Genomic DNA, 72,089 nt, shown 5'->3' on the forward strand with positions numbered 1-72,089 from the left:
AAGAATCTCATTTGAATGCTATTAAAAGAATCCTTAGATACTTGAATGGTACTCAAACTCTGGGGTTATGGTACTCTAAGGACTTACTAATTGATTTATTAGGATATTCAGATGCTGATTTTGCTGGATGTAGATTAGATAGAAAAAGCACAAGTGAAACTTGCCAATTTCTTGGAGTTAATCTAATCTCCTGGTTTAGCAAGAAACAAAATTCGGTAGCACTGTCTACGGCTGAGGCCGAATACATTGCAGTCGGAAGTTGTTGTGCTCAAATCTTGTGGATTAAGCAACAACTCGAAGACTTTGGAATCAAACTTAATGAAACACCAATAAGATGTGACAACACAAGTGCCATAAATCTATCTAAAAATCTAATTCAACACTCAAGGTCCAAACATATTGAAATTAGACATCATTTTATAAGAGAACATGTTCAAAACAAAAATATAATTCTTGAATATGTTTGCACTGAAAATCAATTAGCTGATATCTTTACAAAGGCCCTTAGTGAGGACAGATTCTGTGAAATTAGGAGAAATCTAGGAATTCTTGATCCTTATGCCTAAATATTTCTCTAATTCTAAAGATTTGATGTCAAAAATTCTTTGAGCTCAATTTTCATCATCTCTCTTGGTCCCAAAAGCTCAAGATTATCACTCTCACAACTTGTCATTGAGCAAAATTCCTTCTCCCAAAATTTTAAATTTTTCTGAAATTTATTCATATTTTTTCTGATTTTTTGAGGTTTATGAGTCGACCCCCTAGGGTCGACCCTAGGGCATACTTGAAATTATTGCCAACTTCCCACGGGCTCGTTCTTTTAATTTGAGGCCTGTTCATGAGCCGACTCATTCTCTTCGTCTTCCTCCCTCCAAGAACCATCATCCTCATCCTCATTCTCTCTAAAACCAAGGATTTAGCTCAAGATTGTTCTCTCTTCTCCTCACCACCACAAATCACCGCCTAGGAAAGAAGATTTTCGCGTCTTTCCCCTTTGATTGAAACGGTTGGAGCATGCCCTAGCCTCCATCGTTCTTCTCAAAACCGCCTCTTCTCTCTGCCAAAATCCCTCTCCATCCTTTTGTAGCCCTTCTTCCACTCATCCACTTGATCCTCCAAGTCTCTCTGCCTGCTGCTGTGGTAAGAATGGCTCCGAAGATGAAGCTCCCTCAGAGAAGAAAGTCGGTCCGTGAGCTAGAAGAAAATGTCCGCAGAAAAAGGCAAGCTGCTCAGTCCTCCACTGCTCCCACTCCGACTTCTGTGTCAGCTCAAAGTCCCTCTCAGTCTTCCCTTAGCCCCAGTAAGATCCCTCTATCTGATAGGAAGGTTGAAACCGGAAAGAATGTAGATTTTAGATTCTTTGAAAAAGAGGGTTTCACCTTTGGAACAAAGATTAAAAACCATGGTTGGGGTTTCTACTGCTCTCTTAAGGAAGTCACTTTTGTAGACCTAGTTAGAGAATTTTATCAGAATCTGCATTATGGGAATGGAACAGTGACTTCGACAGTTAAGTGAGTTGATATTTGTCTGGATCCTGTCATTTTGGGAGAAATACTTCATTTGCCCTGTGAGGGTTATTCTTACATGGAACTCCCTGTGAAGGAAGAGGGAATCAGTGTGATTTTAGGGGGACCTACTCAGGAAGTTTGAATAAATTGGAAGCCAAAATTTTATCTATTGAGATGAGGATCTTACATCAGTTAGTGACAAAGCTCTTCTTCCCTAGGAGTGGTAGGCATGATCTACTTTCTAGCAGAGATATTTGTATTATGTTTCATGTGATCACTCAAACCCCCCTAAACCTCCCGGCATTAATGATTGAGGCCATGAGAGAGACACTGAACAGATCCAAGGCACATCTGTCTTTTGGTATGGCCCTTACACGAGTTTTTAGGAGATTTGGAGTCAGCTTTGAGGGGGAGGCATCTGCAAAGCTTTCTCATGTAGACACCATCAACCAACATACTCTGCACCGCATGAAATTTATAAAAACTGATGGTGGTTGGATCAAGGGTTTTGAGGAGAGAGCTGAGGACAGAGTAGAAGACAGAGCTGAAGAAGAAGGTCCCTCATCTCCTATCCATGACTTCAGGGCTGCATCTCCAGATATCCAGTTTATTCCAGACCCAGAGGCTGGCCCTTCAGAGTTCACCAGGAGGCACACACCAGTACATCAGCCAGAGAGCAGAGCACCTCCTTCAGAGTACAGATTGGCTGATGATCAGATCGAGCAGATATCTCAGCGTGTGGCTTCCTTGCTATCTCGGCAGTGGAGCACTACTACATTTGCACCAGGGTCCACTTCATTAGATTCATCTGATCAGACCCTGATTCCCCATATCTCCACTGTGTTTCAGTTGATCTCAGATCAGTCTATTCGGATTTAGCAGCTAGAGGACACTGTTTGGAGACTGACTGGGAGAGTTCTTGACTTGCAGGGGCAAGTCCTAGCTTTGGCCCATCCTCAGCCACAGGAGTCCACTATTGAGGTCACAGACCTTACTGCAGAGGCTGGCAGGCTCAGAGGTGCATTGGAGGGTGGCTATGAGTTATTGAGGAGAGAGATCAGAGGCTCGAGTGAGCATGCATCTACTCAGTTCACTGCTCTACTGCAGTCTGTTTCCAGAGCACTGAACGTTCTTGATTCCATCAGACTCACTCTTTCAGTCCAGTCCTTGGCCTCTCAACGTTCTCAGCCTCCTAGTTCATCTGGCTCACCTGCTCGTGCCAGAGGCAGACGGGGTAGAGGACGTTCTTCTGATTGAGATCCATCATCTCCTCACCCTATATCTGATGACTCCGATCCTTCTAGTCATGATCTTTACTAGATCCTAGGTGTTAGTCTCTTGTTCTTTCTAGGATCTGTATTTTGGGGCCATGTAATGACATTAGCTAGCTGACTTTTATGTTATAAAATTTGTATTGAAACAATTATGGTTTTAATCATCTTTTACCTATATATCTACCTTTTGTAATGATGTCAATCATCTTTTTGGTTATATATATTCTCCTTGTTGATGATTGCTGTTAATGATTGCTGTATTAAGGGGGAGCAAACATCAATGATTAGCACTAGAAGTATTAAAGAGAAAACATATTCAGAAAAAGAGGGAGAGTTAACAATGTTTGATGATATCAAAAAGGGGAAGAAATTAAAGAAAAAGCAACCCATCAAAAGCAAAACTACAAATTATGAGAAATTAAAGAAAAAGAAACCCATCAAAAGCAAAATTATAAATTATGAGAAATTAAAGAAAAAGAAACATATCAAAAGTAAAATTATTACATGACTTAAAAATACAATGAGTAAATTGCTAAGTACAATGCAAATGAGCAACCTTTAAAATTACTTCTTTAAATATGCTCTGATATGCTTTAAAATTCTTACTTACTCTGATACATCTTAAATTTAACATGCTCTAATATACTTTACAAATTAACTCTTAGACATGCATTGGCACACTTAATTATTTTTGCTCTAATACTAAAACTAAATAATCAAATGAGAATGAGCAAATTTTCAAGTTACAGCTTGCTCTGATAACAAAAATAAATTTTCTGCTCTAACACCGAAATCACATAATCCAATGAGCAAATTTTCAAATCTTCAAGCAAATGGGCAAACTATTTATGCATATGACCATTTGTATCACATGCCAAAAGAATCAATATTCTTTTCAAGCATATGCACCTATAATGCATCCTTTTGAAATTCATGATTCACATAAATGCTTTTGTTCAAGTGTTTTGTCATCATCAAAAAGGAGGAGATTGTTGCTCCTAGATTGATTTTGATGATTACAAAGCAGATTGAAGGGGTACCAATATTTTTTATTTGAAAAAGTCTTTGTGCTCTTCAGGGGCAAAATCGTAATTTTACTAAAACTCTAATTTAATAGTATCATTTGGTAGAACAAAAGATTTGTGATCTATTGACGAAAATTTTATTATTTTTGGACTTGTATTTTTGAAGTTATGCATGTTTGAAATCCATGAGCCGACTCATGAGTCAGCTTATGGCACAATGAGCAGTTTGGCACGCTGAATTTTTGGCTTGGCACGGCCTGTGAGTCGACTCTCAAGACATGAGTCAACTCATGAGTCGACTCCTGCAGTTTTAGGCCAAAATTTACAGAACCCTGTTTTCTGGTTGCTTCAACAGAGGTCGACTCATGAGTCGACCCCTGAGGCATGAGTCGACTCATGAGTCGACCCCTGCGACGGGATTTTTCCGCAACGGCTAGTTTTTAATCTATTTTAAGTGCTTTTAATGCTAATTTAATGTGGTCTAACGGTTCTTTATCAGCCTAGAATATTTTCCTCTATTTCTTAAAGCTATAAAAGGATTCAAAGGTGGGAAACAAACAACAAGAAGAAAGAGAGAAAGCAAGAGATTAAAAAGAAAAAGAAGAGCATTCAAGAGAGCATTCAAGAGCATTCAAAAGAGAAAGGGTTTCTCAAGCCAACTTTTCAGCCCTAATCAAGAGCTCATTTAAAGCTTTCAAGAAGCCATCAATCCAAGCTCACCAACTCCTCAAGCGCTCAATCAATTCTCCATCCATTTTGAGGAAATCCAAAAAGGGGCTTCTTCTCTTGAACTAAAGTCATTCTCCTCATTCATTTAGCTATTGACAAACATCTTTCATAAGTTATTAGTTAAGCTTAAAATTTTTTAGAAACCCAATTCACCCCCCCCCCCTCTTGGGTTGCATAGCTGGGCAACACTTCCTTATGTGAAATCTCATTCCTCTAATGATATAGGATGCATAGTAGTTAACCCTTCGATCGAGATCACATATCAAATCATACAACTCATCGATCGCACCCTCTTCTTTATTGAAATACTTATATTTCATCTACACCATAACATAAAAAATTATGTTGGTTCAAATAATTATTTTTATAATTATTAAAAATAATGTATTACTAGTGTAACTTACAAGATCATCAAATTATTTTATAAATTTTCTCCTATGTCGATCATCAGCATCTGTATTATTCTCTCTATATAGTATACTCTCATGCTCACTGCAACAAGTCATGATTTTTAATTTTACATCGATATAAAAAAATTACTTAGAATATTAAATAGTATGCTAAGATGGTACTTACTCAATAAAATCTTCTATTTCTTCATAATTATTTAGAACGTAGAAGTGTGCCTTAAATAGCTCATTCACATCCATAAATTTATATCTCTTTCCATCAATGAGTCAAACTATTTGTTTAAATATAGACAGCATCGGTTCATTGTCATCCCATTCACGGTCTGCGTTACGATTTGTATGGTTGAATCTTATTTCGATATCGTCAATATACATTGAGCAAAATGTGACACACTCCGTAGCTACGTATACTTCCGCTATATACCCTTCAGGTCGTGCTTTATTACGCACATATTTTTTTGGATACACAAGAATCTGTAAATAAAAATAAATTTAAATTTTAAAAATATATTTATATCTTATAACTGATATGATAAAGTGTGTACTTTTTTTATCTTTCAATAGGATACATCCTCCGATAATGTATTGGTTCGGCCAAAAGAATTTTTTTTGGAAGATGAATAGCCAGATGCACCATAACATTAAAAAATAATGATGAAAATTTTTTTTCTAACTTATAAAGAATGAGTACGATATCCTTCTCAAATTTTTCAAGTAAGTTAATCTTTAATTTTTGGCAACACAGTTCTCGGAAGAACACTCTCGACTCAATCAATGCAGTTTGAATATCACCACCCAAATAGCCACGTATAACCACAGGAAGCAAGTGTTTCATCATCATATGGGAATTATAACTTTTCATGCCAGAGATATTGCTGTCGTTGTTTCCAACACATCGCGATATGTTTGAAGCATATACGTCAAGAAATTTTACAGTTTTGAACCATCCACAGAAACTTTTCTTTTCCTCATCAAATAGTAAATAACATGCAGGTGGCATAAAAAATTTATTACCTCAACGAACTAAATGTAACTCCGATCAAATTTTCATTTTCTGCAAATCAAGGTGAGCTTTTATACTATCTTTTATTTTTCTTGAGATGTTCAACACAGTACCGATGATATTATCACAAATATTCTTCTTAATGTATATTATATCCAAATTATGACGAAGTAGTAGCTGCTTTTAATACGGTAGTTTGAAAAAAATACTTCGTTTCATCCAATTCAGCTCAGCTTCAGTACACTTCTGCTTGTGAGTACCCGATATTTTTTCAAATTGGATGTTTCCAATGACTTCAAGTTATTCTAAAACTTCTACTCCACTTAACTCCTTAGGTGACGGATGTCGGTCGGACTTACCATCAAAGTATTGGTTGTAATGAGTCTTTCAAAAATGATTACTAGGTAGAAACCGCCGATGACCCATGAAGCATATTTTTTATCCATGCTTTAAATGTAAGGTACATCCTTGCTACATATTGGACATACTAGATATCCTTTGATGCTCCATCCAGATAAGTTTTCATATGCAAAAAAATTATTTATGGTCCATCAAATTGAAGCATGTAATTTAAAATTCCTTCGACTCGCAGAATCATATGTCTATACTATATTTTCTCATAGCTCCTTCAAATCATCGATTAACGATCATAGATATACATCAATTTCATCACCTGGTGCTTTCGGACCCAGAATCAACAGTGACATAAAATAAATGATTCTTTCATGTACTTCCAAAGTGACACATTATATACAACTAGTATCACAGGCCACATACTGTAGGAAGTACTCAAATTGTCAAAGAAATTAAATCCATCTGTTGTTAGATCAAGCCGAATATTGCGTGGGTCACTCGCAAAGTACGAATACTTTGCATCGAAGTCTTTCCACACTACAGAATCGTCCGGATGACTAAATATGTTCTCCTCTAGAATCTGCTGCTCATGATGCCATCTCATTTCTTCTGCTATCTTTATAGACATATATAGCATTTGAAGTCTTGGAATCAATGAAAAATATCTCAAAATCTTTTAAGGTATCTTCTTTTCTTTTCTGTTATCAGTTTTGTACCTAGACTCACTATATTTTGGACATTCAATTGCCTGTTCGTTATCCTTATAAAATAATATACAATCATTTTTGCAGACATGTATAGGAATATAGCCAAGTCTTAATTTTTGCATGTATATTTTTACTTCAGAATACGATTTCGAAAGTCTCTCTCCATCGGGAAGAGCTACTTTAATCAATGTTAAATTTTGATCAAATAACTTCTGACTCCATTGGTTCATGATTTTAATATGAAGTAATTTTATCAAAAATTTTAACTCGAAGAACTTTGCACAATTTGGATAGAGTGGCTCTCGTGCATCTCTTATAAGCTTTGCAAACTGTTCAGAAGTCTCTTCTACCTCAAGCCAAAAATTGTGTTCATAATTAGAATTGCCTTCAGATGCACTAGTACTCATGCATACATTTGAACAAATATCTTGATGTAAATCATCCAATAGTTTTCCTATACCACCATGTTCGACAAGTTCAACAGCATCACTATCATCTTCAATATTGTCATCGTCACGTACAACTTCATTCGGATCACCCTCCTCATGCCATATCCAGCAAGTATACTTCTTATCCATAACATAATGTAGCAGATGCTCATCAACAAGTGTTATGTGATGACATACTATATTGACACATCTCTTGCATAAACACTTTATCCGACTAGCACCATCAGCCTTATGCCATGCAAAGTTAATAAAATCTCGAACACCTTTTCGATATTTAGGCAAAAAAAATTTTTTAGCATTTATCCAACTTTTGTTGATATCTATCTAACAATAAATACGAAAATTATTAACAATAAAAAAATTTTCAGTGGTATTCATCCGAATCGGATCCCAATTCGAATTTCGGATCAAATCTCGACCCGAATTTTGGACCGAATCCCGATCCAAATTCAGGCAAAAATGCATGATCCTATCTATTTCAAATCATTACTAATATGTGTGGTCCTATCCCTTTCAGAAAAGTAATAATCTTATTATTATTATTAGTCGATATTTTATTTCATTATTGTGAAAATTTCAACAACAATATCTCCCCATGATTCTTCAAATATACGATGTGAATATGATGCCTACACAATCCACCATATATCTGGAGAACAATGGATAAATAACTGTTGAGTACTATATAATAAAATAAAATATCAACTATTAACAATAATAAGATTATTATTTTTTTAAAAAACCCAAATACAGGACATCTAAGAGTCGATCTCGATCAAGATCGAATCTTGAACGAAAATCTACAGCTCAATGCAATTTAATTACCATCTCTGAACATATCTTCAAAGATAAATTTCTAATTTATCAAAAAAGAGTAACTTTGCATTGAAATTTTTTTATCAAAAATTTTAGTAGAGTTTTCTCTAAAATAAAAATATTTTTTATATTTAATTATAATAAACAAAAGTATACAAAATAGTACATAAAATAATTAAATTATACTAAGCAAAAATAATGTGCATTGTGCTAGCGGAATAAAAAAAATTTATAAATTTCAGCAGTAACACTAAAAATTTTATGCAATAAATATAAAATAAACTATAAGTAGTTGAGTATGTAAAATAATATTAACACAAAATAATAACACGAAACCTAATCCCGAGGGTCCGATAATTTTTTATTTTTTAAAAAATATTTTTATCTAAAAATAATAAATATTTTCTATTTTTTTAAATATTTTTTACTTAAAAATATTTTTTTAAAAATATTTTTCTCCTAAACGAGCTCCGGACTCGGCCGCCCGTGGCCCCCGCACCCACGGCACTGTCACCTAACTCATGCCGCCTAGACGGCCCACGCGACACCTGCTCCCGCGGTGCAACCACCGTCACCCACCCCCCATGACCCACCCCCCACGGTGCTGCCACTCTCTCCAACCCCCCGCAACCTGGATCACAACTCAGATCTTGATCAGATCCAGATCTAGATCCCAATCCGAATCGAGATCTCGATCCGGATCCAGACCTCGATTCAATTCAGATCATGATCCAAATTTTATTTTTATTAGTCAAATAATAAAATATTTTATTAATATTTTATTTTTTATTTTTTTTCCCATTGTTTATCTCTTCCCTTCCTCCCCGCCGTCACCCACCCCTCTCCGGTCGACCCCCTCCCCACCCCCGTGTCATCCCCGGCCACCCCCAGACCCTATCTTCACCGGTCGACCCCCTTCCCGACCCCATGTCATCCTTGATCGCCCATAGACCCCTCCCCGCCCTCGTGTCACCCCCAGCCACCCCCCAACCCCATCTCCACCGACCGACCCTCTATCCAGCCTCGTGTCGCCTCCGACCACCCCCCGACTCCAACCCCACCACCGTGTAGCCCCCGACCGCCTACGGCCCCCTCTCTGTCCCCCGGTAGCCGATGAACCAAAAAAAAAAAGGGTTGGAAGTACCCTTATCTCCGGCAGACGGCAACGGCGGCATCGGAGGTGGGGAAGGAAGAGGGTTTAGTAGACGACAACGGCAGTGGAGAGACGCAGACGGCAATGGACGCCGGAGGTGTGGATGGCAATGGCGGCGGCGATGGAGGAGAGTAGCTCGCCGATAGAAAGAGAGGGGGGAAGAGCTCGGAGAGAGAGGGAGAGGGAAGAGGAAGAGCTCAGAGAGGGGAGAGGGGAGAGGGGAGAGGGAGGGGGGAAGGAAGAGGATTTTTCTGAGTTTTGCATGAAGGGACATCGAATTGACATGCATTGAATGCAGAACTATTAGCGACAAAAATTTTCTCCCTCTCTCCTCTCTCCTCTCTGAGCTCTTCATCGCTAATACTATTATTAGCAACGAAAAATTATTTTCGTCATCAATAATTTTCATAAAAAAAATTTTTTTCACTAAAAAGTTTTTTCTCTTAAAAAAATTATTGATGATGAAAAAAAATTATCATTAATAAATTTATTAACAATGAAAATTTGATTTTTGTCATCAATAATTTCTGTCAAAAAAATTTTCTCACTAAAAAAATTTCTCCACTAAAAAAATTGTTTCTCTTAAAAAAAATTATTGACAATGAAAAAAAATTTCATCATTAATAAATTTATTAGCAATGAAAATTTGATTTTCATCGTCAATAATTCTCGTCAAAAAATTTTTTCATTAAAAAAATTTCTTCACTAAAAAAAATTATTCTCTTAAAAAAATATTGATGATAAAAAAAATTTCATCATTAATAAAATTTATTAGCAATGAAAATTTGATTTTCATCGTCGATAATTTTCACCAAAAAGATTTCTCCACTAAAAAAAATTTTTCACTAAAAAATTTTTTTCTCTTAAAAAAAATTATTAGTGATGAAAAAAAATTTTATCTTTAATAAATTTATTAGCAATAAAAATTTGATTTTCTTCCAGTCAAAAAAAAATTCATTAAAAAAGTTTTTTCTCTAAAATATTTCACCCAAAAATAAATCATTCATGATGAAAAAAATTTTCGTCGTTAATAAATTCATTAGCGATGGAAATTTGAATTCCATTGCTAATAAATACCATCAAAAAAAAATTTTCCCTCTAACAATTTTTTCTTCAAAAAAATTTTAAAAAAATTATTTTTAAAATAATTTTTTCGATGAAAATAATTTTCATCACTAATAAAAATAATTTTCGGCACTATGAGAGATCGATAGCTTTGAGGTCTTCGATCTTCAAGGAGCACGTCTTCTTCTTGAAGTCCTCATTTCAAAAGTCAGAGTACGAGAATATCGCGGTGATTCTGAGATAGTGAGAGAAATCTATTGAGATTGAGATTTGGAGGATAGGATAGGGACAGGAAGTTAGAGATCCAGAAGCTTGTATATTGCATGCATATAAGGATCGAGCTTGAAAAATTCATCAAGAATTGTGTGAGCATCAAAGATCTAGCAATTAATCAGAATCAAAGTAGACTTGTGGGTAGTACAAGTTGTGTTATAAAGCACAAGCTCATATTTATACTTTGCATTGCTAGGAAGATGAGTGCTCGTATTGTTTGTCTTCTCATGATTGAAACTTCTGTAGAGATATATTTAAGCATCGATCGATACAAGAAGTACGGTACCTTTCAAGATCGTGGAAGCCATGCTAGAATGTACTGCTTAACTATATAGTTTCTGCATGAAAAGAGACTCCTTTCATACAGCTTAAGGCAAACACTCCATCAGAAAGATTCATTGATATCACTAGTAACAGTGACAGTGATGAACAGATAAATTTTACATCACAAATAAACATATAGCTTATTTCATTCAAAAGGATCTATTAATTCTAATCCGTGAATATCATCTACTTTCATATAATTTTTTCATATAAAAAGTTCGGTCTGGATTATAATTCATATTTGTTTCTTTACTATGTAAAAGGATAAAAGATGTATACAGCTGCTATAAAAAATAGATGTAGCTGCCTTACACAAAATCAAAATTTTAAATTTTATAATTTTTTTAAATATTAACGATAAAAATATTTTCATCATAAATAAATATACTTACAGTGAAAATAAAATTTTCATCATAAATAATTATTATTTATGATGAAATATTTCATCACAAATAATAAGCAACTTTTGATTTTTTTTTAAGCACTGATTTTTTTCTACATATTTACGATGAAAATAATTTCATTGTGAATAATCTAGTATTTATAATAAAAATTTTTTATCATAAAAATAATTTATTTATGATAAAATTTTTTATCAAAAATAATAATCAACTTTTGATTTTTTTTTAAATTTTTGATTTCTTTAACTATTGACGATAAATTTTTTTTATCAAAAATAATAAATGATTTATAATGAAAATATTTTTTCATCATAAAAAGCTTTTATTTATGATGAAAAATTTTTATCATAAATAATTAGTAATTTTTAATTTTTTTAAAATTTTTGATTTTTTTAACTATTTACGATGAAAATACTTTCATCATAAATAATTAAGTATTTATGATGAAAAATTTTTTTCATCATAAAAAGAGATTATTTATGATAAAATTTTTTTATCATAAATAATTAGTACTTTTTTATTTTTTAAAATTTTTAATTTTTTTTAACTATTGATGGTGAAAGTATTTTCGTCGTAAATAAAGAGTATTTATGATAAAAAAAATTTATCATAAATACTCAATTATTTATGATGTAAAATTTTTATCGTAAACAATCTGTAATTTTTAATTTTTTTTAAAAATATTGATGATGAAAATATTTTCATTGAAAATAACCTTATTATCAATTAAAAAATATTTTCCATCATAAATATATAAATTATTAACGATGAAAATATTTTTATGATGAATATTTAAAAATTTAAAATTAAAATAAATAATATATTATTTATAATCAAAATATTCATCATAAATAATTCATTTTTATGATAGAATAATTTTTTCATCGCTAATATTCAATATTTATGATGAAAAATTATTTTTATCATAAATATTTTATTATTTATGATTAATTTTATTTTTCAGTGTAAATACTATTATTGGTAATAAAAATATTTGCATCATAAATAATTTTATTGTAAAAATATTCTTTTCTTGTAGTGGTATTTTATAGATATTCTCCCTTTAAAAGTTTTTCTGTTACCAACCTTTCATTTTTGGATGATTCAGCGATAAAATTTGGGTTCCTTACTACTATTTTGGTATTCCAGTTTGTTAAGCTTTTATCTCTTCCCATTGTTAGCTTTATTTCTACAATCTTCTACTTCTTTTATAAATGTTTTGATGCTACTAATAGATTGTCTTTTTGTTTATATGGCAGCTTGTTCATTTGGTATTTTTGTATTCATATTTCAGTATGAATAAAGCTCTTTTTCTATACTAAAGAAAATCATCAAAAACTTTACGACAAAATTATTTGATTATTTATTTAATTACATGATATTATATTAAAGTAATATTCTATGAAATATCCAATTTTTCAATTAGATATAAAATATAATGACATACAAGGTTACTCATATAAAATAAAAATATTTTATCTTCTTTATATTACTATTAAAAAATAATTATAGGGAAAAATAAAAATTTAATATGCGAATATTCTATGTAAGCCAAAATATATCTTTATAACTTTTGAGATGCTTGGGAATAGGGGTGAGCATGGTCCAATTTGGACAGATTGCATGCTCAAAATTCATTAAACTGAATCAGTCCTAAATGGTTTGGCATTTTTAAAAATCAAACTAGATCAATAGAAGATTGAAACCAAACTAAAACAACATAATTTAAATGATCTGATTTGATTTAATTTGTCGATTTATATTATTATTATTATTGTTATTATTTTGTGATTCATGAAGATTTATTTTCTTTTCATATAAGAGTACCATCAAAAAAATTTATCAAGTAAAATAATTTAAATTGATATAAGATATTGTGACTAAACAAAATAAAATTTTTAAACAAACATCATCATAAAGAATTAAGATAAAGATCTCCAACATATTATAAAAAAATAAATAATCCAGTAAGTAAGTCACTTAGAGTTTTAGGCTAATCAATATAAAATTGAATTGATAAATAATATCATAAATTTAAAATTATTTTTTAATACATTAATACTCCAACATAAACAACATCCTAATTAAAATAATGTCGTTTTGTTGAAGCCGATCTGGATCGATTTGGAAACGATTTTATTTATTAACAAATTTAAACCAATTCAAATTTATTTTTTATATATCAAAAAATTAATAAAATCGAATTGAATAAAATTTTAAACCAAATCAAATGTTAAGTTTGGTTCAGTTTCACCGATTTAATTGATTCAGGTCCAGTTTGGTATAACAACAAATTAACAAGGACAAAGCCGAGTTGGTAGATAAAACGCAAATCCTGTATATATAGCGGCTGTTGCGTCAAGATGCTTACAAATTTCGCTGTACCAACGGCAGCTATGCAACGGCCGTTATTTTTGGACCGGGTTCCTTGACTCGTTGGCGTCCCATGTGGGGGGAAAAGAAAACTGAGAGTGAGAATATCAAACCCTTGGGAAGAATTGCAATAAAAGGCGAAAAGGGAGAGTGGAGCGGAGAGGCCGACAGAGAGAGAGGGAGGGAGAGAGACGTTTGGAGATCTCGGCGGAGTGAGAGAGAGAGAGGGAGGGAGAGAGACGTTTGGAGATCTCGCCGGAGCTGGTGGCGTCGCGTAGGATAATTATTTATAAGGCATCTCCATCGCCGGAGGGAAGCGTGGAAGCGGGCGGGAAGGAAGTCTGGCAGGAAGGTTCGGGTCCTTCGCGGCGAGGTGCGCCGCAATCCGGCGGAGGAGGATAGGCACCCGGGTGATGGCCTGGTGGCAGAAGAAGGTCGTGTTCCCGGTGAAGCGAGCCTGGGTCGCCGTCTCCGCCCGGGTTAAGGCCCGAAAGAACGGTGAGATTACCGCTCTACTCCTCTCCCTCTCCCTCACCCTCAATTCTCACTTCTCACTCTCACTAGCCTTCTTATTTCCCAAAAGAAATATATATATTTTAAGGTTTTTCAAAATAAAGTTTTGATCTCGAAAATATTCGGCGGCCAATAGCCGTTGGATCACCAGAGAATTTGATTTCTATTTGTTTTTATTTTTAATAATAATAAAATGATTTTTGGATGCACACTTAGATAGTAGATGCACTCTTCCTTGTGATCATCTAGAAACGAAATCCAAAGTTATGGGATAAAAGGGCGAATAATTACTTATTTATGAACGTCCCTCCTCTTCTTCTTGTTCTTGTTCTTTTCTGTCTTTATCTTTTTGGTGATCGTAGTTATGGTCACGGGATACAAACCAGCTTGGATGAGTGGATGGTGGTCTTTATTTCTTTATTTTTATGGAAAAAGAATTAGTAGTGCATCCCCTCCGAAGGGGCGTAGAAGGTTCTACTGGGACGGGTCGGCACGGGAAGAGTGACCGGGGGGAGAGAGGAGGGGGTGGGGGTGTGTTGGACGAGGCATTTTGTGCTTCTTTTGATTTTAACCGTTGATCTTGGGTATCTTAGCCGCACTTTTGTTCAGGACCACCCGATTCTCTCTCTCTCTCTCTCTCTCTCTTTGTTTTTTTGAGTGATGGCAGTCAGATATTATATGATAAAACTCTCTTTCTAGCCTCTTTTTTTTTTTTTTTTTTTGGCTATGTGGGTGTCCGTTGAGTCGCATCCACCTAGTAGGCGAGATTACTGCTTTTTTTTTTTAAATACATATATATATATATATATATATATATATATATATATATATATATATATATGTGTATCATCATTTTCTTTCTTAAAAGTAAATATGCGATAAAATATGATATTATTTGCTCAAAAAATAAACAAATATAAAATATTCTGCTCGGAGTATTTTGTTTTATAAGATTTTAACTGCATGCACTTTAGAGCGGGTGTATTATGGTGGAAATATCCTAGGAATATCCCCTTCCATCCTTTCGGTGGCCGCTATGGTCATGTATTTCTTGTGTAAGGGTGAGGGTACAAGCGACGACTTAGCTCTCTACTTTTTAAAAGAATATCGTTATATGAGACCAAATTACCTAACCCATGACTTGGTCTTATATATGTTGAACTTAAAACTAGATTGTGGAATTCTACTCCAAAATGAGAGTCTAGTTGCTTTTAGTTGTTAGTAGAGAGCTGTATTTTCTAAGCAATTGGTGGAGGTGGTTGAATTGAGTTTGCCTTTCCTTTTTCTAATCTCTACAATGCCTACTGTAAATACAGTAGACTCTACTAAAGTAGAGTCAATCTAATAGAAAATCTAAAAATGATAACTGATTTTAAAATAATACCCATTTAAGTAACTCAAAATTAAAAATGTTGTTATTCCCATATAGTCAAGTAAACTTTGGACCATGATTCTGTCGAAGCATACCATGTCACAATGCTAACCCTAAGAATGAGGTAATAAGATGAGCCAGTTCCAGCTCTCTTATTAGGAGAGCACAATAGGTGTGGCACCTAATGATGGGAAATGTGGGCCTTGCCCAAGTTTGGGTTTATCTAGGTTCAATCCCTGTTGCCCACTTGGTTAACATGCGAATAAGAGACTTGTTTTTATCATAGAGGTCCATTGCTGTCATGTCCGTGATCGTGGATTCTACTATAAATTGTGAGATCTATAACTGATATGAGAATAGCAATGATTATATGAGCAGGTGGTGGAATCCTTAAACTCCGTAATGACGTGCAAACCTGTGGATACCAAGATGTGCAAGTGATGTGGGAGATACTGAGATCAGAGATGGAGCTATCACGCGCGCCCAAACAACGCAGGCGACCATTTTGGAGGCTTTCAGCCTGGTCCAGCCGGACATCGTCGTGTGGTCCAATAGAGCCAGAGCAGCATCCAAATAGTTGCATGAGAACTTGAACAGAGCCTTATTTAGTAGGCCACCCCAACTCCTTCCTAAATCAATAAGATCACAAGAACGACAGAAGAAAGTTGTATAGTTTTCCTGCTCTTGTGTACTTGTACATAGATTCAACAACTTTTCCCATCAAGATGGGGTGGCCTTTTTATTTACCTTTTGGGCTTTTTGAGCTTTAGCCCTATTTGTGACTTTCTGGTTCTATATATCCTTGATTCACATAACATAATGTTGGAATATATACTTACAGATGTATTTGGTCAGGTTATAGTCTTCTATATGCGGTTCCAATCATTTCTAGATCAATAGTGCAAGTTTGTTGACATGCAGCAGGTTCATCATTGTTAATGATAATTGTAGGGGTCTAATCTTCTTTTGGATGTGTGAGCCAGTTTAAAGTTTTAGATGATTCTCCCAAAAATATTGGATTTATTTTCATATGACTAAACCTGGTTTTATGAATCCAAAATTAATTCAAAATATTGAGGATGGTTTATTTTGTCAGTCTCTGCTTAAACCTAAACCAATGCAAAACTGTGAAATAAATGGGGTGGGTTTGGCTTCTTCACATGGAAGACCCTAGCAAGTAAATGGGTCTTAAAATCCTGAACCTAGTTGATCTACTTGCACCCTTACCAAAATCCTTGGTGTCAAGAATAGCGTGCTTATATCATTACATGAATAAGCGCGATACTGTATCTAATGGTTTGGTAATTTGACAGCTTTAACTAAATATCACACTAATGTTGTTGGCATAACTATATATAACCATAACCATCCAGCCTTATATGAGTTATTTGAGGTCTGATTTATGAATTCCCATTTACCAAGCATCCTTTAAGAAAGTAGAAATGGATAAAAGAATCATGTTAATTCTTTAAGTGAGTCCTAATTTAGCAAGATAGCAAGCCTATGTCACTAATAAGAATTAGCTTATCTAATCTCATTCATAATTGAAGTTACCGGTCCCAGTTAACAATTTAAGTGGACCAAATGGTCTGATGGGCAGGCTTAACAACTTTTAAGTGACATCAAGCTTGGTAAGTGGGACACCCTTGATGCCGATAAGGTGGTCCCTCAAATCCATCTTGGTGGTGGGATATTAATTCGAGGGTGACTTATGCTTTATTTAAGTGATTAAATGAGCAATGCAAGTGGCTAAACTAGTCCTGATTCACACAACTAAAATTAGAAATATCCTGTCTCTGGATTCCGCTTGCACTTGTCTGGGATGTTTTAGAGCACCATTCTTTGGTCACGATCACCAAAGACAAGAAATGTCAAGACTAACAAAGTACTTCGTTTCGAAATTATGTCAATCCTCTCTGCTCCAAGAAGTAAGTGACACCTATATGAATTCTTTCTTAAATATGTTCACTATATTGGATGACGTACATGATGCTATTTTTATGAAAAATCTAGAAAACCAGATTCCATCAAAACCTTGTATGTAAGCATGGTTAAGTAAGAATGGTAGAAGAATGCATAATATTTTGAAAAGTCCTCCTGTTGCACCCTTTTCTAAAATATTTGATTTTATTTATTTGTTTATCTATATATGTTTCTGAGAAATTCCAACATGGACTTCTAATATACTTTTGTCCCACTCGTCGAATACGAAGTACTGACCGTAACCTAATTTTTTTAGGTCAATTATTTTGGGTAGTGAGATGAAAGGAAATGGAGGGACGTTCCCATTAGATGGTGGAGGCCACATCTACCTAAGCCAATTGTTTCCTACATTTTGACTAACAAATGGAGATTACTTACCTACCCTACTCATCTACACAGAATATGACATGCAAAACCACCAACGAAAGCCTACTTCTAACAGAAGATAAGAAGTGACAGAAGCCATTCTAAGCACGGAGACCAATCAAAATCCTTCAGCTGCCAAAGGTCACATCCGTAGTGCCTTTGGCCTTTGGCATTCTTTAGCAGTGGCCTAACAACCTCAAATAAAACAGTGCAGAGACATCAAAATTAAGTAGTGGTCCAGAGAGGAACTCATAGTCCCAGGGAAAGAACAAGAGAGTCCATCTGGAGAATAACGCAACACCACGAGATCCAATTGGGTGCCTTGGACATTAATTCAGCGAGCAAGTTTAATTTGCTCCCACACTCTGAAAGTTCCTGAAAGTAGAACGAAAATAATATCAGAAACAGCTATCATGCATTCATATCAAATTGCTCTCCCCAAGAAGGCACCAGCCGCCTGTAGCTTGTTGAAGATTTATTTGGAGACAAGTAGATCAAGCAAATAGGTACACAAAAATAAAAATACAAAGAGAACACAGAAACTTACATAGTTCGGCTAGAGCCTACGTCTATGGATGATTGAATAAAGATGTACTATTTTAGAATTGAAATACAAAGAAAAAAACTCTCAAACCCTAATCTCTTTGCATCCTTTTCCGGCAATCTTCTATACATACTATGCATACATAAACTTATAGCCTTATCTTTCTATTTATAGAGATATAAGATCTCCAACTAAATAGAAAATATCATAATCTTTATTTAGTTAGAAAATATAAGATATAAAATCTCTAACTAAATAAAAAATACTACAACCCTTATTTAGTTAGGAAATATATAGTATAAGATCTCTACCTTAACAAAAAAAAAAAAAAATCTGAACATTCGAATTGGAGCCAATAACTCAACACAGCTTTTATGGTTGCACCAAGAACCTAGGATCGTTTTACATCCTAAGTCAGTTTTATATAGAGCTCAGGCATATTGGAGAGGGCTACTTCCGTTTTGTAGCTCATGAAAAGGACATCTACGAGGAGTTCATTTCTAGTGAAACCTAGGTAAGAAAAAACTTCTTGCACGATTCATTTCTGAGCAAGTTAAAAAGATAAAAGTGGAAAGATTTTGGATGACGAGCACTGCCTAGTCAAATAGAACGTTCATGTTCATATGAGTGGATATATGATTACGAGGAAATTGAACAATAAACATGGATTAGTATTTTGGGTAATGATTTATCTATTTCATCTTGTTCCCACCTTTTTTATAGTTTCATCCTTTCAGTGAAATGGTTGGTGGCCGGCTCCCCATCTTGAAAGTGGAAAAAAAAAAAAGAAAAAGGGAATTCTAACGCATGAAAGTGGCCACCACCTAAATTATGTAATACTTTTGTCCCCCATGTTTCCCCAATAAAATCTGTCCATTACTTTCTATATTATTTTTTATTCCGCCACACGTGTGAGGAATTATTGGTATCCCCACCTCCAGCAATGGCAGCAAATCCATATTCTCTATGAAGTGATGATGCTAAAAGCAACACTTCCTTCTTCCAGGAGATCTCCTTCACATTTAGAAGCGGAGTCGTCAACCAGAATATAAAGCAAAAGGAAAGCTCAATGCACCAGCAGTACTGATGTTTCTCTTTTAAGCGATGATGGTCCCAAGGAAAAGATGAAGTCCATGAGAATGTCAACTTCGGGTGGATACATTCTGGAATAGAATACAACAGAAGGCCATGTGAGGGGTCGAGACAATAAGGATGTCCACCATAGGAGTGGAGACAGGCTGATGCCCGCAACAAAAGTCTTTTTTTGACTTGAACTAGGAGGGTGTTTTGTGGCATATTTCAGTTCACAACATAGCAGGGTGTTTTTGCGTCTCAATGAATCAGTAAAATACTGTGTAGAGGTTAATGTCGAGAATAGCATATCGTTTCTTACGTTGTTGTTGAGCATATTGAAAATTGAATCTGACGGTGAGATGAGACGTGCCCATAAACTTTGAATCTTTTATTTTTTGATTTTATGGATTATACTCATATTAGATCAGTATGATCATCTTATCACGAAAAAAAAAATGATAGCATGTCCATAAAATTTTCTGCTATTTTTTGTTTTTGCTTTCACTATCTTTTGAAAGGAATAGGTTTTCGCTTCTGAAATTTTTTATAGAATTTACACATAATTTCAAAAAATAAAAGCTTTCGCCAAACAAGTTGTTCATTCTAGTTTGTTTTTCTTCTTGGACCTTTGGAAACAAAAACATAAGCAAATCAATTTTTAATGCCCCTGTACTGACTTGCTTTCCAGCCATTCTACCCATCAAACCTCAATTTAATCACTAATCTTTCTTATGACGCACCGTGCGTACATGATGTTAAGGGTATATTACTCCCATCACAGTGATTGCACATGAAATAGTTGAATTCTCTAGGTTTCTTTCCTTCCTGTTCACTTTCGTGTTATTTCTAAAAAAATTTAATGGAAAACTCTTGGACCGTCTCCGTAGGAAACAAAAATTACCAGTGAAATATCAACACTTTCCTCCTTTACCACTCAAATCTCTTTGAGATGCATAAAAATTCTCCATCAGTAGCCCAAAAAAAATTTAAATACAGAAAATGACAGTATTTGACTTTGCTAGAAGTACGCTATGGTTGCTTTGATGCAATATGGTCCTACCTGTGAAGTCTGGACAGTTGTAAAAGCTTTTTAAAAAAAAAAATTCTTGCACAAGTCCAAGTAATGTACCAGCATTTGCTTCTCACAAGCAAAAGTTGCACAAACTTAAAACAAATGCAAAACACAAAATAATTCTAACATATATTGTTAGCACGTATCAACACTTTAATATGTATAACATTATTGTTAAGGGTAGCAATTATATTAGGTTGGACTAGGTATGGTTTGGATGAGATACACTGATTGCGAATTTGCTAACTCGAACATAATCTATTCATTAAACGAATCAAAAATTCAGATTTGAAACTAGCTATTATATCAAACAGATAATCTAATCTAACCTGCAATGGATGGACTGAAGTTAAATAGATTAAATGATTAAGTATTGTTATCCTTAATTATTTGCCCAGCATGTGTATGAATTAAGTCATCACACTTCAAATTTGACCTTATGGAGGCTCCACTAAAAGATAAAGAAAACGGAAAAAACACAACGAACATGGTAACAAGTTTAAGCTACCATTATTCTGAACTTTGCGGAATAACAACTTAGCACGCTATTGATCATGTGGACCTTCAAACCTAATATTGATTACTTAGACGCTAAAGTGATTGCTGATTGATTACTTATATATCATCACATCATTAGCCGGAGGAGGAAGAAAGAGAATAAAGACCATGGTTCATGTTCCATGAACCTCCCGTCATCCTAAACTTTAATTTGGTGGACAAAAGTTTGGTTACAAACATAAGTACAAAACTACAGAGAAATCATAGGGATCCGAGCCCCCAGGGTTCCCCCTCGGATTAAATTCTAAAGAAGAATGTTTCTAATAAGCTTAAGAAGGACGATACCATCTGGCTTTTTTTTATATTTTTCCCTCGGCCATTTCCCAGGTTGGAATTGGGAAAGGAAGAAGAAATCGTCAAAAAAAAAAAAAGAAAACCTTAATTCTACCTTCAAGAAGAAATATTTACTTTCTTTGGAGCTGAAATGAGACCTAAAAATTTGACCTTTGCGTCGAACCTGGCATCAATTTAGGGTTTCAGAGACGAAATCGACGGAAGAAGGGAGGAAAAGGAGAAGGCGAAGGAGGAGTGGGAGAAGAGAGCGGGGAATTCATTCCTCTTTTCTGCGGCTGGAATTAAAGGGGCTTTTGGGGAATTAAAATGCCCCCTTTTTGGTGGATGCTCGGCTTGTTGCCTTCGTGAGTGGCCCCACCTCTCGTCGGATCCGATGGCTGGGATCCAGTCTCGGAGGCGAGGCCTCCGGTTTTGACCGCTTTCCATCTCGCGCCATTGGACCCTTCTGCGATCGTGTATTAAAGCTCGAGTTCCTCCCCTCCTCTGGAACGATCCCTTCGGACTCGGCCCTCTTCTAAGGTTAGAGAATAAAATGATCATTTTTTCCGGCTTTTTTTCTGGGGTCTGGCATTCGAAAGGTCCGGTCTTTAGGTGTGACGTGTCGATTTTTCTTCCTCCTTTTTGAATGGGTATGCCGAATTTCTGAGGATTTTGAGCGTTTTCTCCGCCACAAATATTGTTGTTTAATTCCATTTTGCTTGCATGTCATGCTGTGTGGTTTTGGGAGTGGTTGGAACTTGGAATGGTTCCCAAGCTCTTCTAGATTTGGAAATTTGGCCTTTTTAGAACGGATAAGTAGTTCAGAGTCACCCTCTTCTCTTGGCTATCTTGTACCCTCTTGAGAGGGATAGCTTTTCCTCCGAGGGATAAATGGATTTGGATATGTGTTGGGTGGTACAGTAATCTATTTCTCTATATCCAGGCTGTAGTTTTAATTATTTGTGTGTTGTTTTATGTTTATGATTGTTAATGTTGATCTGCGTCGTAATTAGCAGCAATCCCTGGCTAGAAATAACGTGTCATTTGGAGGTTGTTCTTGCTATTTGTTGTTCAAAATCGGTTCTGTCTTAGGTCTGTTAATTTCTAGGCTCAGTTTTATTTTCTTCTTCTTCTTCTCTTTCTTAGTTTCTTTTCGATATGGTTTTCAATCTCCTTATTTCCGGCTTGATACAATAGGTGGCTTATTACTGGATTCGTTATTGATGTTCGGATTGAGTTCTGTAAGTGATGGTTATTATATGCTCTCACCTATATCTGTGTATCAGTATGGTTGCTCTGCACATGGCTTGATAGAGATTGGATGTTTGATATGAGTTTCTGTGAGCTAACTCTGACAATTGGCCTTTATATTTGCTGCTATCTATGATTCATCTTCATTGATAATTTTTTACTGTCTACCTTTGGCGTTTCATTTTCTCTGTCTTTATGCATCTTGCGATGCAGAGTAGCTGCCTCGATTTGGGGGAGATATGCTACCATCTATAAGCTTTGAGATTAAACTTTTGTTATGGACTCAGAAACATGCTAGAGCTGATCTTCTCCACACGAATGAGATCATGGAAATTGCTGTGTTGAAAGAAGCTTCTGTAAATGAATTCATTCTCTGTGCTATAAGGATATCTTTCATGGTTCCATTGGATAGGCACATTTGTTCATGTAGCATGCATCTTTTAAGATGGAGTATATTTTGTCACATATGGTTTCATCCATTGAGGGAATTGAGGGATCTTCAATCTATATAATAAATATCAGCAAGTGGTGTGTATTTGAGTTAGTGGTTAAAATTGTAATTTTTTCCTCGAATGTTTTCTCTTGACTGTATGCTTAGATTAGTGACAATGTAGCTCACTTTAGCTAGCTACCAATCCTACTAGTCAGTTTACGTTCTAAGAGAATGCTACAGAGTGCACACTGGCAGCCTGCCAATTACCTGTCTGATGTAACACAAGGGGATTGGTGTGATTCACAGGGTGTTGATGATAATCTTTGGGGTAAATTTCCTACTTTGCCTCTGCCACACTAGCATCACATCAGATTGTGCAATCTGGTGGGTGGTCCATGGCTTTTTCAAAAGGTGAAGGGATGTGAAAGTGGCCTGCGTTCTTGTTACTCAGACTGCATAATGGAACAAAGAGTCAAAGTCTTGTAGGGCTGATACTATATTCATGCTTAGCTTAATTATTTTAGCAGTGAAGAATGCAGATTTTTTCATTTTTAGGTACTGCATTTCTCATTTACAAAAGATAATAATAGTGCGGCTATAGCAATTAGTTCATCAATATCATTCTCTTACTTTTTTTTTTCCAACTCTGTTGCAGAAATAAACCTCAATTCTCAGTGCTCTTGGTCTGTTGACTTTGCATCTAAGTTTCCTTGGACCTTCTCGTTGATTCTAGGCTTTACCTTTGTGTTGCCTTCTTGACGTCTGTGGTCTGTAGCTCACAATTTACTTTTCTCATTCAACATCCTATTTACACCTGATATTGTGGGCCCGTCTTTTCTTTTCCCATCAATGTGTGTAAAGCGATTGCATTCCTGATGTAAATAATTGTTCATTTCAAGTTATTTGTTGCAGAACTGAAGGAGCCCTGTATCTTTAGGTTGAAGGTGGCATCTTTCTCACAGACATTTGCATCCCGAAATGGATGGTTACATGGGTAGGAAAACTGCCATGGGGCTTGTTTTTTCTAGAGGAGGCTCTAGCCTTGCTTTTAGAGAACAGAACTTTGAGGATGGAAGCATCAAGTATTGTAATCGATTAGGATGCAGCACTAGGCTTTACTCCATGAATGGTATCCAAACTGGCAAAGCAGAAAAGGTCAAATATTCGAGGGGTTCTTTTCACTCTATGAACAGCAAGACGATTACTGGAAGCTCTACTACATCATTTCATGCCTGTGACCTTAGAAAGACCCATCAAGAGCGACGGAGACAAACATCTTTGCAAGGGAGAGATATTGCAGAGACCCGTAATAGGCAGAGGGAGACTGAAGATTTGGACTGCGAAGGCAGAAGATGGGAGGCAGACGACTTGGAATATCATAGCAGACAGGGCGAGCCAGAAGATTCTGAATCCATTCACATAACTAGAGGCAATCAGACTGTATTTTCTGATCCTGATGAATTTGGACCTGTAAATCTTCAAGGGTTTTCTGGAAATGCAGCTGAAGCACTGGGAGGCTGCAGCACTAGATTGAGTTCAAGAGCATGTAATCAAGTCCGCCAACAATGCAGATATGGTGATCAGGGAACCTCTTCAAGTTCCTCCACTAGGAATTCTTTGACATTCAGAAACACCAGCCAGCCTGCTAAACATGCTTCGAGAGGTGGGGGACTTGAGTCAAAGAAGTACAATCTCAAACATCTTCGGTCCACACCATCAGATATTGTTCCATCAGGTTGTTCTTCCTCCGATTCTAGTGTTAACAGAAGGGTTAGCACACTAAAAAAGAGATCTGCAAATGCAGGGAATTTGTCAGCAAGAGGCCAAAGCAAGGGTGCATCCTTAAGTGGAGCAAATTTGGGTTCTTCAAACAGAGGTTCTTCTGTCTGTGGCCTCTCTCTTCCAGGGCATTCGATGCCTCAACAAGCTTTAAGCAGGACTGGTGCAATCTCGGTAAGAACACGCTCACGCCGGGCTCCTAGTGGGGTGACTAGAACAAGGTTATCAGAAGAAAGAGATTACTCTTTTTCAGCACCTGAGGCTGTAGCAATTGCTCAAATGCCTCAGACCCATTTTTCTGCATCTTTAGCTGTTCCTGAAAGTTCATCAAGATCATCTTTCATTGAAGTGCCTCTGATTTGCCACGATATGTATGGAAGACATGGATCTAGCCATTGTACTGGTCAAAGTAGTCCCATTGCTCAACCTGGAGATAGCAGCGCACAAACGTTCAATGTCCCTATGGGAGACGGAAATGGCTACCAGCACTTTAACCTGGAAGGAAATGCAGAGGTACTCATATCTTCTCCTCTCAAAATTGTAAACTCTCATAAAATTTGGCCAATATGTTGGTTGAATTTTGATGCCTAAATCCAGTACGAAAATAGAAATTTACAAGGATCAGAAATTAGTAATGTAATGACGATCATGTTCTTTCATTTAAGCTGTTAATGGTTCTTGTAACTAAAATTATATTTTCTTATTTTTGACATATCATAATGCTAATTGTGTAACGAACTTACTCGTTGAACCAGGCATTTGAAAATGAAAGCGCTGCTTTCTGATGTGCAGGTTTTATTGCCACTGGAGAGGATTGAACAGGATGAGGAATTAACTTCTGAGGTTTTTAATCTCTTTTTTCCACTGTTTATTTTATTAACCTATAAATGACAAAGACTATTTCATAAAGCCAGCAAGGGATTGGCAAAAAAATGAATTTTTAAAGTCAATCCCTGACTGTGGGGATGAAGCATGTGTTTAAAGTCACGGTGTCAATAACAAGATTGCGATATTTCTTGCAGCAACTATTGGTGCTAGGGATGAATTTGTTTTTGGATGGCCTGAACTTTCATGATCAACACAGAGACATGAGGATGGACATCGATAATATGTCATATGAGGTTCATTCTATCATTTAATTGAGTACATTTTCATAGACTGAGTGGTTGCATATATATCTTCATCAAGTTTTGGTACCTTAGCCCTCCATCCTGTTTATTTTCTTTCCTGCAGTTCAAAGTAATAAAATTAACATACTTCTGGTTAAAGAAGAACAGGAACTGCTTCTGACCCTACCAGAAATATCAACTAATAAATGAACAGCATTCTAATTGCATCTGTAATATCATCTCTACTGTGGGTACTCACAAAATTACCACAATGTATATGACACCAATTTGATTCAAATCGTAGGAAACGGTCTCCAACCTTTTGAAGATTGCTGACTATTAAGCTATCCCTCTGTTGCGACCCTTATTTTTTTTTGCCCCATCTTCAGTTGATCATAGATCACCATGACTTTCTCCATAGTTTATATAAAGTGGAAATTCGATAACATATTTCTAACTGATTAAGATAGCCATGGTCTCAAATATGTCACTGTTTATTTTTTTCATAATTTTTTGGGAGGTTATTTATCTATTCAAAATTCAGCTTTTAAGAATATTTATTGTTTGTAGGATTTCATTAACTTATCCAAGAAAATATGTTTTCACGAGCAGGAATTGTTAGCCCTGGGGGAGAAAATGGGCACTGTCAGTACAGCCCTCACAGAAGAAGCATTATCAAAATGCCTTAAAAGAAGCATATATATGCCTGCTTCTCTAGTCTCAGGGTTCACTGGCTATGAGGAGGATATCAAATGCAGCATTTGCCAGGTAAACTGTTCTCCACTTTGCAGAACTTGTTAGAAAAAAATCTGTATCATATTGCATTTCCAATTTGTACCTTCATCTGATATGGAATGCACTTCATGGTAAATTACTCTGCAAACTGTTCTTTTCCATTTTGCTTTATCCCATGAGCAAGCCATTTACTCTTCTATCATGCCTCTTCTAGTCATGTTTATTATAAATGCAGGAATTGGCTTTTCCAATATGCATCTATGTGTATATACAAGTGCAATATTTGCATTACTATGTGCTAGTTTGACTTGTTAGATATGGTGCTTCTTTGTTTGCATATCAGGAAGCCTTTAGCTGGTGCAGTGACTACAGCCGTTGGACCCAAAACCTGTGCTTGTTGAGTTTGTTTGTTCAAAGGGGAAAATTTCAGTAGTTTCCTTTCCAAAGTGATCAATAATACATAATAGAAAATCAACTCTGTATGAATAGCATGTGGTGTATTACTGCATGACATGGCGATGATGGAGTCCTCACCATCAGATCTCTGTTTGATGCCCATGCGTCCATGTGTAATTCCAAGGCTGGTTGCCGCAGCTGGTGCTCATGATGGCCAATATTGCTGCAACACATGGGCTAATTGCTCCTAAAATAGACTTGATATGGTTCTCTTATGAGGTGACATGACTAATGTTTTCTTCTTTGTCTTCTGTTTTCTTTCACTTTCTTTTTCAGGAAGAGTATGTTGTCGGAGATGAGGTGGGCAAGTTGGCATGCGAGCATCGTTACCATGTAACCTGCATCCATCAGTGGCTTCGACAGAAGAACTGGTGCCCAATCTGCAAAGCCTCTGCATGTCCAGTCTCCTGAAACCCTTGTAGCTTAACCACTATGACAAGGGTATCTGAACTTACCTGTTCGCAGCTCTCTCCTGTCTTTGTAAATAACATCATCTTTCATGTTTTTATGGAATAATGTATACAAATAGTGGGGCCTTCTCCAAATTATTATTCTTGTCCCAATTGTGAACAAAAAACTGTGTTTTATTTAAGGAAGGAAAAATGCTGTCAACAGGAAATCTTCTTATATGGGCTTCATGCTCCTATTTGATTTGTTCTGTTTTCCATCATTAAACTTATAAAATGGTTGGCTGAGGGGCAGGTCTTTTGTGGGTGGTGATGTATCCTGAATAACCATGTCAATCACTGGGATTTTAACTTCAAGCAAAATTAAAACAAGCACATGAATGACTTTCTTTCATGTTTCTGTTATGCATCACTAGTCCGATGTCCTGCAAATTGGGAAGGCTTTTTAGGTGCTTATAGTTTCATAAGGGGAAGCCAGCACCTTACACCATAGGAGAAAATGTGTGAAACAATGAAAATATGATCATGCCATCAAATTAGCAAAGAAATCTGTGTAGGCTCCCAACAGTCTGCTGCAAGAGTTCATGACTTTGTCTGCAATTTCTTGTAGTCATTTGATGCCATGTTTTGGATGGACAAATTGTTACAGGCGTTCCAAATTACTCGTTAAGAAAACCCCTAGCTCAGAATCATAAAGCTACTTGCGGTGCTCTGTTCATAGGCGTAGTTTTAGGATTTTATCAAACTGATTGAATGGTTCATATGAAAAATCAAAGCCTATCATCCATGTTTTTAAAAATAAAGGAGGGAAACTAGCGTTTGAGTGGAAAATGGATATCGGATTGTATCACAGTCCGATATCAACTCATAAAACGGATGTCACGTAGGTTTATTAGCTTGGGCCGATCCTCTTCCCAATAGTTTAAGCTTATGGGCTATGAGTACATGACAAGTGGTATCAAAGTGAGGTCTGGTGTGTCATACCCTTATTAGTCATGCTAATATGACGACGATGGAACAAGGTTGGGTGGGGGAGACTGTCCTACTCCCACATGGATTAACAAAAGAGTTGCCACAAATCATGGAAGGAGCTTGAGGTGGGTATTTTCCTCTTCTATATTTCTTTTTAAATAGTAAAATTAAAAAAATATAAAAAATTCATGTCAAAATTTTATATTTTGATATGATTAATGATATCTTAGATCCTAATTAGATCTACACAACGATGCAACTTTTAAATTTTTTATATTTATTTTATTTTCAGATCTCTACAATGATGTTAAAACTATATTCAGATAAAAAAAATAATAGAAGAATAAAGAAGATGTTGGATTCCAAAAATTAATATCATGCTCGGGATATTACATACCATCATCTATTTTTTTTTTTTTTTTGGGTAGTAATTTGAATAATTTTTACATATTAATTGCTCCTAGGATAAAAGCCCAACATCAAAGTTATTTCTAGATTAGTTAGACCATTAGTTCCTAATATCAGTCGAAAGAAATAAATATGATACCTTCTACCAAAGACTATATTAGCCATAACTAAAATTTATATCTTAAAATTTTATTTAAATTAAATAATACTTTGGTGCGTTAATAAAAAAAATATTGATTAAAATTATTTTAATTATTATTACTACAACTACCAACCTGGCTGATGAGGTTGTACGTTATGCAGCAATCTTTTACGTATCAGGATTCCTCCATACTCAGGATCATTAACTTATATTGGATTATATCCTTCCATATGGATATGCATTGCCCCCATATAAGTCATAATTCAGAGACAAATAAAAGCTAACAATCCTAGGAAAAAGAACCGAACATCAAAGAGGGAGAAAGCCTTCGAAGAAAGAAGGTTCAGCTGTTTCTTTTCCCAACAGAGCAAAAAATACAAAAGAGCAAACAATTGCCACTAGAAAAATGTGACACTAAAGATCTTCTTACATCCCCTCGTCCATGCAGCAAATCAGAACAGCCTTTGAAGAAACATACCTAACAGTCATATGGCAAAGAACAGAAACAGGAAATTTTTCTTTCACATTTCTTTTCCCATCAAAATATGGCTAGCAGTCCTCTCAATTGAACACAATGTTTCTTTTCTTTTAGATAGAATTGAATACAACTTCTCAGGCATTGAACAAGGTTCCAGTCTCTTATATTTTAGTTAGAAAGAGAAGATACATATACAATTTCAATAGAACATTATCTTATTAATTACAAATATTTTCCCACAATCATCAGGCGGTCCTGCCCTGTGTCCGGTCCAAAGAAGTGAAAGACTACATCATGGATGATCACAACCAATTACTACATATTTCAACAAATCCTATGCTAAGGATATATAGTCTATGATATGTATCAGCAAGCCTCTGATTGCACAAGTAACATCAAGAATCTGGCATTGATTCTTCTCCTCCAAGAAGCATTCGATCATATTAACAAAATAAGTTCATTCCTCCTTGAGTTTCAACTCCCAGAAAAAAAGGCATGTGTCGCATAAGATAGGAAGCTTAGGGTGCTTTTACATTGCAACTAGAAGTTAGTAGCAAACCATAGGAGATGCAAAACTTAGCAGCAAAAATTTCACTCTGTAAAATAAATGAAAAAGTTTTAGCATAAGAACAGAGCTGCAGTACAAGAAAGCTTCCCAACTGGTAGAATCACCAGATCGGAATACTTGTTCAATCAGCGGTAAATATGGAATAACATGATTGTTCCACCAAGATCCATTTTCAGCAAGCTCATTAACCTACTGTGCCAATCTTTGATGTACTTAATATCAATATCCTGGTCTTTATTGAAAACTCGTATACTTTTCTGATCCATTTGTGAGAAAGCAACAAAATTTCCTTTATGCAATATCCAGCTAGTAGCATCGAGGCTCTAAACAACACCCAGAAACATGATCCTAACAGAATAATCAGATGTGCCTTCCTGATTGTGCTGAGTTTGGATATGGGTATATCTCAACAGGTATCCAAGAGAACAGATATTCACATAGTTCCTCCATACCAACCTACCACTGAAGAAGCATTGTTCTGACCGAACAGATTCTTTTTCATATTCTAGTCATATACTAATGGTAGGATTTTATTTTTCATATTATGATGATTCTGCATCATAACTTATATGTTTATATGATGGTCAGAGGGTCCTTATTAAGGTAGCATCAGTCTGAAAATCCTATTATGGATATAAATTGAGTTAGGCAAGCCTTAAAATCATCAAGATTTTGCCTCGAAAAGTTTGTTTGCATTCAACACATACATTTTACTCTACATAAGGATTCAAATTATGTAACTTGCTTTCTCCATATGAAAGTGTATGTACCGTGCAGGTACACATGTACATACATGCATCTACTTTATAATCTGTGTATATGTATGAGTATGCATTACTTATGTATTGACGAATATTCTGCATCTGTATAGCCCATAAACTTGGTATTATCATAATAATGCATTAACTTAAGATAGAATGCACTAAATTAATGATAATCAAATTTTGAAATCCTATTCAGTTGAAGCAACATCAAATCCTAAGGACAACGTGTGAACCTCCTCTTTATGAATGTAAATATACCCTCATCACAAAGTTTTGACAGTAATGCTTAAGTAAAATATTGAAGATGTAGCAGAAAAATGATCAAGGAACACAATAATTCTAGAAGATCTACTGAAGAGCCACTTGTTATTTGACAATGGCTTAAAATCCAATCAAACATAAAAAGAGAAATGAGTACTAGATGTATATGAACTTGAATTTAATTGCTTTATCGAGTTTGGATTAAAATCTTTTACAGACTTCACTAGAACTGACAATGCCATATAGCATCATAAAGGCCACTTTCACTGAGAAATTATAAAAAATATACATGTACGTATCAGCAGTGTACCTCTATGATTATTTATTATGATTATTATATGCTTTATCCTTTTTTCCATATAAACAACAGTTCAACATCTGCAACACATTGCCACTTGTGCACAATAGACTATATTGTAACATAATTTTGTCTTGCGAGAGTTTCTAAATAACTTATTAAGATTGGTACCGACAGAAGGAGATCTTTATAGCAAAGTAAATAATAAAATTAAAAGACAAGAAGGGATATCTTCTTTTGTGTTGAGTTTCTTTTTTTTTTTACTTTTGATTTTCATACTTTATTAACTCATTCAGCAATAGATCAAGAGCAAATTGACAACCAATTAGGAGAATAAATTAAAATAAATGTAAGAAAAAGAATAATGCAAACCCTACCAAGTATGATTTGAAGTTTCACCCCATGCTCCAAAGTCGAAACCGGAATGTTTTGATTTCAGCTAGAACTGATCCAAAAATAGGGTTGGTCTCAGAGTTTAACTTATAAGACCACACTATTGCATATATAGGCTATTTATGCTAATATTTTGTGATTGTTTTGTTTTTCCAAAAATTAGGTAGCACTTTCTTTAGATTGAACTTGCAGGTTTTTAGAAGATTTGGAAGTCTTGCAACATTAGGCTCTCAAGACATTTAAAGAATTCTCTTTTATTTCAAAAAGTCAACTATTCTAGAGCTCATACATCATAGACATTTTGATTTCATTTCTCATATAGCCATCAACCATGAAAAAGACATATTGCATCCAAACATGTCAACCTTGTATTTTCCAGGGAAAAAAATGATTGCCATAGTGCGACAACCTCGATATGATACCTCCAAATGTCCAAACAACATAATATATTTTAAATGTTATCATTGATTATTTTGTTCATTTATCTATTTTTCCTAATCTTAATTGCCTCTTTACATTTTCTAATTTTTTTCAGATAAAAAGACCAAAACTGGAGCCAAAACTGCCTAAACCACCAAAATCACTGAAGCTGCTGAAAGCAGAACTCGTTTGATCTAAAAGAAAACAAAAATAAAGCTAACTCCACAAACCTTGCCGAAAACATAAACCATCTAAGCTTGGAAATATGCTCTGAACAAGGAAGCCACCTTTTAAGTTGTTTGAAAAGATCTGTATGGAGGTCATTAAGTATACAAGCATACATACATACTCAGATGCATACATGCATGAACATACAATGTATATAATGTATCAAATATTCATTAATACATATGCATATACATATGTCAGCATCTATCAATCTTCCCATGTTTGTGTCTGCTTGTAATTTTATATATTAACATACATAGAAAGAAAGACACATATATACATAGACATGCAGATATACATACACCAATACATCGAATCAAATACACAATATACATATCAAAAAAAAGTATGTATAAACCACCAGCATTTTGTATGCACAAACACTAATATTACCTAAACTGCATTCCTACTAGGAAGTTGGAATTTTGGCCAATAATTTTTGACTTATTAATATGAACGCAAGTTCCACTATTGATCCTTTCCCTCTTCCATCTTCTGGACTCTTTCCAAGTCTAGGAGATGTGGAGAAATTTTTTCTCTTGATTGCATCATATTAAACTACACGTGATGATGAACATCCAAGCCTACCGAAATGCACTTTAGATTTCATGACAGGCCCTACACTTGTCAAAGGATGCCCTGGCAAAAGTTCAGCACCTTTTTTCCCTTCTGAAAGTTAGTTTTGAAATTTTTCTCAATCTCTAATGGATCAACTCAATCTTAAGCCAACCCAGTGCATATGGGATAAGGTTTGTTGTTTGAGGTTTGAAACATTAAATTCTTATATAGCAGGTTATCAGTCTGAGATGTTTAGGTCTAATATATTTATAGTTTATACAATAAGATGCATAATCAATCTACTATGAAAAAAATGGTTTATGTAAAAAACAAAAGAAACCAATACTATGAATTATAGACTCACAAAACTGCTCCATATTATTTCATGATTTGATATATGATATGCTAAGCATAGCAATATGGAAAGTTCATTCCCCAATGTTATTCCTGACCCTAAAAACAATTAAAATTTCCAATAAATAGTACATAAAGGGAAAAATGAAGATATTGTTCCTTAAATCTATTTCTGACCTTGGTTCATATATATGTATGTGTGCATGTACATGTATATGTGTGTATATGCATCTTTGTCTGTATATGTCTGCATATATATACATATTTCTGTGTGTATATACATTCTTAATAAAACTAAATCTCATGCATTTTCTAATATACATTAAGATTAATAAATTATTCCATTTTATTTTGACTGTTCATATATAATATGAGTTTTTTTTTGGAGAAAAATATCATATATGAGTTCTACAATGGAAAAGGCATACTCTACCTAGCTCTGATGATTAGAGTATCTTTGACAGGTTTTCTGCACCTTGCATATTGTTGTTCACCCAATCAAGTGAAAGATATTGTTAGTCTTTATCAAGAAAGTAGTTATGGTTAGAGTATCTTTTTAGGTTTTGATTGTACAGATATGTACCAATAATAACCTAAACTAATAAGTATACAATCTAACTTGGATGATATACATAGTTAATATGACATTGCATGGCTACGTCTGAAGTTAGGCAGTCAAATTAGTACATGGGCGGTTTTACAAATTATCTATTTTAATGTCAACACAATCATGCATGTTCTCGATGACAAGCCAGAGAAGGGGATTGACTATTCAGAACATGTTTTGTCATCATTATTATGACTGCATTTGGATGTTGTAATCTAAAAATAATGATTTCTTTCATGAATTTATAATTTTTAAATTTTAGAATTTCAGGTCTTGTGGGAAGTGTTTGGTTGTCAGAGAGTAGTTCAAACCACCGCTAAGAGAGAAAAACACAAATATGAAAGTTAGATATTTTCAATGTTGTGATTTTAGGGCAATTTTGAGATTTCATCACACAACCAAACACCTCATACTACAACATCAAGATGAGTAATTTCAAAAACCATGAAATATCATTATTTTCCAGTCCATCCAAATGCAGCCTTAGCCATTTAAGATAATGTTCATTCCTCTTTTTTTCTTGTGTATCATTGTCTCTTTGAAGTAGCACACCGCTGCATAGCATTTCGTGTCTCCGTAACAAAATTCAGAATTGTAGGGCACAGTCAATGTAGAACTGGCACAAGCATGTATGGTACATAATATCTCTAACCTAAGTGGATGATACCACTGTATTTTCTACATGCCTGCTCTTCATAAGGCACTTCAGTTGCCACCTCGAGGAACTTTATAAGTTCTTTAAATGCTCTCAAAATTTGAAAATTCTATGACAAACAAAAAGTCTCCACAAAAACATGATAACACAAACCCAATCAGCATGTTGTGATTCTCACTGCATAGTAGAAATCAGCAAAGAGGATGTCAAAATATGAAACAGTGAGTTGTTTTATTCAAGAAATCATATTTTCTCAAAGATGCTACACATCCAAAATACCTCAACATGATACTAGAGAAATATGTCAACTAAGAGCCTAGAAGAATGCAAGAAATAAGGCATATAAAATTGGTAGCAGAGGAGATACACAGCATTCTTTCACATACTTGATTCCTTATGTATCACTTGCTGAGGTAATTCAAATTTAATCTTCTGAAACAATTCATGAAATGGTAAGATCACTATTAAAACTGATGAAGCAATTTATGCAATTAATAATACATACACCAAGACCCCGCAAGACCTACATAACATGATTGAACCTATACCAAATTACTAATCAATATTCCTGCAAAACTGATTTCCTCCACATTTGATGTAAATTATGTAAAATCTTGGGATTTCTGGTTGTGGTGGAAGATATCCCCCCTCACGGATGCTAACACATACAGCAAATGCACCAAACAGGGGAATTTTTTAAAAAAACTTTCCTTCAGATGGACTGATTTAAGGACTGCAATCTTCGAGAAGGCCCATGACTTTACAGAAAATTTTCACTCTAACCTCTGATGATTTTCTACCAGAGAAGAGAGCCGCTAATCTGAGTTTAGTTCTGTCCAAACTTGCCCAAAGGCCACCCCTTGAGGCTGTTAGAGATCCATCCAGCAACAATTTCATAGATCCAGAAAGCTTGATATAGATCTGCCTTATTCTTCAAATGAGCGGAGGCATATTTTCTCAAGTAGCAATGGCCAGTCTTCACCAAGCTGCGGTGGATTTAGTTCCATTGCCACCCTAAAATCCTGTAGAGATATTGGACACAACTTTCTCAGATCACGTGTACCCTCTGAAGACCCGCCACTACCCTGTACATGCAACTGCTTTCCCGGCCAAAAACCATTGATAGGCTTCCCTACAGGCTGCTTTTGCTTGTAGGCCGGATGCTTTATTGGTTCGCGTCCTGCCCTTGCTCCTACTAGATCAACACATGACCTAATCAGGTTCTTCAAGTAAGCATCTAGCCCATTATTCAATAAATTAGCACATTCCATTGTCACCCCTCCCAAGCCCTGTGACTCTGCTATTTTTTCCATCCATTTCTTCAAAGCCTCAGTATGACATAGCTCACCCTCATCATAGTTGCTACTAAAGCTACCAGTGCTAGTGCTAGTTACCAAAGGCAGAGATCTCTGCGCCCCACCAACACTAGCAGGACAGAATGGTATCCCAAGTGGAGCCTGAAGAGGACCTCTCTTCGAGTTCAAATCATTATTCTGTTCCACCTCTTCCCCATCTTCAACCAGATCCTTGCTATGTACAGAGGCCCGATCATGTGGTGACAAATTCTCCATCCGACATCTCTTTGCCGGCTGCTCTGCAGGCCCACCTTGATGATGCTGCACAGGTCTCTTCAAATCACAAGGACCCAAAATGCAATTCTCCCTGACAATATCTTCATCAGAGTGTACTAAAGATAGGTGATTTGGTCCAAGAGGGCGCGGGCGGTCTTTGATCCTCCGGTCTCGAATGCCAGACCGGACTTTGCGAGGCGAAGGTGGCAAGATGTCCCCATTGGACCAAATAGCCGGCAACGGAGTTGATGCAGCAGGTGCCGGATTAATTCTGTCATCTCCTTGAGGGGATTTTTTCCCTGTACTTCCAATGGGCTTCAGGGGAGCCTTGTCATGAGCCAATGGAGGCGGGGTCTTGGCATGAATGGCATTCTTAAGTATGGAGCGGATGAGCTGGTTGTGCAATGGGATGTTCTCCCGCCCAAGGATCAAAAGGCAGAACTTGTTGAACTCCGGCTTGCTCAGCTTCCGGGCCAACAACTGATTCAGGTAACCAAAATACCGCTGGGCTCGCTCAGGACCGAGCTTCTTGGCTATCTGGGACTTGAGGTCGCCGAGATTGATCCGGACGGCAGGTGGCATCGACACTGGCGGCATCTTTCAATGCAGGACAGCCATATAATTCACCAGATCAACAGAATTAGGGTTCTCCTCTGGTTCTCTCTATCCTCTCTGTTAATTCGAAGTTAGGGTTTTTCTCCACCGTTTACAAACTACATGCGCCAAAGCCAATTCCCTACTGCTCGACCAAAACAATGCGGGCAAAAATCTCGCCTTTGGGGTATAAAACCCTAGGGTAAGCCCGGACAGAGAGGTCCACGCCCAAGAACAAAGATCACCAGCTCGAACTCCTCCAAAAACCCTGGCCGCAAACCTGAATTCCGATCCGGTGGATCGCAACCCTAACGGGAACGGGAGCCAGCTAGAGGAGCACCCAATTTGGCGGCTGGGAGCTTGAAAAAGCTCTGTCTTTAGTGACGAATTGCTCGTCGGGTAGCTTCCAAAGATCGACTCCGTGCTCCGCAATAGGGGAATCCGCTCGAACGGGTCGGATCGCGGGGGGCCCGCGGTCGGAGGGCGGGATTGGAGGAATCAAAGCGGGAGAGAAGAAGGAAAAGAGGCGGACGGCAGGGAAAGACCTAATCTTTGTGAAGAGAGGGGGAGGAGGGAAGGCTGAAGCTGACCTTTGGGAGCTCGAAGTGGGAAAAGAGTCGGGGATTCGAAGCGCATCACCGAGCGCGCAGAGAGAGCTCGCTCGAATTCTGTGTCTCTGTTTCTCGTCTTTGCTTCTGCTTTGCTTCGGGCTCTCCTCGGTCTCTCTTGACTACTACGTCTCTCTTGCTCGCTCGCAAGGGGCTGTAGGATGGGATTGAGCTCTCCTTCCGTCGCTCTCGCTCCCCCGATCGCTAAAGAGCTTGGAAAGAATTCTTTCGCTCTCTCTCTCTCTCTCTCGTTTCCCCCCTTCTCCCTATCGGCCCTTTGTTTTCAATTTTTTATTATGCTTCCCTTTCCGTGTTTTTTTTTTTAAAAAAATTTCTTTCTTTTTTCCTAAGTTCTATTGCTTTTATTTTCCTAGTTTGCCTAGGATTTATTATTTGGTGAAGGAGTTTGCCTCGGATTGGAAAATGGAAGGTCAAAAAGTTGGAGTCAATTTGCCCCTTTGAGTTCTTCGTTCATGATAACAAATTATTATTAGTATTTATTATTTTTTTTCGTTGAAAGAAAATAATAAATAAAGCCAATCTTCCCGAGTTCATTATGCTTAATAGGAGTGAGAGTGTACACGACAAAGATGTATTGTTTTTACACGTAGAACGAATGGTGGATTTTAACATGAGTGGTTCATAATTGCAAAAAAGAGCACCAAAAAGAATTGGAGGCTAGGATTCCAATTTAATTCATATTTAAATGAAGTTAAAAAATTGAATCCGGACCCAATCCAAGTTTCTTTGAGTTTGATTGGGCCAGATTTACGAGTAATTATCAATTTATATGAATTTCTAGTTCAATCATGCACACAAATCCAATCATAATAATAAATTTAATTTGTTACTTAATTATATTACAAGCATAATGTGTAACAAAATAATATGAAACAACATGATCAAAAACACATTATATGTAAGAAATTTCATTGATAACTCTTAAAAGCAATAAATAAATTACTCATAAGCTATATTGTGAAACTACAACAGATATTCAAAAAGGATTTGAAGAATACGTTATATTAATTTGGACTGGTTTGGGTTTAGTTAGGGTTTGGATGGAAAATTCAGTGATCCAAATCCATACCAAGGCAAGTCAAATATTTTTTTTTAATAAAAAAAGGGCAAGTCATATTTTTAAATACAAACCTCATCCAAGTAACTTCAAGATCGGATTGATTTTGGATCTAAATCAAAAGCAAGTCAATCCAATCCATTTAAAGTCTTATTGGAAGCCTTTTAATTGCTTTGAGAACTCAATGGAGGACTCAGCAGAGGTTATTAAACATAACTAATACTTTTAGAGGGTGTTTGATTGGAGGGAGTGAGGATCTGAAATCGGAATCGGAATAGATGACTCCCATTCCAACCGTTTGGTTGAGGAGAGTTCTATTCCGATTTTGATTTCGGAGTGGAATAAAAATGGCTCAATCTATATAAAACTCAATCCTTACTCTTCTCTATGGATTCAAACTTTCATTCCAATTCCGATTTCGATTTCGATTCCGATCACGAACCAAAAATCTCAGAGGATTTGGCCATTCCGATTTTGATTCCAATCCATTTCGATTTTCATTTCCATTATAATTTCAGTTGCAAACCAAACACCTCTTTAACGAGTAAAACTAGCATCAATAGGAGTTGAAATTGCATTTACAACTCGGTGTAGATTGTAAAGATAAGAATGGCCTCTTAATACATTTTGATGACTTATACAAGTCTACCCCCTGCACAATAGGCTAATGTGCTTGTCAATGTTAATTGCATCTCTCATACTGCCATATGAAAGGATGATGATTCATGAAGTAAATAATTTGGTAACTAGTTTGGATGATATGGCATATGATTTGACGCTGTCATAGCAATTAATATAGTTAAAAATATGAAGGAAACAAAAAGAGGGAAGGCACCAAGAAACACCATGATTTAATAGGGATTTTTCTTTAGATTGCATATATTTAAACAGGGTGACATGAATGACAGTTTTATAACAGACACTCCAAAAAGGTGGCAATGACCCCACCAATAAGGTTTAGCTTGTTTTTGGTTCATAATCATATAAGTGCAAAGTTGATGTACGTAATCTTAGGGTCAGGTTGGTTGATTTTGTAAAGAATAATGCAAATGGTGCTGCTGCCCATGCTGCCCGCATTGCCGGGAACGTGCATTGAAGTGCCATTTCGACATTCCAAAAAACAGAAAGAGAGAGAGAGAGAGAGAGAGACCTTGGCAAGATCAAGTGTCAGCACTGAACCACTAGGCATGATCAATTGACAGACTGTCTTAGGTTGTGTCAAAGCAGCAAGTTAGGAGCCGTGCAAACCAGACTGAGGTTTGTTTCAATAATGGGAGTTCACTCGCTGCACCTTCGGAGTTACTCCTTACACAACCAAATGATCCTTTCAGAAGTGTGAGCGTTAAAGCAGACTCCAGTCTCGTCTAATATTTCCTTGGCTAGTGATGATCTGCTTGCTATTGAGTTGTAATTTCTTAGAGCATGCCTTCATCTTTAGGGCTGTCACAGATCAATTAACAACATTGTAAGCCAAACAGCTAAAACTTAATTAACTTGGCAGAGCAAGTCTCACACATTAATGCAACAACACACCAAGCCAAACAATTACAACTCGATTCACTTGGTTGGGCAAAAGATTTGAACACTTGCCAGCTCCAAAGTGAGCACTTATTTCCAACAAAGGGGAAGCGTATACGTCAATCCAAACGGCTCTTTTTTGCAGGAGAAGCCATTATTGATTCAGAGATTTCAGGACATTGTTAAAAAAAGAATTGATTAAACCCATGAATTGCGCTATCACCTGCCAAATTTGGAAGGATAGCCTTTCTGGCCGCAACTTGTTAATGGGACTAATAACATAAAATTTGGTGCTTTCCAAATCATTTCAGATACTATAATATCTGTGATAATCCACCTTTTAAAATGCACAGGTTAATAGAAGAACGTCACTGCCGTATAAATTTCAGACCGTGAGTCAACAAGTTCTACAGCAGAAGGCAAAGAGCCCCATTAAAACGATTACATTCAAAAAGGCGCATTGGACCTTTACATGCCCCTCCTTCTCATCCTCTAGAACAAAGTTTCATGACATGATATGCTACAAAAAACAAGCAACAGGTCATGCTTGAATTGATGTACCCTCCGGTTTGGGCTGAAATTTCTTTTCTTATTGATAGATGTGGACCATGTAAAACAGTCTGCTATTATTCCACGGAAATTGTGCCTCGGGATACATCATAGCCTATCAGACGGGAAAAGGAAAAAGAAGAGTGGGTACGAAAACGGCCAGAACTCACTGCTGGGCATTGATGCGGAAGATGCAACAGGAGAGTGCCTGCAAACAAAATGACATACAAATATGCAGAGTATAATTAAAGGAAATAAATGATTATAGAACAAAAGAATTATCTACTGAATAAGAACAAATAATTAGAAAAAGGAAAAAAAATAACAAATCATTTTCACAATTTTTCACTTAAACTAGTGCCACTGGATGGAGCTCAGGAGTTTAGCATCACAACAGCATATCAGATTCATAAGTTTAAATTTCAGGTCAAAATTCTGAGACGCTAGGCAAAGATTTCTTATTTCGCTTGGAGGTGACCCAAAATAGAGTTAAATTTTTAATTTAGCTGAAAGTAATGTGCAGGCTGATATTAAATGTATATATGGACAGCTATAACAAGTTTTCAATCATTTATTTATTTATTTTAATAGGAGGGGGAATTAAATATATTCTTGATAAACAGGAGACACTATATCTGTAGGGGTGTGTGTGTGTGTGTGTGTACATGCATCTTCAAAAGTTTGTAGAAAATTTTCAGGAATTACGAGAGATGTGTAGAATGGGCTTGTGGTGTAGTTTAGCTTTGTGAACGATTTGAGCTTGGATTCACGAGATTTGAGATCAAATCTCTTTTATAGGGGATCAGGTTTCAAAGCCTAAGAGGTTCTGAGTATGTTTGCTAACTCTTGCTGATTGGAATCATAGACCAGCTGTTTATGTACTAATCTCATAGATCTATCATGAGCTACTTTAGTTAAACAGAAAGTTTTGCACTTTTCAGTAAACAATATAAATTAACAATTATTCATATTTATTTATATTTTCATTTATTTTATCAAGTGAAATAATATATTACACTCCAAATTAGGGTACAACATGCATTTTAACATTTTATTTATGCATATTTTTAAATTTCTTGATAATTATAGCCTGAACAATCAAAACTATATTAGATTTTCCTTGAGAATGAAAAAAAGATATAGACCCAGAGATCTCAAAAAGTGAAACATGCTCTAATGATTTCTAAAATAGTTTTTTACTTTAGTCTTTTTCTAATTTTAGTTTAAACCTTTTTTTTCATGCTTTTGGTTGAAAATCTAATAACCAAAATGGAACTCGAAACAGCCAAAACAAAGGGTCTGTTTGGCCAAGCTTTTGGGGAGGAAAAAGCTGCTTATTTTTCGAAAAAATACTTATTTTGAAAAACGAGGATGTTTGGCCAAGCTTAGTTAAAAAATTAATCTGCTTCTGAGTGGTAGTAGAAGCAATTTTTCTGCCGCAAGGAGGAAGCAAAGAATTAAAACTTCTCTTTGGAAGCAGAAGCAGAAAATTAACTTTTTCAAGACAAAATACCCTTACTCAAAATCATTATTTACCATAACTACCTCTATTTATTTTCACCGAAACCTCCCATTATTTACTATAAATACATACCCTTTTTCGTAATTTGATAGTCAAAAGCACTTTTTTTGAAAAATTTGTCAAACACAAACTGCTTCTTAAAAACTGATAAAAGCGCTTATCAAATGATTTTGCCAAATACAAACTGCTTCTCTCTCGCAGCACTTCTTCTGAAACTCCATTTGAAAAGAAGTGATTTCAAAATAAGCTGATTTTCACAGCTTAGCCAAACAAGCCCAAAATCTAGTCACCTCAGCTAAATCTCAGACTAAGATTTCTAACCTCATAAAAATTACTCTCTGAAAATAATAAACCAAAATACCACAACTATAAATTGATGTTGAAATTAAAACTGTCCTGTCATATTGGTTCCATGATTGGAGTCATTTCAATATTTTTTTATGGAAGTACATACAGCAATATGATAGTTCCATAATTAAGTACTGGAAGTTGGAATGCCAATGAATCGGTCTTGAAATACAATAATTTTAAAGTACTTCGCAACTGGGATATGGAACAATTACCTATATAGGATGTACACAGCGGGGCAGCCTCTCAACCTTGAAGAACCTTTTGAGGATCCAACTGCCCGCTACAGTAACTGGAAGGAACAGTAGAGAGCTCTTGTCTTCCTTTCCATTCCTCACCAGGTTTCAGAGTAATGGGCTTCTCAATGGCTGCAGCCTCCACGCACAGCATATGTTTGTATTCATCATCACCAAAATCTGCCAGGGCTTTGGCTTTCCTGTCCCAAGGATTCCATACAACTGCATGGAAGAAAAAGGATATGCCACCACCAAAGACTTCTTCATAAGATTATGATTTCAATTTTCTGTTTCCCTACCATTCTTGATCCAAGCAGTAGGTATGATGGGAATTCTCTGAGGTTCAAAGAAGATAGATAATAATAGGAGAAAAAAATAGATACTAATATCAAACTCACCTGCATCTGGCAGGCCATCTTTTCGCAAAACAAATGTCCTTTTCTTTTCATGATCCAGAATTGCGATCTTGGTTGGCGTGCTCAAATATATCTTATCCACCTTTTTTGAACAAGATCAATAATATTAAATGGCAAATTATAACATCCTGTATAGCCACGCTGATTTACTTACTTCAGATTCAAACGTAATTGCATCTCCTTGCTCTGTGAAGCGCTCCTTTTCCTTCAAGTTGTCAAGGTAATCCAGTGTCTCCAATCCTTCTACCCGCACTTCACTGAAACGTTTACTTGAAATTTAGGTCCAGAAAAATGGCGACAAAAAAAAGGATCATGAGACTGCATATTGTCAAAACTTAATTAACAAAAAAAAAAAAAACATCAGAGGTAGCCCTTAATAGGAATGCTAGGATTCATAACGACAACACCAAGTGATTTAGACAAGGCTTGGTGGTTATAATATTGGTTACTATTTGTTGGTAAGGAAGAAGCACAGATTTACTAAGCATATATGTGTACAAAATAATATAAACCTATGGTGAAAGATCTTTTTTGAAGAACAGAACTTCTAATTGATCAAAGAAATATTAGCAAATAGCTAGCAACACAAATTTATCCTTATATATTTAAATTAGAAGGAGGATAAAGAGAGGCAAAAGAGGCATGACATGCTCATTAAAATACTTAGCAAACTAGATATGATAGAGATTTAATGGTGCTTAGTCTTCAGAAACATATGACCATTCTGTGTATACACAGATACCGTATTTGTATCCAAAATCTAACATACAACCATGTCTACATTCATATTTGATTGGTGAACTTTGGTGTACTCAAGTTGCACAGTGTGTGCGCCTGTGCGCCCATGCGCACACATAAATGTCCAGAATTTATCTAAAGTATAAATACGTCTATATCCAATTATGGGTAAAACCAATATAAGTAAATTAGATATATTAGCTATATCCACATTCATAACCATATTTGGATGGTGAACTGAATAAGAATGATCTATGTCTATTTACGAGAAATTAATAGGCACTGAACAAACCCAAGCATCAACTCACAGAGACACCGTGCTTTTGTTCATGATTCACTTGCCATGCCTCTAATGCTTGAGGCCTTATTCTTTCAAACCCACACGTGCGCGCGCGCGCGCACGCAGAGAGAGAGAGAAAGAGAGAGAGAGAGAGAGAGATGATGCCTTTTTACATATGACTTCTTATGCATGGGATCTAGAAAAGCTCAAATAAAATCTCATAAAGGCACCCTAGCAGGTTTTATGCTCAGGAAGCATTTAATCTGGCAATTAATATCATTGCTTCTTTCTCATCTTTCCTCTATTTTATTTGAACCTGAGAGCAAGCCTGATCCACAACCAGAAGGCTTCAATGCAAGGACACTAGCATGGATAGATTACAGGGCCAAGCCATGCCTCTCTGGGATAACGTACTAATGAGAAGTATCACAAACAGACCATGAATGTACACAAGGAATATGTATTTGCAAATCAGCTGTGAGCTATGAAACATGAGAATGAATTCTACAATAGTAATGCTGCCAAAACCTGATTCTTCAAGGACACAATTAGATCTATTTTTTCAAAGGACTCTTTAGTTAACTGAGAAACAGAGGAGCAGAAAACCAACTAGCTAACAGTATCAAAAGAAGTGGCATCATTCTCTGATTTAAGTTGCATCAGGAAAAACATCCAGACATAAAAGGTGCCCATGTTATTCCATGTGTTTGAGGTTTGACCCTGGAAATGACCATACAACATTCTAAAGGTTCAATACAAAATGAGTAGTCATGGTTACCTATAAGGTCAGGACTCTTGTCTTATTCAAATGGATAGCCAGCATTAGCTATAGAAGCTAATGGTCGGAGTTCTAGTTAAATATCATTTTACTTTGCTTTCAGATATATCAGTTTCGATTCTAAGCTTCCCTATTGACTTCAATAGATTTGATAATAAAACAATCTAGTTTGTTACATAACTCTGTATTCTTACATTAGTAATATATCAAGTCCAAAAGCCCCACCACCCTTCATTCCTTTTCCCCTAATTTTTTGGTTCCACTGCAACAAATTTCCGCATAGCTCAAAATAGTGAATGCTCATACAACTACTAAACTCCTCAGAAATACATATTTATAGAAGATAATGCACAAACACGCAAGAAACTTAACAAGATTTAACTGACAAACCTGATGTCAGAGATAGAAAAGTATGTGTGATATGCAAATGTAAATGAGAATGGTTTTCCATCGGTACTGGTGTTTCTTATGCGTGATGTCAGCATCAAATCTCCTCCAGGTGCCAGAGCAACTCTTAGACGGAATTCATAACTGCCATGATAGAAATCGACAGTAGTGATGAAGCGAAACATAGAATGATGCAAAATGTGTGCAGTAAAAGCAATTAATAGAAAGAAAATTAGACAGATGCTATACTGATGGCATGTGCATAATTTTTTAAGAAAAAAAAAATCTGAAATCCATCAGCAATATAGCAACCTGTGAGGCCAGATCTTGAAGTCTTCATCAGATGGCTTCAGGATTAAATCGATGAAAGTATTACTGGCACTGTTTGCTGGAAAAGGTGGTGGGTTAGTGTCAATACTCCAAACCCTGTTCCTGGCAAAGCCATGTTCTTCAAGAGTTCCATGGCTCCCAAACTGCATGCACAGAGTTTTTTTGGCGGGTGATGATGATTAAAAAATAGATGAAGTGTAATTAGATTAAAGTACATAATAACAAATAGTCATACTTGAGGAAAGCATATTGGGATGCCCCCACGTATTGCCTTTGGAGGCTTGAAAATAGCCTATAAAGAATAAAAAGGGGGAAGTAAGAGAGCAAGATAAATGTCATAATTAGCAAAACCATTAAATATAAGATGGATAGCTCCCATCATGTATATTTACCTAAGCACATGCTGTGTGAAGAAACACTTTGTTGAACTTAATTCAATCTAAAGAAGGGATAATATCGAACCAATGTTATGAAAGACAGATGTTACATCTATCTCTGACTCTAATGACCATATCTAATTAGCCTCATAACAAGGTAATGTAAATAAAATAAAATCATGCACTTTGTTCACATGATGACCGCAAAATAGCTAACAAAAAAAAAAGCCTTGGAAAGGTACAAAACATACAAATCAATTGAACAGCAGTAAAGGAAGACTTCGTCATTGCTCCATGGTCAAGCCTTGGCAATGGTACAGAACATATAAAACATCTGAACAGCAGTTTAACCAATGAGGAATTTTCCTTCATTGTTTCATGGCCAAATCCTTCAAACAGGAGGATGATGGTGTCATGCAATTGTAAGTCACAAAAAGAAAGAGTCCAAATAGGAGTATCATATTGACATAAAGAGAAGGCAAAAAAGTAACTTTTCAAGATAAAGATGCAACAGATTGATATATGCAATTAAAAAATAATAAAAGGAGAAATAAGAGAAGGAAAAACCTATAATGAAAACAAAGAGATTCGAAATACAACTAGGGTGGGATTCAAAAGAGAAAAAATGGATGGTTGGTTATTTAAAAGGAAAAAGACTTCAAAGCATATGGTTAAAGCCTAGAAGGAGATACAGAAATAGAAGAAAGTGATATAGATACCCCTCATGCTCATGGAACATAGCCCTCTGAAAGGTCCATTACATTCACCATAAATTAGACAAACATCTATTAGTTAATATTTTTTAACCTTCAAGTCAAAGTTGGGATAACATCTCCATAGAAGTTAATGTAACATCAAAAACAATACAATACAATCCCTAGACAAACTGAACCTTAGTTGCATGAAGCATTAATGAGCATAGAAACTGTTTTGGGATGGCATGAGCAGCAAATGGTGAAGCTAAGAAGTGATGGCGAGCCGGAGTGCTTAATAAGTGTTTGAGTAGAATGCATTTAAAACAGGCATAGTCATCCCAGGCATCCAATTTGGCAGCATGCTAGCAATGAGCATCTGGTAGGTGGGGGTTTAATTCTAGGGGCACAAGCTGCTCGAGCTCGATTTGGGTCTATAAGCTTGACTCAACTCAACTACTACCTAGCTCAAGTCGAGCTTGAGTAGCAAAAGACTCAGCTCAGAGGCTCACGAGCTTTGTCTAGTATATATATTCTTAATGATATTATATTTTATGTATAACATATATTATTAATTTAATATTTTAAATATAATATTATGTTATACTTTGTTTTAATCATATTTCTAAAATATATGACAAAGGCTCGAACACAGTTGATATTTGAGTCGAATCAAATCAATCTCGAGTATTGCTTTTTTTTTTGGATCTAGTCAAGTTCTAGATTGGATATTAAGGTTCAATCAATCTTGAATCGAGTTTCGAGCCCATGTACTTTGAATCGAGTCAAGCTTAAGCCTCTAGCTACTCGACTTGGCTTGGCTTGATTGCACCCCTAGTTAATTCCCAAAACCTCGAGTACAAAAGGATGCGTTCAGACAGCCTGCCTAAGATCTATCAAAGTGACCTGGTATCCAGTGGGTTTTCATCAGCACCCATCAATTATCTTTTCTTATTTCCTGCTCATGTGTTCTCCACTCTAAATAAAACACAAGTATTTTACTCGTATTATATTATTTTTCTGGTATGAACTAGCATTATATTATTATAGCAAATTAGCAATACTATTCAAATATGGAGGTTAATCCGAAAACCCTGCCCTTACCCTGGTGATACAATAAATGACAAGGATTATTTGAATATGTCATCATGCAGAACTTTCATGCACCTATTTTGTAATCCTCGGCAAAAATAAGAATCAATGTTGGTACCTTGCTGCTGACAAAAAGCATCTCCTCGCCATGGATATTTTTCCAAGATGTCACTTGACCTCCATACAAATACACCTACCAAAAGACAAATGGATATAAATACAAGAGCAGAATGGCTACTGCATCCACAACAACAACATGAGCATCTTTTTAGTTTCCATTTTACTAGAAGTTGATATGGATCTAAATCATGCAAGTAACTTTAGTCATAAATAAGTAATCCTTGGTTGAGAAATTTCAGCATAGAGCAAAAAAGGCATGGCATGGAGAAGTTATCCTAAATCATGCAAGTAATTTTAGTCATAAATAAATAACGCATAGTTGAGAAATTTGAGCAAACAAGGCATGACATGGAGGGGTTATCCAAGTTGGCAAAAATACTCAACAAAGCAAATGGAAACAAGGTAGAGGCTAGCAAGCACAGTATGTCTGCATTTAAAAGAATATCACCAATTGGCTGCTTAGCAACACAGTAACTGCTAGTTATAAAGCATTGAATTATGGGATATCAATATTCACATTTCAAGGGATTTTTCAAGTAAATGTAACCTTTAAACCATTAAAACATGTTCCAATTAATTCATGCAAGAAACATGTACATTACCAAAAACATAGGTAAGTTAACATGGTACATAATAATATCAGAATAAGATTAATGTGCATATGAAACAAATTCATAACAACTCTTATATTCAACCTTTCCAAATTCTTTCATCTCTATATGCAAGAAATTCACATATTTAATACACATGATTGATTGAAGGGAGATTATTTGATGGACGAATGCGATCCCATCAATCCATGAAATATTTGAGTTTCTACTTCTTGCCATTTTTTATTAACATGAACTCAAAAATAAACCCCCAATAGAGGTAGTATGATCAGCGTTAAGAAATACAGACATGTAGTTATTGTACGCCAAAATTTTTGTGGACACAAAATACTCAGGCAATGAAAAGCACTACGTGTACTTTTGGTGGGCCAAGTGATTTCTAAGATGTGGTTGGCCTGTGCCAAAAGGATCAACACTAAGAAATTACCTCTTTACATAAACCATAAATGAAATCACCACTAAAATTCAACAAGATGCGCTGTTATGCAATCTGCAAATTGATATAGTCCTGACAACAGAACAAGGTCAAATGCTCAATCGTAATTAACAAGGAATGGATCAGAAGATAAAGGCTTATGAATCAGTTGAAGTGTTGAACAAAAACAGAATATGGAAAATTACTTGGAAAGGGAAATGGAAATGAAGATACTATGAGTCAGTTATCAGTTTTGAGATTAAAAAAGATGGAGAGATAGATATAAGCATTTCTAATAAAATTAGGGACTGGCAGATAAAGAGGATTCATGTTTCCAGGAATGTCATGTGATTGAAGCCTTCCTTGGCGAGTTAAAGGAAGACTTAGTAAAGAAGGATCTGACAACGATAACAAAGCCAACTCGTGTGGGTTAAAAAAAGATGTTGTTAATATTGAGGATCTAAGAGAATATAATAAGTATGCACTGTAAAACTAGGAAGAGGACAAATATATTAAAGGAGGGATGGAGGTTACATCAATTAAGGATTAAGGGGTGCAGAAACAACAGAAATAGTCTGAGCATGCACAACAAAGCTTTTCTGAGGAGGCTCTAGTATATGGGAATGCTTGAATTATGTCAAAGGGTCTTAGACCAAGCCAGGGGAATGGAAGCCGCAAGAAAAGATTATCGCATCTAGTAATAACACCAGAGCCAACTCAAATTGTTATGGTGATGGGTTATGTAATAATAAAGTAATATATGATACACGAAAAACCATTAGAGGTATACTCGGTAAAGAAGGGAATGTTACATAACAGAGGCATCATGATTGTAGTTAACTTCACCTTAGTTGATTGCATCATAGGTAGCCAGGATGGTTGCAAGGTGAATCATCCAATATTGTCATGGCAAGTATAAAACACAACTTTATATGAATCTATAGAAGCAAAAGTAAATAAATAGCAGAGGGCCTCTATTTCGCAACATATCCAGTTTATCCAATCTACGGTAGAACAAATCTAGGGAAGATTGTTGTAAGTTCTTGTTATCATAATAACCTATAATTGAATAGCACTTGAACAGTAAGATATTAACATTCTTTGTGGATTTACATTATGAAGATTTAGATATAATAAAAATAAAGATGATACAGATTTTAGACACTTAAACACGCAAAGTACTCTTATGTGGATTAAATATCACATGAAAGAGAAATGATTTCTTGCATGAAACATATTACTAGACCAGAGTTCGTTGAAATTTGAACATGTCTGTTGAACAATGAGATGAAATTTACATGATAAGATGACCCATGTGGAGTATGATTGCTCAGATTCAATCCAATATCAGACAATAGGTTACCCTGACCTTTTAAGTAAAAATTTTTTCAGCTATAAACTGCAGGCTTAATAATAATAGATAGTGCTAAATTTGAAGGAGTATTTTCTCTACAAGTTAGTCACCTGTTGTATGCTTGCTTGGATGCAACCTATCAGCAAATGATGGCATGCTCTTGATGTTTTAGCTAGGAACTCTCAAATCATGAAAATAATGGCAAATAACATTGCTAATGAAGTTGCACAGAATTTGCATTCTAAAACCACTAATCTACAAAGAAAAAGGACAAAGAAAAGGAATGCCCTTAAAAAAATGAATCTGTGCCTATTGTCAAATGATGTGGCTAGTTGAAGCACCAAACTGGTGGAAACAACTTAGAACCATCAAGAACATACTTAACCTATTCACCCATCCCTAACGTTCCTTCTTCTGCCTTCTCTCAGAGGTTTCTGATAGAAGTCTTAAGCAGGTCTCCTCAAGCCCATTAAAACCAATAATGTTTCTATAGCAAATGCATCTATTCCTAGCTATGGCATCTTACGACCTTTGGAGTTCTGAAGATTTCTCCAGTACCAACATTTGTCAAATCTGTAATCCCTGATTAAGAGTGCTTCATCAGAAAACAACTCTATTTGGAAACTAAGAATAATAATCAGAATTTAACAACAACAAGAAGTCATTTCAGAAATACCATGTGCTTTTGTATACATTGAAATATTATCAGGATGAAAGGTGCTCAGTATAAAAGACATGATGAAAATCATAATTTTCAGGACAAGGGAAGAACTGAGACCTATCTCCCAATCTAGGACAACCGGAGAGGACAAGGGAAACAACGCCAACTTGAGCAATGTCTAAGACAAAGCCAGGGCACAAGACGTGTGACATGTCAAGTCCTGTATCTCATGAACCTTTAGCAATCCTCCGATACTGTTTTCCTATTGCTAGCGGGGAATTCCATTCAGCAAATTAAAAAAAAAAAAAAGATTTAGTTAGAGAGAAGCTAAAAAGCCCTCAAACCATATACACCACTAGAAAAGAAAAACAGCATCTAGCCAGAGAAGGAAAAAAAAAAAAAAAATCTGCCAATCAAAAAACATAAATGATCCTTGCACTAGATTCTAACTCAGCAAAAGATGCATAAATTGTACATTCCACAGCAGCTATCCCAAGAAACAACACATCAAAACACAGCAGCAGCCGCAGCCAGAACAGTTGCCAGCTACCAGATAAGAAAAACAGGAACCTACCCTAGTGAAGGTCCAAAAATAGCTCAGACAAAAGGATTTCAAGAAAGACAACCTAACCCGGTTATGTACAAACTCTTCTCCACTTTTTAGGCATTCCAGTAACAGATTAAGTCACTCATTAAATTATACACATGTACCTTCAGGTTCACCACATACTAAAGAATAAAGAACCCACCATGGCACTTTCATCAAGATTAGTTTCTTTTTACAAACTCATAAAGATCAACCGCCTGCAGAGTATTCTCCATTAACTATTTCTACACGTTCACCTAAAAAAAAAAACTATTTCCCCATAAGATCAAGACCATGCAATCAAATTACCCAATCAGATGGGTTTTCTGACATGCTATAACCAACGGCTGGCAGCAAGAAGACACAGAGGTTGACGTAGAAATCCATGGATTTATAAAATAGTCACAACAACTGACAAATTGACCTATCAAAAATGGCTAAAAAGACATCAGATCCAACAAAAAAAAAACATATCGAGTTCTGCCACCACAAAACCACAAGAGACGTTCTAGAATCCAAATTCTTTATCCAAGACAGGTCTCCCGACTTGAATCCAAGAAAGGAATAAACACAGTCAAAGAAATAAGAATTCTGAAGAAAGATTCGAGAGAGGGGAGCGGGAAAAACCAGACCTCGGCCGAACTCCCCCTGGCCTCCCTCAGCACGACCTTGTCGAGGCCGTTGATGCCCTTGCAGTGCTCCACCGGTGGCTTCGCCGACGCCATCGCTCAAATCCCATAACCAGGGACCCTAACCCTAGCTCCCGGCCGTCTCCTCCCCACCTCTCTCTCTCTCTCTCTCTCGCCGCCCGACCTCCGACCCCTGCGAACGGAAAACGAGAAAAGAAGAACAAAAATGCTACCAGAGCTACGCCAGACAATTTATCGGAACGGAGAGAGCGAAGGTAATCCGATTAGGTCGTTAAGAAGCGGGATCGGACCGCTCGCCGCTACGCTTTAAACCGGCTGGAAGCCCCACAAAAGAACCCATCCGGTGTAACCAAAAAAAAAAGCCTATCCGGAGACAGCGGGTGGAAGTTGGGTGTTGTCGAAAAAAAAAAGATGTATTGAATATTTTTTTTTTTCAAATAACCATCACGGTGGACCCCACAAAGTTTGTGACCGAGGACTCGTAGACGCTTCATGTTGTCAGGAGTTTAATTTCCAGGTCGAGCGTCAAGTGGAAGTCGCCGTGGATTGTTCATTGTTGGCTTTGTGGTAAACTAATTCGGGAAATGGAGTTCACGAGAAAGCATTAAATGAGTGGGGGAGAAGATCTCAACCGTCCATTTTTTATGGTATCACTGCATGATATGCTTGCCTGGGTTTCCGGTGCGGGAGAGGGGAAGGACGCCACGCCACTGAAAGGTCCACTCATCCGTTCAGCCACCATTTTTACGGTTAGATTGGGATATAGAACAAATGGACGGCAGAGACAGCCCCACTCGTGGAGCTCACCATGTACCATTATTCTCCAGAATAAATCATCGCGTCGCTTTTCCGCATTCGCGCGCAACGCGCATTGCTACAAGAATCTTGCCGCGGTCGGTCTCGCGACTCGCGCTCCCGCCATCCGTGATTCCGTGTATTCGCCGCTCGAGCGTTGCAAACGACACCGCCTCCAGCGCGCGGCATCTGTTCGTGTGCGGCGCATAGATACTTATATGCGGGTATCCGGATATTGGTTGCGGAATCTCGTCCCAATTTTACAATTAGGACATTGCAGTTCTGTAAATAATCAGGATCGTTCGATCACTATCGAAAGGTCGGTTATAGCAGTTCTGATTTGGACCCAGCTTCTAGTATTTCACAGAGTCGGGCAGTAGGGCCACCGACAAGGACGGTTGAAATGATGGGCCTACTTTACGATCATGGAGTTTGGCCTAATCAACGGTAGACCGTCGGCTGAAAGTTTGCAAGCAGACGCAAACCTTTTAACTGTACAAGGAGACGTTGGATTGGACAAGGTCATTTGGTCGGTTGTCCTGGGCCCACCTGAAAATGAAAGAAAGAAAGAAGAGAAATTCTTTATGCACCGCGGACACTACACAACCGCATACACCATCTATGATGATTGATTCAAGCACTGAATCAGGATGCGATGCACAAAAATTTTATCAAACTCATATGAGAACCAATTATCATGAACGCACCATGGTGCACAAAGAATTTCTCAAAAAAGAATGTTGTTATAATTGACGCTAGTTTCCTGTTCCTCTTCTTGATCAAAATTTACGTTGGCAAAGACTCCAAAAACACACAGCTTCCAAAATCCTATCACTAATTTCCCATCTTGCAGTGAAGAGTTGCAACCCCAGCCCTTGACCTGAGTTTCATCTCTAGGATTTGTCAACATTATTCAGTAGGATAATAGATTGCTGTCATCAACCATGACATAAAAAATGGGTTAACCCTTGAGGGCAGCCATGCTATGCTGTCTCACGCAAGAACTTTTTTCCAGATATTTTTTTTGTCGTATTTTGATGATGCACGAGGTGGGCCACCCTGTCGATGTCACATGATCTACGTACTCCACCAATGTCGTTGATGTGGACTGCCAATGTGGCTTGAGGGAGAGTGCCTTAGTAGCGGGACCCAACCTAATAGCGCAGAAGGTTCGTCGTTGTTTAAGATAAGCAAAATCGAGCTGTGATACTACCAACTTGAAAGAGGAGAAAGATACAAGTCCATCAAGTCCATGTACAATTCATTCATACCAAAAAGCTTTCCCATAGGACACCATATTTTCAGTGAATTCATGAAGAGATCTAGGATCAAGACCCAATGTTTGTCCATACCAAAAGTTGTTGCTAATATAGAGCCACCTTAATATCACATCATCTGGCTTCATTCTCTTTAAAATACAAACAATGTAAGGAAAGGGAGACCCCACCACAAAAAGAAGAAGAAAAAGGATAGCTTCTGGTTCAAGTTGTGGATGATGATGCTGACGTAGTAGCTAAAGATGACCTGACCTGATGAAGCCAATAAAGAGCAATCAAAAAGCATGATGTTCCTACCAAACAGAAAATACAAAATAACATGATGTTAAAGAATCATAAATCATTAACAAAACCTACAAATCATAATCCATTAATCAAAGCTACATGACGGGTTATTCCAATTTTAAGCCTTGGTATCAAATAAAGGTCTTCTACTTTTCTAAATGGAATATTTTCCCCACCAGTTGAATGTATTCTTCCCCTGTATTCTTCCCGTTGTAAAAATTATAAAAAACAAAACAACATCAAAGATACCATGCTTTGGCTTGCAGCAGAAAAAACAGAATGGACACAAATTACGAGCACCAATACAAGAATCTAACTCCAGGACCTCTGGTCTGGTGCCTGCGTTCAGGCAACACAGGCACGAATTCTAAATGCCTTTCTAGCCATGCATCCACAGTTGAAGTTTCCTGGTCTTATTACCAACAAAAAAAAAAAAAAAAAGTTTCCTAGTCTGGTTGAGGAAACAGAAACAAAAAATCTGGAGTCCTCTTCATCAATTCTCCAATGAGTGACTGTTTTTTAACAAAATTAATGTACGTTGGGAAATCTTGGTTTACGAATTTGATCTGTGCTCGCCTTACCAATGTTCTTACACTCCTGACCACCAGTCAAATATAACTGGCGAGCCAACAGATATTTCTGTTTCGAAAACAAGCCAACCTGCATTCATAGTTTGTAACACAATTAATTCATGAATTGCTGCTAAGTTTCATCATGCATTTGCTGCACTCAGGAAAAGATGCACGCAAAGCTAGCAATGAAATAGTTCATGAATGAAGTATCCAGAGGAAGGCAGCAGCTTCAGAATCAATAGGTCTATCAAAATACATGAAAGCTTTCAAAATCACTCACAGTTTTGCAGACTTTCATTTTACAAAAGGAAGACCAGATGGAACCTGCTCAGCATATTCGTCATATTGGGAACCAAAAAACTGCCTCAAGAAGAACTCCTCATATCTGTTCCTGATTAAAGGACTAGCAATTTTCAATAATAGCAACTCTAACTAGCAATCAAAACTTTATTTCAATTATTTGTGCTGATAAGCATGCCAGGTCCAACACCATCAAGGTTGACCTTTAGCTCAAACCTTACTGGCAAATATTTGTGACACAAATCACCCATCAATTGAACCAACAAATGAATATAATCAGACTCCAAATGTTATACTTGTCAAAATGGATACTGTATCCGAGTAGAGAAGAATCGCCAAGTGACAACTGCAAAAGCAACTATGCATATGGGATTGCAAAGCATAACTTGGGTTCCAGTTGCCCAGATGAAAAAGCCGCAATACCCCGGGTGGCGGATGAAACTGTTTAGTTTAAAATGTTGCAAAAGTTAGCAATCTTATTTGGTAATGCATACTTCTGAATCGCAATCTTATTTGCAATCTTATTTGGTAATACAAACTTCTGAATTGCAATCAATAAATACTTAGGGCCTGCTTGGATGGCTGACCAGCTTATCCATGCGATATCTCCTACATGAGGGGGAAGGTTTGAAGGGATTGGAGGGATCACGGGAGTTCATAGATCCTGCAATTCCAACACATTCAGTATACCAAACTGTTCAAACAGATTCTAGTATCCTGAAAACTTGGGATTGGGCGAATGATGACTTCTTAGCCGCTCCTTTTCTCTACTTAGAGCAACTTCCAGACAGCACATGCAGTATCTCATGGAGAGGGTGACCTGACATCCAAACATTTAAGAACACAAGTGGACTCTAGATTCTCTAAACAACAATTGAAATATGTGTTTCTGGGGAAAAAAGAACATGTACAGAACTACAGCAGAATCCAAATTGAACCCTTTGTTTTCTACACGATTGTCTTTTTTCTAACTTTAAGTTACTAAAAGAATGATAATCAATAAATGTCTAAAGAAATAACATCATGATGGCAAGAAAATGATGCATTGAAGCTAGTTTAAGTTTGTTGCTCTAATAAACTATTGCTTTATATTGCTAAACTACAGCCTTCTATATAGACAGTTGTAACTTTTGTAGTTTCAGACTGCAGAAGCTAAACATGAACAATTACAGTTCAAACAGATGCCTTCTACCAACAGTGAAAAAGATTCAAGCAAGGTTCACTTTCTCGGTACCGGATTCCATACTGGTACCATCTTATTACAGTGTCACGTGGTTTGGTACAGTACACTAGTATCAGTATGGTATGGTATAATACACTCCATTCTAGACAGTAGTACAGGACATTACGACACACAGTGGGTTTGAGGTTCTTTGTTCTTCCGGATTATTCTTAAAGCCCACAATATCTGCTCTTTAGGAAGGGAAAGAATTTATGGGCAAAGAGAGAGATTAGGTAAGAATGCCTCATAAATTCTTCATACATGGCAAATGAATCCAACTACCACTTTGGAATTCTTTGATCAAGGAGTTTGATTACAAGCATGACATAAAAGAAGAATTGCAATCCAAATGCCTCATAAATCTTCATATTTGCCAAACAACTTCCTACCACCACTTTGCAATTCCTTGATCAAGAAGTTTGATTGTAAGCATGACATACAAGAAGATTGCAATAAAAAATGGTAATTATTTTGAAGCTTTCTGATTCATGCCAACATAATTGAAGCTTCTACTGAGATTACAACTTGACATCCCTTTTTCAACATAAAATAGTTTATCCATCAAATTTACTATGGTATTTTTGTTTTCAATTCCAGCAACAGCAGTCTAGAAAATTAACTACATTGAGTGCGGCTAAGTGGCCCAAAGGTGAGCAAGAATAACTGATCAAAATGCTACATCTCCAACTTTTTTTTTTTTTTACAGAATGGAGATATGACCAGAACAAAGCAATAAATTTTCAAACAAAGTCATGCCACAAAGGATGGTCTCTAAGATTTGAGAATGTTATAGGAACCAATGGCTAATGGTTTAATAGACCCTCTATACCACACAATTAGTCAATTCAGATACGGTATTTAAAAAGTATGATCTAATCATTTAGAAGCCTTTCATTATAACAAGCTTGTGGATTATAGAATAGAATATAAATAATCAATTACCGATAAATGCCATGAGTAATCAACTCATGGTTGTCTTCATGATAAGTTCTGATGGTGTGAGTAAAGGCATGGCGAGCTGTTAGCACAGCACCTTTACGTATAAGCTCCCCAACTATTACCATTACAAGACCAAAGTTGCTGATCCACATATATTCTTTCAATTCTGGAAAGAGGAAAATCTCTATCACGTATTCCAGCAAAGCACAACTCATTGCAACAATATATTGTTTGCTAATCAGAAGCGCTGCATAATAGACACCTTGGTTACTAATCAATGTTCCAACAGGAAGGAATTTATGACAATTCATGTTGATCTCAAATAGCACTTATAGAAATTACATATAAGAAGACATGAAGTGTACTTCCTTATCTCCTCCTTTATATGCGACAGCCAACATGTTAATCAAATATAAGAAATATACACTCAATTTCTCTATCTTCGACTGTCAGTACCTGAAGAAACTATAAAACTGAATAAAAGAGGCTTTTGTTTTTCAAAAATCAATGAGATGCACTTCTCATTTATCTGAAAAAAGAGAGGACCTTTTTTTCTTCCTCCTATAGTTAGATTGACTCATGTTCTACCAAGTTCTACTAGATCTCTTTTAGGTAAAAGCAGTTGCCAATGATTTAAATCAACATGTATTTGTTCATGTATATGAAAGTTGAAATGTCCACGCTTTTGAATTTCTCTTACTTTTTAAATGTCAATTTTGTGTGTACTTTGAATTAACAGTAACCAAGATGACAGGTTAGACTTTAATAAGCAAATGATAAATTTCAAAAATAGGCAACATAGAAAAAGCATAAATGATAACTTAGTTTACATTTTGGGACATGTATCTTTTTTTAAAAAAAATGTTCATACAAATTGCAGTATTTTGACTACTTTTGGATATCCGAGTGGTAAAAACAACTAATACATATACAGGGCCTGTTTGGATGCTGTACTTGGTTATCTGCATATAATCTAGCTGTGCAGGAAGAATTCAAATAGAGAAGGGCATCCAGGCAAAGATCAAAAAGAATCATGGGAAGCTTTAAAAAGCCCCGATTCCCAAAATTAGGACAACCAATTCATGCCAAACAGGTGATTTACCATATCTCTGAAATTTAGGAATACTGGAATCCATGTGCTCCTTCAAGCACTCACCATCTCCATCATCTTGCCCATATTCTACCACCTAGCATGCTTGAGAAGAAGATGCCAAGGGATTACTTGTTCAGGTATCTAAACAAGTCCTTAATGAAATCCTGATTTACAATCAATGAACATCATCAATATCAAAAATATAGTGTATGTCTCCAGCCCTGAAATTATTTTGGCCTATACTGAGATTATAAGCCATGCCATGGGGTCTTGGATGTGAGGGGTGCTAAAATCTTCCAATAAAATATGCACTCGTGCTTGGTTTGAACCAACCATGACTAGATGAACTGGATGAGGTTTGAAGGTACTACAAGTCTTGGCATGCTCACCACCCTGCATCTACAACTGTTTATAATAAGTCCCACCGACCAAAAGTAATTCAGCATCCAAAAATTCCAATGTCAAAACTATTCCCTTCCTCATCCTGTGTAGAATGATATATACTCTGGCTTGAGTAGAGTGAGACCATAGGGTAGTCGATTGACAGGATATTCACAGCCTTAAGGTCTTGGGATTTTACTCAACATAACAACCAACCAGAATCATGGATGGACCATTTGCTGAAATCAGAAGGAATCTTTCCATCATATAACACCATATAAAAAAAGATTCAATGTCTACAGAAAAAAACATCAAGATCCTCCACCCATAACTATATCTGATTAATTGTTGACTTATTCCTTTTAAATCTTATGACAAGGAACCATCCTTTTTTCCAACAAATGCAATCGTTAAAGGCAAAATACGTGGAAAAAACTCATCTTTTATAGAATTCCTTTCTTTCTCACTCTCGCTAGCAATTTTTAGGGGAAAAAAACAAAAGAAAAAACCTAATGTTAAGCATCGCAAATGTTTTGGTGGAAAAAATATCGAAGGACCCAATATTCTTGAACAGTATCGAACCCACTCACTACTAATAGCAAACCTCGCATTATCAAAGAGGTCCAAAGACAAGGCATTATGCATATAACTACGTAGCTCTATAATCTGAGACAGAGAGTGAACGAGCTGAAGAGAGGACAAAGGATGGGGCGTACAGCTGACAGAAACGTCGGAGCGGCCGTGGATGGCGATGGCGAGGGCGTACTCGGAGGCGTGGAAGAAGACGAGAGCGGCAAAGAACTGGGAGAGCTGCCGGATAGCCGCGTAGCCCAGAAAGATCTCCGCCATCTCCACCTTCCAACCCCACGGGAAAACTCGAATTCCTCCCCCTGCGCGAGCGGATGCCACGCTAGGGCTTGGGTTTCTTCGGCTTATGGGCGCCCTCGCTCGACCGTACACGCGGGCTCTCATACCATTCTGGCGTGACTTCGCCCAGATCATAAAAAGCTCTAGGGTTGCGTATGATGCATCGCCAGATAATTTTAAAAATGTCGTGGGTTATCTTTCAAATAGATTATTATTATTAAATTATTAATAATATTAATTATTATATTTAATATATATAAATAATATTATAATAAAATTATTAAAAATTTTGATTGATATATTAGACGTATCAAACAGGTTATCGATAATATAAAATTAAATTTTTTAAATATCTTCAATAATTTTATCCTAATATTTTTTTTTTTATAAAAAATAACGAAAGTGATGTTGATACAGTGATGGTGCAAAAAAAAAAGGATTGTGAGGTATGAAAAACCGCAGACATTGTCGGGTGGAGAGGGGGTGGGTGCGTGTGAAACTGTGAGGTAGTGGGGACAGGTATGAAGGAGCCACAAAAGGGGTGATGGATAAGGATGGAGAAGCCGCAGGTAGGCAAAGGGAGATGGAGGATTCGTCGGTCGGAGGCATACGTGGAGGGGGTGGAGAGGAGGGGAGAGGGTTGGGCAATGTGTTTTGTATGTTTTTTTGAGAGATAATTTTATTCAAAATTTTTATTACAATATTATCAAAAAAAATGATAATCTGAATAGCCGTTCATCCTCGAGGCAATCAAAATTGCTGAGGCAATCTGGATTACCACCCAAAAGATATATCAAATACGGTAATCCAGATTACCATATTAAATTACCAACAATCTGGATAGATTGCCAGCTACCAAATACAACCTAAGGGGCTTGCAGTACATTTTCATCTGCTCTGCACCCGGTCTCCGATACTCTCAACAACGTAAGATATAATCTGATTTGTGATATAATTTATTTTTTAGAAGATATATTGACTAGACATCATTATAAAATCACAAAACAATTTTAGGTATCATGGAGGAGTGGATGGATCTCTAACTACTTTGTTCCATCTTAAATCCAACCGATAATAATAGCAAAATCTTCCTCTATAAAAATTCTCTTCATCCGCAACTCCTACTTGACATAGATAATGTCAGTCCAGACGATTTGAAGCTCAACTTTCAGAATAGAGGACTCAAAAAAATATAAACTCCCACCACCAACAATCTGACGTCCGAACCTCGAATGACAAAGTCAGTACCATCTCTGCCATCTCTAATGCTAATATCAAAATTAACCTTGACAATTCTCGAAAATAAGGACTCCTAAGATATAAAGGAGAAAATTAAAAAAAAAAATAAAAAATAAATAACAAAGTATAGGAAGTATCCACCACGGCAGTTAACAAAGTAGTCCCATGATCAGTTGCACAAAAACATCCAATAAGACCAAAAGAAAAAAAAAAAAAAAAAAACTTTGCCAGATAGAAGGTTTGGAAATTGCAAATCTTATGCCGAGCAAATATTATCAGAATAAAAACCCATTGAATGCAATGGATCCCCCTAGGTTGCCAACACAGTAATAGCTTTTTATACAAAAGTTTTAACCCAAGGCATGACTACAATTTTCCAAACTTTTCCATCCTTCCAAAATTCCTAGGTGTTTATACTTAGCTGCAAAAGAAAAAAAAAATACACATTTTTTTGTTTGGTTGAATACTCATCTAAAATACACAACTTTTAACCCTCCACATCCAAACATATCAAGAGTACATACTTGTTGCGGCCAATCCCCTCATCGTCTGGTTGCCGGAAACGAGCGTCTGTAAAAGAAGTCCGCACTGATCGGAGGTGACTCCGGCGGAGACCCTCCGATGGTCAAGTCAGAGAGGAGACTAGGCAACAGTAGAAAAGAATCAAGAAGCTCAGCGAGAGAGAACTAGGGGTTTCGAAGGAACCTTCTGTAGCACTGTTGCCTTCTCCGTTTTATAGTAGAGCGCGGCATGGCACCGTCATTAATGACACAGACAATGGAGAGTTGCCAAATCGTCGGAGGCTGTCAGACTCGCCGTGGGGCTGTCAAATCACTGGGATTAATCTATGTCCTTGGCAGGACAAGGCCCCAGAGCGGCCATGCCGCATGTCCTTGCTAGGACAACTGCCCATAGCGGTTGTACGGTATTTGGGTGGGCTGGTCGACTATATGTCGGTATTCGGCGATGACTGTCGGGGTCGTCCGTCGGAGTCGTCCGTCGGGATCGTCCGTCGGAGTCGGTCGGACCGGTCTGAGGGTAAGTCGGCGTATGGGGGTCAGTTGGTATATCCCAACAGTTGCCCCCCCCCCACTCCTGAGTCCGATGTTGTGTTGGCTCGCATGAACACGCGGGTGACGGCTTCGAGCGAAAGGAGTGGTTTTCCGTCACGTCTTGCCCCGACTCTGGCAATCGCATCAACGAACGATCCGATGTCGGTCGTCCCGACTGTAGGTCGAGCGTGCATGTCGGGTCGGAGGTCGGCCAACCTCCGAACGTAGCATGTCGACACGATCATTCCGTAGAGTCTGACGGTTGAGTAGTACCCGACGTATTCGGATAGGATAACGATGACAAGTCGAATATCCGTTGTTCGGCCCTTGGTCGGGCGTGCACGTTTGGACGTATGATAAATGGTGGCAAGCCGAATATCCTTCGATCAATCGTGACCAAGTCGGTTTGTCGCGAGTGCGACCGCGGTCGTCTTGGCATTTTGCCCTTCTTAGTCGAAGCTAAGTTGGCAAGTTAGCCAGCCGCGTTGGTCGAAGCCCTTTGCCTTCAGAGGCGGAGGCCGTCGTAGATATTCCGCTCCTTCGATCTCCATCGTAGAATCTGATAGTCGAGTAGTGTCTGACGTATTCGGATAGGATAACGATGACAAGTCGAATATCCATTGTCCGGCCCTTGGTCGGGCATGCACGTCGGGACGTATGATAAACGGTGGCAAGCCGAATATCCTTCGATCGATCGTGACCAAGTCGGTATGTCATAAGTCGAATACCCGTTGCCCGAACCTTGGTCGGACGGGTACGTCACGACGTAGATTCGGCGATCGGCGATCGAGCCGTAGATTCGATGATCGGTGATCGAGCCACGTTGGTCGAGGCCCTTTGCCTTCAGAGGTCGAGGCGTAGATTCGGCGATCGACGATCGAACCGTGTTGGTCAAGGCCTTTTGCCTTCAAAGGTCGAGGCCATCAGTTCGGCGATCGATGATCGAGCCGTTGATTCGACGATCGGCAATTGAGCCGTGTTGGTCGAGGCCTTTTGCCTTCAGAGGCCGAGGCCGTCGGTTCGGCGATCGATGATCGAGCCGTTGATTCGACGATCGACGATCGAGCCGTGTTGGTCGAGACCTGTTGCCTTCAGAGGCTGAGACCGTCGGTTCGGTGATCGATAATCAAGCCGTTGATTCGGCGATCGACGATCGAGCCGTTGATTCGATGATCGACAATCGAGTCATTGATTCGGCGATCGACGATCGAGCCGTGTTGGTCGAAACCTTTTACCTTCAGAGGCCGAGGCCGTCGGTTCGGCGATCGATGATCGAGCCATTGATTCGGCGATCGACGATCGAGCCATGTTGGTCGAGGCCTTTTTCCTTCAGAGGCCGAGGCCATCGATTCGGCGACCAATGATCGAGCCGTTGATTCGACGATCAACGATCGAGCCGTGTTGGTCGAGGCCCTTTGCCTTCAGAGGTCGAGGCCGTCGGTTCGACGATCGATGATCGAGCCGTGTTGGTCGAGGCCTTTTGCCTTCAGAGGCCGAGGCCGTCGTAGACATTCCGTTCTTTTGACCTCCATCAGGATCTGCGCATGAGGAGTGGAGAGAGGGGGGTGCAGGAGTCATACCTGCGATGCGTCGGTCTCGGACTCCGTCGTCGGGGTGAGACCCGTCTATCGGTGGGGCCTGCTGGGTTCAGCAGGAGCTCGATTTTTCTTCCGCTTCTCCTTCTAACCTGTGCCCTTGGTCAGGCGCCGGTCGGAAGTTCCTTCGTCCGCACGCATGTATTTATACGCGTGCTCCAGCAACTCGACATATGTCCGGGGGAGAGTCTTGTCCAAGGAATATGTGAACCGGGATCCCCTTAGCCCCCTCTTCATGGTCGAGATAGTCATGTCTTCGTTGAGGTCCCGGACCTCAAGCGTGGCCGCGTTGAATCGGGCCACAAAGCGTCGGAGCATCTCGTTTTCTCCCTGTTTGAGGGAGAAAAGACTGTCCGAGGTTCGCGGCGGCTTCCGGCTGGTGCTGAAGTGGGCCACAAAAGAATGCTCGAGCTATCCGAAGGAGTGGATACTCTCCGAGCGGAGGTCAGAGTACCAAGCCCTGGCAGCTTTACGGAGCGTGGCGGGGAAGTCGATGCACAGGAGGGCATCGGTTGCCCCCTGAATCGTCATGAGAGCCTTGTAGCTCTCCAGATGGACAACTGGGTCGGTGGAGCCGTCGTAAGGCTCCACATGAGGCATCTTGAACCGACTAGGAATCGGCTCGTCGAGGATGAGTCGGGAGAGAGGTTGGGCGGTCTGGAAGTCGACGCCGTTCGAAGACTTCTGTCCGTCCACCTGGAGCTGGGCAAGCCGACGGTCGATTTCTTCGAACCTACGTTCGTAGTCGTCGATCCGTCGGTGTTGGGAGATCCCAAGGGTCGAGTCTCCTGATGAATCTGAGAGGGAGGCGGACAGTGTCCGCAGCCGCTTCTCCTTCCTCGCTCGTTCCAGCTGGGAAGGAGAGGGTCATCGAGACTGGTGGGTGTCATACCGTGGCCGCCTCTCCCCTTCTCGGTGGGAGTGCTGTGGCGGCTGCTCCTGAGGAGGAGACGGAGGCCGACATGGGCATCGGCGGCTGCTCTTGGGAGGCATCGGGTGCGCCGTCGGTTGCCCCATCAGCGAGCACGGCAATCGGGTTGGTTGTTGTTGAAGGCTCTTGACTGCATCCGTCAGCACAGTCATCTGCCGTACGATCGCCGCGATCTGTACCTCCGTGGTCACCACAAGATGCGGAGAGCTAGATTCCACTATGGAGGGTGGAGGAGAGGCCTCTTCCCGACGGAAAGAGTGCCTCGCCGATCCGGTGGCCCTTGATCGCTGAGCCCTGGTTTTTGTCATTTCGAAAGGGTGTTTCGAGTTCCGTGGGGGTCGTGATCCGTCCCTTCCTGGCGTGCCAAACCTGTTGCGACCAATCTCCTCGTCGTTTGGTCGTCGGGAACGAGCGCCTGCAAAAGAAGTCCGCACTGACCGGAGGTGACTCCGGTGGGGACCCTCCGACGGTCAAGTCAGAGAGGAGACTAGGCAACAGTAGAAAAGAATCAAGAAGCTCAGCGAGAGAGAGAGAGAGCTAGGGGTTTCGAAGGAACCTCCTGCAGCACTGTTGCCTTCTCCGTTTTATAGTAGAGCGCGGCATGGCGCCGTCATTAATGACGCAGACAATAGAGAGTTGTCAAATCGTCGGAGGCTGTCAGACTCGCCATGGGGCTGTCAAATCACTGGGATTAATCTATGTCCTTGGCAGGACAAGGCCCCAGGGCGGCCATGCCGCATGTCCTTGCCAGGACAACTGTCCATAGCGGTTGTACGGTGTTTGGACGGGCTGGCCGACTATATGTCGGTATTCGGCGATGACTGTCGGGGTCGTCCGTCGGTCGTCGGTCGGAGTCGTCCGTCGGGGTCGTCCATCGGAGTCGGTCGGACCGGTCTGAGGGTAAGTCGGCGTATGGGGGTCAGTCGGTATATCCCAACAATACTCATTTGTCATGACCGTCAAAACGCAAAAATGGCAATTTAACAATGGTGTAAACATGAATAAAAAATTGATATTAACTTATGCCTATTCCAATCACCATCATGGATGAACTCCGAAGCCTCCGTACCATCGATGGCTATATCCTGGTTTGCAAAAGAAAGTATATAAACAACGATTTTGGATATCCTCGGAGAGAGTTTTTGTACACCACGTGCAGTGAAATAGGAGTATACCAATATTGAGGAATGTAGCATACTTAGATGAAACAAATATTTAATACTGTTTTATATTTATTTTTAATTTTTAATGATAAAAATATCTTTTCTTTCGTAGAACAAAAAAAGAATAGTATTATTACTTCATCATGTCTTGTATGATTTTTCGTAAACATATATGATGTCCTAGACCATATATATAATTTTTTATGTCTTTATGATATCCTGAACAATATATATAACTTCCTGTAAATATATGTGGCATCCCAAGTAATATATATATAACTTTCTGTGAATATATATGACGTTCTGAACAATATATATGACTTTCTAACATCTTATATGACTTCCTGTGAATATATATGACATCATGAATAATATATATAACTTTCTATGAATATATGTGATATTTTGAACAATATGTATGATTTTCTGATGTTATATAATGTATTAAAAAATCATATATATTGTTCAAAATGTCATATATATTCATAGAAAGTCACATATATTGTTCAAGATATCATATATATTCACAAAAAGTTATGTAAGATGTTAGAAAACCATATATGTTGTTCAGGATGTCATATATATTGACCGAAAGTCATATATATTGTTCGAGATGTCATATATATTTACAGAAAGTTATATAAGACATTAGGAAGCCATATATGTCAGACAGAATATCATATAGATTCATAGAAAGTTATATATATTATTCGAGATATCATATATACTCATAGAAAGTCATATAAGACATTAAGAAATCATATATGTTGTTCTGGATGTCAAATATATTTACAGAGAGTCATATATATTGTTGGGATGCCATATATACTTATAGGAAGTCATATAAAGCATTAAGAAGCCATATATATTGTTGTTGAGGATGTCATAAAGATGTAGAAAGTCATATATATATTTCAGATTGTCATATATATTCACAGAAAGTCATATAAAGTATCAAGAAGTAAAAATATTGTTTCTTCTTTGTTGTATGAAGGAAATGGTATTTTCGTCACTAAAAATTAGAGAAAAAAAAAGTTAAGCAGCATTAAATATCCATCCCATCTAAATGTGCTATATGTTCTAATATTATCAGATAGTCCGCTATTATTACACTGCATGTAATGCACAAAGAATTACTTTATCCTTGGGTGCGTCAACCTATCCGTGTTAGCCCTATTGCCAAGGCTGACCTTAAGCCCATTCTTAATATGGCGGGCCGTGAAAACCCATTCTTAATATGGCAGGCCGTGGAAGGGAGACATCTCCACTTACAAAGATAATTGAAAAAAAGCAAAATTTACAAAAATAGACCTTTTAATCTCAATTTTTACATATTTGAAATAATTATTTTAAATTCATATTTGATTTCTCAATGATACTAAATTTACAACCAGTGATACTGCATTTATAAGGGTGCATGAAATAGGCGTGCATCGCAAATATTGATCACTTCCCTTTTTTTTTTTTTTGATCGAAGAAGGGTATTACTATAGTTAAAAATAAGATATGATGTCAATGACAAGATATAAGATGAGAGAGACCCCATACGGGAAACATAACCGAGAAGGTTGCTACAATTGGGACTTGGGAGGGATATAAGAGAAAGGATATAATTAGAGATATAATCAGCGGATAGTAAGAAAACTGGGAACTATGTAAGAATCTTCAACCGAAGCGAATGAAGACAAGACCAGAGAGCTGCAAAGTAGTGTACTTAATTTGCAGCTGCTCTTCTCCAATGAGAGATCCGCGTCGAATCAACTTACAAAAATAAGACCAAGCAAAGGAGGAATAGCATCCCCTGGATCAAGAATGAAATCACCTGGTAAAGTAGTGTTAGCAAGATAATCAATCACTTGATTAACTTCTCTATAAACACGAGAAGCAAAGAAGAGTTGATGGGAAACCTTCCAAGCCATGATGTCCTGAAATAGAGGAGATTTCTACTGCCTGCATTGGGTTGGAGCTATCATCCAATGGATCACCTTCCAAATGAAGTTGTCTGACTCCAAGACTCGATATTGTATAATATGACCCCAATCATGCTGCCACCATTTACGGAAGAATGAGGCAGAAGTTCATTTCTCTAGACATTGATCAATGCTTTTAAAATATCGAAGATGGAACTTAGAATGTTAAAATAATATTTAGACTATGATTAGAGGTTTTGGTTTTTAAAATCATAAAATTATTTTTATTCAAAATTTTTGGAGTTTTAAAATTGAAGTATTCAAAATTCATTCTCATTTTGATTCCATTCCAATTCCGTTTTCCATTCCAACTATTTAGGTGGGAGAATTGGAATGTCCTAATCTTCTAAAATTCAATTTTTATTTTTTTCTAATATTTAAATTTTATTTTGATTCTAATTTCGATCATGAAACAAATATGTCGAGAGATGGCATTATTTCGATTTTCGTTCCAATTCATTTCGATTTTAATCATAAATCAAAATGCTTTTGGACTCGTCATTCTCAAACTCGAACTGACCCAAAGTAGGCTAAGTAAAATGTTCTTGATGAAGGGCCAGGTTGTAGAAAAGCTGAGCATGGTCCGAGAATAGCTGGCACCCACAAAGAATAAAACATTTTCGCACATACAAGAGCACTTGAGTCACAAAAAAAACTATATCCATCGTTAGTGCTTCAATGGCTCCTAAGCCATATCCACAAACAAAATTGCAAGTTATAATTTGGTACAATTTGAAATCTAAGAACCTGTTTGAGTAATCCAATAAAATTAGATTAAATTTCCTATTGGATTAAGTGGCCTATATTGACCCAACACCTTCCAACTAAAATCACCTGCGATGAAGAAGAACATAAAGCAGCACAAGGATAATAACAACCAACCAGAAGAAAATCTAATGATTTAGAAGCCTCTCCTTAACCTAAGCTAAGCAAGCCTCGATCTGATTTAGATGCAGTCAGATTGATGGATTAACGGTATCATCCACCAAATTTCAACATTTTTTTTGATTGTCCTGATAACAAGATCAAAAAAATTAGGAGAATTGCAAGCACTCACTTTAAGGGCCGATTTTTGGGGTCCAAATTTTTTAGATTTCATGCTCATCAATCATGGATAGGAATGTCAATGGGCCAGCTCGGGGCCGAGTGTACCTTGGCTACAATAATCAAGTCTAAATAGGCTTTTTGGGCCAGTCCGACAAAAATACAAAAAGTGAGATCCAATAGCAAGGGGAAGCCTCAAGCCGAGTGTACCTTGGCTAAATCAGGTTTAAATAGGCATTTTGGTTTCCGGAAGATGAACTCAGCATTTCGATCCGTCATTTTGGAAGAATATAGGTGAGATCCCTAATCCACTAAAAAATATTTTATTTTTTTGATTTTTTTGAATGTACTTGTACAAAAATAATATGAATGATCTGTTTTATCAAAAAAATAAAAAAAAAAATTGAGTCAATCGGACAAAAAAATGTTGAGATCCAATAACAAAAGGATGACAGATTCTTATACCGGCCCAAGTAACAATGTCCCAATTCCATAAAAGAGAAATTTTTTATGCACCGTGGACAGTGTAGAACGCACGCACCCACCGTCCCTAATAATTAGCTCATATATGAGATCGAAATGTGGTGTATAAATAATTTTTTTTTAATTTTATATATAAGTCAATTATCATAAATGGTATGGAAGGTTCTGCATTGTCTATAGTACATAAAAAAATTTTATTTTTATAAAAAAAATAAAAAAAAAAAGAGGAGGAGGAAGAGAAAGGAAGGAAGGAAAAAAAACCTCCCATAGGTGGGATAAGCGACTCATTAATGACCCGTGGTAGCCTACGAGTTGGCAGAAATAAGTGGGAGCCTATCATTCCTTGATGTTGATGTGGGATAAACCTAAGCAAAGACGATATTTTAAGGTCCAGAAAACATGTGCCTACGTCTATCCCGAGAGTTCGGCTGCTTATTTAATGTCACCTGTGATTGGCCTTGCAAGTCAACAAGCTGTGTCTCCAGGTGGCTAAGTCACTCAATTCTGTAAGCTCGATTTGATTAATATAGAAAAGTTGAGTTCTGGATGAGCACGAATCTTTTGCGGAAGATAGACAACGACCAAACAAACATCCTTGTATGACACGTCTTTTGGTAAATTGTGATTCACACTCAATTGTCTTTGCTTCAGCTTCGGCTTTTAAAAATGATATCAACATGTCTCATAAAATTTATGATGTTCGAATTTTAAGACACATTTTTTTGTGAATTGTGATTCACACTCTATTATCTTTGCTTCAATTTTGACTTTCAAAAGTGATATCAACATGTCTCACAAAATTTATGATGAGCCGATGTATAGAAACCATGGCATGTGATTAAAAAAGGTTTATCGGTGTGCTGTCGCATGTACCTTTCCCCATACCGTCTACATTGCATAGTTCAGCACCTCACCTTATCCACCATCCATGTGTTACCTGTCAACAAAAAAATTCCTAATTTCCACGCAAGATGAAACAATTGAGGCTTGCTTCAATGTGATTGTGACCGGGTTGCACCTGTCTTGAGGCGTATCTAGCTAGCTGTAGCATTGCTCGATGAATCAGATTGGCCTACGATGGATAATTTGTTTAGATCAAAGTAGACATGCAATAGATATTAAATATTGCGACGTTGTCATGTATGGGTGTAATTCAACTTTGCTCTCCAAGGTATGGACCACAACCAAGATCAGATCGTGCTGTATCTGTCCGACAAAACACATTGGGTCCCGTGACATGTTCCACTTGGCAGCTGACACGTCATCAGACAACACCGAAACAGTGAACGTGGTCGAAATTGGTGGTCCATATTTTCAGCAGTGTGCAATGACAAAAAACGGAGAGAGAAAGAACAGTGTAATCCATGCTTTCACTTCAAGAAACGGCTGCTCCTTCTAATGCGCCATTAAAAATACTGTTCTTATAATCACTCTTCGTCACGATCACACGGACAATTGTACAGCAGATTGGAAGCAGAGATATTGGAGTTTCAGAAGAAACCATTTCTTTCAACGTCAACCCACAGAAAGAGGAATCTTTGGACCACCTCTTCCAAGCCACCAATTAACACTGAAAGCATGGTGATGCTTTGGAGAGAGAGAGACGCAAGTGGAAAACGAGGTGCATGTATTTCCCATTTGGAACCTTCAAGAGAAATATGTAGTTTTTATGAGTAAAATATTTAGATTTTTTGTGAGTCAAAGTATATCTATCGGGAGACAAATCCTACTGCCGATTGGGTTGTAAGTTTTGTCACCGATCATTTTGACGAAGGCAGATGGACATATGCATCTTTTTTGCCAATATTGTTCTGCGACATTAATCTTCTTTCAAATTTTTTTTTGGGTTGTGTCCATACCTCTTTTGTATGTACTATTCCATCTTATAAGGGAAAAAAAAAAAAAAAAAAACTTTAAAGAGTCTTTATTTTGCGAGGGTGGTGGTGGTGATCATGTACTAAGCTGACCGAGACGCCGGAAAATACATGCATGTCACGCGTCAAATCCACGCATCAAAAATTATGGTTTATGTTGTTACCAAAAAAAATTATGGTTTATGTTATATGTATCTTGTGCGGATCTAATAGCCCACGCTGCAGGGAACCATCAAGTGGTCCAAAAGAAGGTTTTAGACTCCACCCTTTTCCCTGATATAGATGCTAAGCTCTGCCATAATACGAACCGTCAATAAATTAATCATTTATCATTTTAATTGGGATGACTTCCTCTTTTCAAGTGATCAAAACTCATCAGTACAACGTACGAGCATCCACAAGCAAAAAACTTAACCAGGCAGCATGGCTGAACGAAATTTTGATTTGAATACTGTCGATGGACAGCATGTTTGATTGGAACACAATGGTAAATCGATCAAGAGTATTCTTATGGTGCCATCTTCGGTTGTAAATGAAGGGGAAAGTGGAGAGAGAGTGCCATTTTTTTTATAAAAAAAGGAGATCATAAATGATGAAAAGG

General features: G+C 37.3%; 5 protein-coding genes across 24 annotated transcripts; 2 read left to right on the forward strand and 3 right to left on the reverse strand.

Moving 5' to 3' along the window:
- Positions 1-14,029: 14,029 nt before the first annotated feature.
- LOC105050392 (uncharacterized) lies at positions 14,030-16,603 on the forward strand. Its single transcript, XM_010930389.4, has 2 exons — positions 14,030-14,362; positions 16,128-16,603. Exons 1-2 carry the CDS (start codon positions 14,278-14,280, stop codon positions 16,340-16,342), a joined length of 300 nt encoding a protein of 99 aa, XP_010928691.1. The 5' UTR covers positions 14,030-14,277; the 3' UTR covers positions 16,343-16,603.
- A 5,109-nt stretch (positions 16,604-21,712) lies between these two features.
- LOC105050391 (uncharacterized) lies at positions 21,713-28,009 on the forward strand. Of its 12 annotated transcripts, none has more exons than XM_073262023.1 (7): positions 22,307-22,534; positions 23,959-24,070; positions 24,203-25,595; positions 25,875-25,925; positions 26,105-26,203; positions 26,804-26,959; positions 27,659-28,009. In XM_073262023.1, exons 3-7 carry the CDS (start codon positions 24,282-24,284, stop codon positions 27,791-27,793), a joined length of 1,755 nt encoding a protein of 584 aa, XP_073118124.1. In that variant the 5' UTR covers positions 22,307-22,534; positions 23,959-24,070; positions 24,203-24,281; the 3' UTR covers positions 27,794-28,009. The 12 variants fall into 12 exon arrangements, with proteins under 12 accessions (XP_019707705.1, XP_010928689.1, XP_029122012.1 ...); XM_010930385.4 differs by having other exon boundaries at positions 24,216-25,595; XM_019852146.3 differs by lacking the exons at positions 22,307-22,534; positions 23,959-24,070 and adding an exon at positions 21,713-22,159.
- A 7,352-nt stretch (positions 28,010-35,361) lies between these two features.
- On the reverse strand, positions 35,362-37,934 carry LOC105050390 (uncharacterized). Its single transcript, XM_029266177.2, has one exon. The coding sequence runs from the start codon at positions 37,061-37,063 to the stop codon at positions 35,822-35,824; it is 1,242 nt and encodes a 413-aa protein (XP_029122010.1). The 5' UTR covers positions 37,064-37,934; the 3' UTR covers positions 35,362-35,821.
- A 2,684-nt stretch (positions 37,935-40,618) lies between these two features.
- LOC105050388 (putative glucose-6-phosphate 1-epimerase) lies at positions 40,619-52,670 on the reverse strand. Its single transcript, XM_073261755.1, has 9 exons — positions 52,389-52,670; positions 48,128-48,202; positions 46,084-46,140; positions 45,831-45,991; positions 45,522-45,662; positions 43,490-43,592; positions 43,318-43,417; positions 42,899-43,141; positions 40,619-41,021 (listed from the first exon to the last, which is right to left on the reverse strand). Exons 1-8 carry the CDS (start codon positions 52,479-52,481, stop codon positions 42,930-42,932), a joined length of 942 nt encoding a protein of 313 aa, XP_073117856.1. The 5' UTR covers positions 52,482-52,670; the 3' UTR covers positions 40,619-41,021; positions 42,899-42,929.
- Positions 52,671-54,435: 1,765 nt separating this feature from the next.
- LOC105050387 (probable protein-S-isoprenylcysteine O-methyltransferase) lies at positions 54,436-60,252 on the reverse strand. 9 transcript variants are annotated; one of them, XR_002165412.2, is made up of 6 exons: positions 59,987-60,252; positions 57,800-58,043; positions 55,948-56,076; positions 55,616-55,720; positions 55,345-55,423; positions 54,436-54,730 (listed from the first exon to the last, which is right to left on the reverse strand). XR_002165412.2 is itself a non-coding variant. In XM_010930378.3 (5 exons), the coding sequence occupies exons 1-4, from the start codon at positions 60,240-60,242 to the stop codon at positions 55,630-55,632; spliced, it is 720 nt and encodes a 239-aa protein (XP_010928680.2). In that variant the 5' UTR covers positions 60,243-60,252; the 3' UTR covers positions 54,436-54,771; positions 55,616-55,629. The 9 variants fall into 9 exon arrangements, 7 of the variants coding, with proteins under 7 accessions (XP_010928680.2, XP_073118074.1, XP_010928679.2 ...); XR_012143392.1 differs by having other exon boundaries at positions 54,436-54,771; XM_010930378.3 differs by lacking the exon at positions 55,345-55,423 and having other exon boundaries at positions 54,436-54,771.
- Between the last annotated feature and the right edge of the window lie 11,837 nt (positions 60,253-72,089).

Source organism: Elaeis guineensis, chromosome 8 (assembly GCF_000442705.2).
Source record: "Elaeis guineensis isolate ETL-2024a chromosome 8, EG11, whole genome shotgun sequence".
NCBI lineage: Eukaryota > Viridiplantae > Streptophyta > Magnoliopsida > Arecales > Arecaceae > Elaeis > Elaeis guineensis.

Coding starts and splice junctions, on each gene's coding strand:
- LOC105050388 (XM_073261755.1), bottom strand. CDS start 52,481: ATGGCGTCGGCGAAGCCACCGGTGGAGCACTGCAAGGGCATCAACGGC. Junction 46,141..48,127: donor TGCTTTTTGTCAGCAGCAAG/GTACCAACATTG, acceptor TATTCTTTATAG/GCTATTTTCAAGCCTCCAAA. Junction 43,593..45,521: donor TTTTCTATCTCTGACATCAG/GTTTGTCAGTTA, acceptor TAAACGTTTCAG/TGAAGTGCGGGTAGAAGGAT.
- LOC105050391 (XM_019852146.3), top strand. CDS start 24,282: ATGGATGGTTACATGGGTAGGAAAACTGCCATGGGGCTTGTTTTTTCT. Junction 25,596..25,874: donor ACCTGGAAGGAAATGCAGAG/GTACTCATATCT, acceptor TCTGATGTGCAG/GTTTTATTGCCACTGGAGAG. Junction 25,926..26,104: donor ATGAGGAATTAACTTCTGAG/GTTTTTAATCTC, acceptor TATTTCTTGCAG/CAACTATTGGTGCTAGGGAT.
- LOC105050390 (XM_029266177.2), bottom strand. CDS start 37,063: ATGCCGCCAGTGTCGATGCCACCTGCCGTCCGGATCAATCTCGGCGAC.
- LOC105050387 (XM_010930378.3), bottom strand. CDS start 60,242: ATGAGAGCCCGCGTGTACGGTCGAGCGAGGGCGCCCATAAGCCGAAGA. Junction 58,044..59,986: donor CTCCGACGTTTCTGTCAGCT/GTACGCCCCATC, acceptor TCTATTATGCAG/CGCTTCTGATTAGCAAACAA. Junction 56,077..57,799: donor ATTACTCATGGCATTTATCG/GTAATTGATTAT, acceptor TAAACTAAACAG/TTTCATCCGCCACCCGGGGT.
- LOC105050392 (XM_010930389.4), top strand. CDS start 14,278: ATGGCCTGGTGGCAGAAGAAGGTCGTGTTCCCGGTGAAGCGAGCCTGG. Junction 14,363..16,127: donor GGTTAAGGCCCGAAAGAACG/GTGAGATTACCG, acceptor TTATATGAGCAG/GTGGTGGAATCCTTAAACTC.